The sequence below is a fragment of the Passer domesticus genome, chromosome Z (assembly GCF_036417665.1).
Source record: "Passer domesticus isolate bPasDom1 chromosome Z, bPasDom1.hap1, whole genome shotgun sequence".
Classification (NCBI taxonomy): Eukaryota; Metazoa; Chordata; class Aves; order Passeriformes; family Passeridae; genus Passer; species Passer domesticus.
Window position 1 is genome coordinate 58,805,476 of NC_087512.1, and position 72,089 is coordinate 58,877,564.

The 72,089-nt window shown below is 36.8% G+C and overlaps 2 long non-coding RNA genes across 13 annotated transcripts; one reads left to right on the forward strand and one right to left on the reverse strand.

The window, feature by feature from the left end:
• Positions 1 to 243: 243 nt before the first annotated feature.
• LOC135290134 (uncharacterized) lies at positions 244 to 5,848 on the reverse strand. 2 transcript variants are annotated; one of them, XR_010352841.1, is made up of 3 exons: positions 5,783 to 5,848; positions 4,734 to 4,875; positions 244 to 4,259 (listed from the first exon to the last, which is right to left on the reverse strand). It is a non-coding gene; the product is annotated as an uncharacterized LOC135290134 (long non-coding RNA). The 2 variants fall into 2 exon arrangements; XR_010352840.1 differs by lacking the exon at positions 5,783 to 5,848 and adding an exon at positions 5,549 to 5,764.
• Positions 5,849 to 5,883: 35 nt separating this feature from the next.
• Positions 5,884 to 39,444, forward strand: LOC135290247 (uncharacterized). Of its 11 annotated transcripts, none has more exons than XR_010352982.1 (10): positions 5,884 to 9,956; positions 10,311 to 10,376; positions 18,091 to 18,292; positions 27,294 to 27,444; positions 28,212 to 28,360; positions 31,176 to 31,310; positions 32,580 to 34,559; positions 36,211 to 36,325; positions 37,029 to 37,148; positions 37,286 to 39,444. It is a non-coding gene; the product is annotated as an uncharacterized LOC135290247 (long non-coding RNA). The 11 variants fall into 11 exon arrangements; XR_010352984.1 differs by lacking the exon at positions 28,212 to 28,360 and having other exon boundaries at positions 37,286 to 37,590; positions 38,950 to 39,444; XR_010352981.1 differs by lacking the exon at positions 28,212 to 28,360 and having other exon boundaries at positions 32,580 to 32,673; positions 32,828 to 34,559.
• Positions 39,445 to 72,089: the final 32,645 nt, after the last annotated feature.

Here is a 72,089-nt window from a genome sequence, read left to right on the forward strand (position 1 = left end):
TTCTTATAAAAATATAAATGGGAAACAGTGCAAAAGGCTCTGCCCTTTAGAGAAATAGAAATTTACCATGTAATAGGCAAGGAGGAAATTCAAAGTACATCCTAATATTCCTCTTTCTGCTCATAATTTTAAAAAGTGTACTTGCTGAGGATGGACAAGCTGGTAAGAATAAAATAGACACAAAATTTTGTCCAGTACTTAATTGGTACTGAACCTTTCTTGAGTATTAATACTGTTGTGACATTTTCATTCTATTTGTTGTGCATTTAACTTTGATATTTCATGCAAAAAATATCCTTCAAAAGGCTATTTGAATAACGTTTTGTCTTTATTTATACAAATCAGTGTCTATTAAGAACTTCAAAGCTATAGTCTTATGAGATGTCTTGTTTGATACCTGCCTGAAGAAAGACATAGTTTCACATTTGTATTCTATACTCTCATATAGCTATGCAGCTTTCCAGCTTAAGCCAACTCCCTTCATTTTTACTGAGCTTGTTTATCACAAACAATCAGCAAATATATATTTCGAGTTCATGAATATGATCTGAGCTCAATGGTGACTGGTTCCAAAGGCAAAAATCCACCCAGAAAAACACTGAACTCTTGCCGATTTTGTTTTCTTGTGTAGAATAATTTAAAAAAAATGGAGTGAATCTGAGTAAATTGTTTGCATACCCTCACATACAGTATTTTAAATAGTTCACTAAATAAGGAAAACTTCTGCTTTATGGAATATGTGTACTTACATAAAGTCAGATAGATTAAGAACCACTTTTACTCAATGCCATGAAATAAACTGTTTTCATTAAAACATACCTGCAAACTGACTAAAGACATAAGATGGAAGGAAGGGGCAGTCTCAATGACACTGGCAATTAGAGATTAGAGAAGCAGGCTGGCTGTATTTAGAGTAGCCTTCTTGCACATTTCTTGACAATGACAAATCAACAAACCTTATCAGAGTTCTGTATTACAGGAAATGAAATGTCTTGAGCAGAGTCATTGCCTGCACACCTTCAGCTGACTTTCAGGTGTCTCAGATTCACTAATTTCAGAAGAACTCTGTAGATCAGAAACCATGATATACAGCTGTGCAAAGATTACAAGGATGCAAATGATAGGGGTTTTTTTTCAGTAGAACGTGTTTGCTCCTTACTGAAAATATCTCAAATGTGTAAATTGAACAGAATAAAAATCAAGATCACTTATTTGTGTGAAGGAGATATCAGACCTCAGTCTCCATAGCTTTGCACATAGTGGAATCATTTATAACTTTAATTGTAAGTGCCTATCAAATTGTCTTCCTCATCAAATTTTTCACGGATACAGAATTTCAGGCATTTGCAAAGGTGTATGACCAAACTGTGGCCTGACAATACTCTATTGTAAAACATTCACACCCTGAAAACTTCTTCTCTCACAATTATGTATTTTGTATCTATTTGTTCTTATAAATTGAGGAATAAAAGAGCAGAACCTGGGAACTTCCAAAAACTGTAGGAAAGAGACAAAGGAGTTAATTAAAAAGCCCTCTCTTCCTACATTAGTTATACTTGGTGTGTATTACAGGAGCCTGAGCTGCTCTCATTTCACCATGCATTGGACCCCACAAGGCTGTTCTAGCAGATAGGGAATTAGTGGAAAGTCAACATGTCATACCCTGACCCTGAGGCAACAGCCAGAGCAGATTATCATAGGAGTCATTATAGCTTTAAAAATTGAATCCTCAGTTGGCCAGTTAGGGCTGTTTTTAGCTGTCAGAATGATGCAAAGCAGCAGCATCAGGTCAGAGAAGGCATTTTCGGATTTTAAAGAATGAACAGCAGTTCTTTGATAAAGAGTTTTAAGATTTACCAGGCCAGGGCCCAGTTCTGTGTGCATTTTGCTTTTTGTTAAAGAGCTATTAGCATTCATAAATAAATCCATCCCATAAGCAGTAACCCAAAAAAACCCCACCAACATTAATAAACAATAAGCAACAAACAACCAAACAAAAAAATTGAGTCTTGGGCCTTTTGCATTTCCAGTTACTACCAGCCGTGCATGCAGTTGCTATGTAAGCTTCTCCCAGACCAAAGCATACTACTTTGTCCTATGCACATTTGCTTTCCACATCCTGTCCAGTGCAAGGTATTTTAGGAATCCACGGTGGAAAGGTATCTTTCCTTAGAAAATAATTATTTTATTTGTAAAGCTAGATTAAACTTACAGCACCATGTATGTCTAAATAATAGGAAAGGCGCTGATAGAAATGAATTCCAGGAGTGACATGATGACATTAGCTGTGTTATTTGGCCCAGACTGGTTCGCATACCTAAATGGTTATCTTTTATCTAGCACTGCACTTTTATCTAGCACTCTGTATATTCAGCTGTAATTACTCTTTCAGTATGATACCTCAGGTAGTCATGACTGTTGTGCTATAAGAAGCAAGGGAAACATCTTCAGCTTTAAAAGGTATCACAGGTTTTTGCAGGTGTGTTTGAGACTAGCACAGCACAAATGAAGTTATCTAATATAAGAGCTAGACAATATGCACTACATGCACAGAGGAGCAATTAGCACAAACAGGGGAACAATCTACGGTGCTGGAAAAATAAACAGAGCTTTTCCACATAGAATCTGAAATCCCTATTAGATACCAGAACACAGATGTTAATCCCATAAAAAAATGCAATTGGCACCTTTAGGTTATGATTAAATCCTGCAAGAACTGAACAAAATACGCACCTTTTCCCTTTATAACAGAGTTTCCTTTTTGCTCAGAAGAAAAAATTATTTTGTACCCAATTTCTATCCACAGGCATTCATATAAAGAAAATTATCTTAATTATCATTTGTTCTCAAGCTTATAGCATACAAGAATCTTATCTTTCTCTCTCAAAAGAGCAAAACTGAGATAATGATTCTGATTATATAATCATGCAAGTCAGGATTTCCCAGCAGTGCAATAAGTCTTCCTTGTGTTATTCTCATGTGTAGACCTCATCCCATTGTCCCTGGCTAACTGCAGACCATTCCAACAAGGTATTCTTCAACAGAGTCCCTGGAACAAGACCAGCTGTTCAACATGTTTTTGAAGATAAGTGATACTCAAAAGTTCTCTGAAAGTGTTTCCTTGATGTATTCCACCTCCAGAAAGTGACCATAGAAATATGCAAAGCAATTTAGATCACCATGCCGGTGTCTTCATAAAATCAGTGTTGGCATTACACTGTAATGAAATTACACTACATAAAATACTGGGTGTATACTTTGCTGTGCATAGAAAACATGGCACAATATACCTCCTGTTGCAGAGTAATGAGATCTGACCTTATGGGATAATCCACGTACATAGATTTTAAGAAGAACAAGAAATGTTATGAATTCCAAGGATAAGGCAAAGCATTTGACATATAACACTAAGAAGTAATCAGATACCTTTTATTCCTGCTAACCGTAAGGCACAAAGACCAAGATAAACAAAAGGGTGCAGTGCAGAATATTACTACTTTCTTCTTCTCTTTGGGATTTTTTCGGGGGGAAGGAGGCTATTGGTTTTTTTGTTTTTTGTTTGTTTGTTCTGGTTGTTTTTTTTTTTTTTTTGTTTGGGAGGCATTGTTTGTTGTTTTTGTGTTTGTTAATTTTTTTTTGTTCAGTGGTGTTCAGTTTTTTTGTGGGTTTTTTTGTTTGGTTGTTTGGTTGGTTTGGTTTTTAAATTTAATTTATATCAACTACTCCTTCAATTTCTGGAAGTTCAGTTTTCACAGTGAAGCTCCTATTTAGCCTCTATTTAGTGCTCTGGTCTCATATAACTGATGAGCATTAAATTGTTAGATTTAATGAGAATACAAGGATCTCTGCAATTCCGATCTTCAATGCAATGTTTAGGCATGTAAACACCTGAGAGAACTTCAATTTCCACTTGGAAAACAAACTATTTAACTCTGCTAATAGAAGCATTTTTATACTAAACAGGAGTTTTTGGGACAGGTGGCATGTGCTTTGTTTATGTTCTTTGTGAGCCTTAAATATCTAAAAATTAAAATCTATCAGACAGCTCCATAAATTAATAGCATTGGCGCAATTCTGCTTGTATGGCATGCAGAATTAGGAGGCTTAGGCAGGGAGTCAGTACATCAGCCAGTGAAGATCTAAATCACAGACCTCAAAAGACACAAAAGGTGTTTTACGAGCAGTGCTGCCTGCAAGTGAAGGTTAGGTCCCAATGAAGGTGGTGGTCCAAATGTAAAGCTACTCTCTTAGACAACATCCTGCAAGAAGAAAAATAAAGCATGTTTAGAAAACCCCCACATCTTATGCTCTTTCTGCAATAGGTTCTTGGGACCTTGTGCAATCAAAGCCATAATTTTTGGAGATACTAGGACAGGAAGCAAAAGCGCAGCTTGACTCCCAGCAGCAGGATGCACTTTTGGGAAAAAAAAAAAAAAAATGAAGAATTCAGTTCCCTACCTAACTTTCTTAAAGGGGTATGGCCAAACCCTTCAAGACCCAGGAAAAGTGAAAGGGGGAATTTTAAGATTTCTGCACAGAGCACGGGACTCCATGCTTGTCTAGAGAATACGGTGCTCCCTCAAAGATGATGGGATCTGAAGGTACAAAATTCTCTGGAGAACTTCTGGGATCTCTGAGCCATCTAGGGAGCAGTCAGACTGAAGTACAGGAAGATGGGGTTTTTTCGCTTTTTGAATATGTACGTTGGATAAGTATGGACCTCACTTATTTACCTCAAGGACTGGCGACACAAGTTACGAGTTCAAGAATGAATAGATCTTCATCTCAAAGGCAGTAGATAAATATCATCACTACAATACACTGCAGGTACCAAACTGTAGGTTCAGTCCAATCAACAGTCTTGGTCCACTCTCACTGTTGAGAAAGATCATTAGCTAGGACTGGGGTATAACTTTTAAAATTCATGTGGTCCTTGGGGTAGGTGATCAGAGACAGGGAGAGTACACACACCCTGAAGCTCTGTGAGACAAACAGCATATTTTATTGTTGAGAGGCTTCTTATATAGCGAATTCAAAACTCCTGTGTCTAGACAGCTCTCTAGTCTGATCCTCACACAGCCCAGCTCCTGACCAGTGAGATGTCTGCAGGCCAGGATGGAATGTGATGGGTGAAGCTCCCTGTCTGTTAATCCAGGGCCCAATTTATGAAACCAGGCTGGGTGCCTTATTTATCAGTACAAGCCAGCTTGTACAGTAACTCTGGGGATCCATATTCTCCTCATCCTGACAGAATTATCTTAGAATCATAGAATGGTTTGTTTTGAGAGGTACCTTTTCACAGTCAGCTAGTCTAACCACCTGACAAGGGCAGGGGACATCTTCCACTGTGGAGGCCCTGTGGGGGCCATCTCCTAAGTTACACCCCATTGGCTCCTTCCCCTGTTCCTATGTCCGTTCCTGAGCCACTCCCTCCCATTTCCCTGATTGACCTTTGTACTGCCCCAAGACCAGGGTTAGGCCACGGGCCCGTAGAGAGAGAAAGCTGGACTCTCAATATGTATGTATGACTTGGACATGAACATCTCACCATGTGGCTGAATTAAGCATCTGTGGATATTATGCAAAGGCCCTTTTTGCTTCTTTGCGCTGGACTTTACTAGCAGCAATTCAGGCTGCAACAAATGGCACCTAACATGAGGCTTGAGCACCGACAACCCTAAGACAAAAATGGACCTTCATTGCCCTGCCACCACTGCGCAGAGGCCTCGCAAGATACCGCATGCCATCCCACCACCGCCAGCTCGCCACGGCCCCAACCCACCGCTGCACGTGCGCACCCCGGCACTCAGAAAAGCCACGCGGAATGCACCCGGCCCGCCGCTCGCAGTACCATCGCTGCAGCAGCGGGGCCGAGCCCGCCGACCCCTGCCAGGAGGTGGCAGGGGAGGGTCCCACAGAGCGGGCGGGCCCTGCAGATAGCCGAGCCGGAGCAGCTGATGCCATGTGTTATGAATATGATGGTAATTCGTGCTGATAGAATATGATTGTTCAAATAATATAATATAAAACTTTAAAATCACACCAGCAAGGGAGAAGGGGATTGCTTCACAGGGTGGTGAAACCGCAGCTGGTAGCCAAGGAGGAGGTGTGTCATTAACATACGAAATGGACCTAGCCTGCACAGGAGATGGGCGTTCTTGCTGCCACAAAGGAGAGAACGCCCAGTGATGATGGCCCATGAAGATGTTCATCTCAGATAGACAGGACCATCAAGGACATACATCTGAATGCGGGATTCTGGGAACCGAGGAGCAGATACACATCAGTTCCCGGACAAGGTTTTGTCCAGTGCATGACAGAGAATAGACACAACATGAATATGAAGAAGTCCATGGAAGGACAAAGGGACTCCACCTCGGGCAAGAAAAAGAGTATAAAAATCGAACTCTGCCAGGCGGCATTGGTGAATGGGGGGATTCGGTGCGATAGAGGCCTGATCTGAGTTCAACCAGCTTCAATCCCGGGGTCGATGCTGTCCTTGGTTGTTGGCTGTTGGGACTGTATATCAGTAGTGAATGAATTTTATTTTTATTTTTATTTTTATTAAAATCAGTTGGATCAATTTTTACTTAACCCGCTGGATCACAGCAGTGGCGAAAGAAGGAACCAAAGCCCACCAGTTTCCATGGGAGAGCCACCAGACAAGCAAGAATCAGTTTTCAGTTTTGCCTGAGCCCCACACCACCCAAAACTGGTTTTGTCGGTTCGGTGACCTCCTTTCTCGGTCTGTGACTCTCTGCCTCTGTTGCTGCTCCTTCTCCCTAACTCCATCCCAGCCTACCTTCCCCTTAACAAACCCCCGGTAGTCCACTATGTCCTGCTAAGCCCGGCACAGCAGCCACACAGCTAAGGCTCAGTATGACTAGGCCTCATCTCTAGGCCATGTGTACTGTGGCCACATGGCCAGAGATCCAACGTAGCCGCACATGTCAGCCAAGATTGCTCCAGCCACATGACTACTTCTCCTCCCCAAAATCCCTTTCTTCCCACTTTTTCTCCCTCATGCTCTGCCCCTTCCCTGTCTCTCATGATCCAACCTCCCCTCCAACTCCTAGTTCCCACCTTCCACCTTCCAAATCCCACAAGATAGGAGCTGGAACGGGAGAAGAAGCTAAGAAACCAAAATCCAAGGCTAAAGTAATTTTGTAATACCAGTTTTAACAGCCTTGTATATTTTGTTTAATTGAAAATTCTACTTTATGATCTCCTTCACCTCTTATTCCAAGAGCAAGATGATATCCTTCTCTGCAATCCATACCCCTTTTATTCCTTATTTTGAGTAGTTCACCAGAAGCAAACTGCTCGAAGGTGCAGGGTACCCCAAAAAGGTTTTTCTTTCGCAGAGTCCCTGGCTCACCGTAACCTCCCCAATTCCCAATCACTATCCATTTGTTTTAGCTGAAAAGAGCTCATCAGCTAGAACTTTTATCCTAAAACCCTCTAACCTTTTTATTATTCTTATCCAATACCTGTCTTCCCTCCATTTCCCTCCCATCCCCATGAGTAGTTTTTACAATTATGCTTTTCTAGTTGAAATGTGTGTTCATATTGCAGATTGTCCTGTTTTCAGTTTTAGACAGCAGAGGCCTGTCGGGTCATAAGGGTAGATCCAACGAGAAGCCATGTAGAGTCTCCTTGCCTGCCTGCTGCTACCAGTGAACATACAGCTTAGGGGGCCCTCTGAGGGCTCCCTGGGAACCCCCAAACGAACAGTAACATTCCACTAGATCAAGTCACTCAGAGCTGCATCCAACTAGCCTTGAACGCTTCCAGGGATGGAACATTCAGACCTTGTCTGGGTAACCTGTGCCAGAGCCTTACTGCCCTCATTGTAAAAGATTTCTTCCTTACATCTAATCTAAATTGACAACGCTTTAGTTGCAATCCTTTTCAAATTATTCTGTAGCAATAGGCCCTATTAAAATGTTTGTCTTTCATATAGGCCGCCTTTAGACCTCATGGACTCCATCCAGGTCCCTCTAAATGGCATCCTGTTCTTCAGGCATGTCAACCACACCACTGAGCTTGGTGTCACCTGCAAATGTGGGGAGGGAACACACAATCCCTTGGTCCATGTCATTGACAATGTCATTAAATTAGATAGTTCCGGTTAGGCCTAGACCACAGATAGAGATGGAAGGATCTAGTATTGGTCTCTTGGTCCCAAAAGAAGGCTATGTGTTATCGGAGAGTTGACTTTGAGATGAGGAAGGAAACTACAAAGTAAGCTCAAAACCTATGGTTGTAGGAACCCATAGAATTTCTACCTGAAGCCTGTATTCTTAAAGTATCTCAATCTGAATTAGACTGTTTTTCTGAACTGCTGCCCCCTAATAAGTGCCTATGCTGTTTATCAGCAGCCAGCTGTAATATCCATACAAGATGGCTAAGCAGTGGAAAATTAGAGTTTACAACTAACTTTATAATTGTAATCCATTTATGTTTCATGAGGATGCAAGGCTCTGAGTCATGCAACTGAGTCCCGTAAAACTGAGTGACACAAATATGTGACCACCTGACAAGAGCTTGCAGTCTTTTTTTCTTATTGCCTATTTTATAGAAAAAGAGAATTGTGACATTATTTTGATGCCTTGTGAAGGCTGACCTAGTATAGAGGCTAGGTAGGTAAGTAAAGTATTTATTAAAGTAGGTTTTTATTAAAAGGCCTCAGTGGATACACCTTGGGCAATACAAGAGCCCAGCCAGGGCTACACCCAAGATCAACCAAAATGGTCACAAAATGGACAATGGGTCACAATGTCTTCACTTTTACAAGTTCTGGTCCATTAGCATATTGGAATTAGTTGTCCAGTTATAGCTTTAGCTTATGAAGTCCCATCCTTCTTGGTTGTTTATGCTCTTAGGACTGAAATTTGGATTATTTGTCCTGGGTCCCCAGCTAGAGAAGGAATTGTTTTGTCTAGCTACTCTGTGAAGAGAGCTTGCTATCCCCTAATATGAAGCTCAGAATTACACACTAAAGTAGTACAGAATCTAAAAAATATAAAAACTAAAACCTGAGGCATCAGTTTAGATTGGAAAAGACCTCAAGATCATCAAGTTCAACCACTAGTCCAACACTGCAAAGCCCCCCACTAAACCATGTCCCCAGGTGCCCCATCCACATGTCTTTCTGACACCTCCAGGGGATGATGACTCCACCACTAGCCTGAGCAGCCTGCTACAGGGCTTGACAAAAGTTTTGGCAAAGATTTTTTTCCCTAATATCCCAACGAAACTGCTCCTGGCACAACTTGAAGACATTTCCTCTAGCCATAGAATTACAGAATCATAGAATGGCTTGGGTTGGAAGGGACCTTAAAGATCATGTAGCTCCAACAACTCTGCCGTAGAGACTGGACCTTATACAGACTGGCCTTTAACAATTCCAGGGATCAGACAATTCCATGGGATGTCCTACTGTTTTTCAGTTGGGAGAATAGATTGACCCCCACCTGCCTACAACCTTCTCTCAGGTAGTTGTAGACATTAATAAGATCAAAGACTAGTTCTCTAATGTTTATGATGAAAATCAGTTCTGTTACCGTTTTCTGGACTTGCACCTCAATGGCTTTCTTGTTATTGAGGATTCACAAAATAAGGTCTCTCCAAATAGTAAATATTCAACAACTTGCATTTGTGATATTTGACCTCCTTTTTTATTAACTCACATCCTCTTCTGTCTTCATTGTCGTTATATTGCTGGACTCTGCAGGCTGTTTGATGTTTAAGTGTAGCCCTTTTATCAAGTCTATTCAGGTTCAGGAGCAAATAAACTATCATCAAGGAAGCATGTTACACAAGGAAACAGGCACTTGTTTCCAGAATTTAAACCTTCATGAGAATGATGTGCCTCTCTACCAATGATCATGCACATATGCTGTGGCGGTCAGGGTTCTGCTGCACAGAGCAAAGCCAAAGTGGAGTGCAAAAAGGTACGCTTGGTCCTTGATCCATGAAATGAGCACATCAATACAGAATTATGAAACACGGGTGCTTCTTTTCAGTGTGATGCATTGCTGAAAAATAGAATTACAGTAGCCCTCAGACCTTTACTCCCGCTTGTGTAATGATCTGGATTTTATAATCAAGGGAGGCTTATAGACATTGTAGGAATAATGTATTTTTGAGATCTCCTGGAGCTTTCCCCTTATAGTGATATCCTTGCTTGCATAAGTATCAAGAAAGGAATGAAGAAGCAAGATGGGCACCTATTTTCTTGTTAGCTCTTTCTTTGCTTTTCTTTTGCAAAAATATATCATTACTGAGATATTCTCTTTTTTTCACAGTTCCTGGAATGGAATCAACAGCATTGGCGGGCTGCACTAGCCTAAAACTGTGCAATTGTTTGACAGGTAAATGTTTTATTGAGAAGTTTTATTTTATTTCTGCATAATTTACATAAAGCGGGTGGTGGGAAGGGAGAAGGAGATAAGATGAAAGAAAGAGGCATTTATACCCTACACAAAAAATCACAACACCAAAGTGGTTTTGTGGGACAATACCACTCTTCGTACACCAGTCATTTGAACTTATGAGTTAATAAAATGTAAATAAAAATGGTGGGTCTATTATTAATAGAATAGCAATAGATCTAGATTAAAAGATAGATTAAAAGAATAGATCTATTCTTTGTTCCAATAGATCACATGGAAAGAACCAAAGAGTAATAAAAGGCAAGAAAAGGAATGATAGCCATAAAGTGGAACAACAACAGAAACAATTCCACCACATAAATGAAAGAAATTACAACAGAAAATGTATATGGACTAGCAAAGGAGAAAGATTTACTGAAACTTTGGTCTCTTAGACTTTGGTGTAACAGTGTGATATTTGGCAAAAAAAAAAAAAAAAGTGTATTCTCTCTGCAATGAACCCCTTACTCCCACATCCCAGAATCTGCCTTTAGTAAAAGAACTTCCATTCATATATACACAATAAAGGTATGGCTTTAGTTCAGCCACATATTGGTAGTAAAACTAGATAAGTTTAGGAGAAATGGAAAAGGGGACCCATAAGGAGGACAAAACAGTCCCTTCTTGAATCTGAATGACAGTGAGTCTCAAGTGCCCTATATTTTTATGCACCTGTAAAGCCTAACAGCTGCATCTAGTTCTTCCCAGTGTCCGAGTAGTTTATGTGACATTAGACAATTACATAACTAAAGCTTGTAACATAAAGGTAATGCTCAAAATGACACCAGAGATTTTGGGATTTGGCATTTCCTTGCCTTTTATATGCTTGACAGCAAAAGTTTGACATTATTCCAAAGACACTAAATTTTAGATATTTTCTGATAGCAAGCAGCAATATTTTTTTAAATCCTTCCTTGTCTTGGGAATATAAATTCCCAAGTCTTTTCTTTGAATATAAATGCTAATGTAAATTTAATGCTTAATAAAATACAGTTGTTTAATTTTTTTTCTCCAAAGCAAGAAGCATCTTCATTCAGCAAACACTTCAGTCTTTAAGGGAAGCATGATAATTTAAAAGGACAGGGAAATAGAGGTAAAGAATTATGGAATCACTGGAAGGGGAACAGGAGGCAGTAAGAACCTGTGTAGGAAGAATGATGTTCAGTGAAAATGATAAACTGTTGCACAGTTACTTTGCATATTATCCTACACTTTTGTTTCTCTCCCCTTCTTTCTCCTAAATTTTGATCATGTCAATATCGTGGACTAGACATTTGGACACATTATAAGCAATGTGTGTTTGTTACTCCATACAAGTCAAACAAATGATCAGCTGTAAGCTGTACTAAAAGATTAAAAGAAAAAAAAATTCTGTCCCATGTCATCCATCCTACAGGGACTAATTGTTCAAATAAACTAGTTTTTTTCACAGTTACTCTGAAAAGTCAGATTCTGAGAAAAGTGAAAATGAAAATTACATTATTAGGAAAAAGAATATTAAAAGTTGTATAGTTATAATTGTCATATTTTGGACCATGTTCAGTAAAGGGATGTCTGTTTTGTTCACTTGTTTAGTTCTTAAAAATAACATTCCGGGAGCAATTACTAAATGTCATTATTTTAGAGGCATATTTCTGTGTATCTATATGCACAAGACACTACACAGTTTTAAGCATTGTTTCACTGGATTCCGTATCTTCCTGGCTGCCGTAAATATCAGTGCCCCATGCCATTACTAAGACATTTACTTTGACAAATAAAAATGCTAGTGAATTATGAAAGCTGATATTCTACCAGTAAGAAATGCTTTGAGGAGAGATCATTATGAGGCAAAAAATACAGCTAAGAAATTCCCTTGTCTCTCCTCTTGTAAAGAATGGTTTGATGTGTGAATCACTTGAAGTGTGCCTCCAGCATGGGGTCCCTGTGGTTTCATTCTGAGAGTCTTGATTTTGGTCAAGGCTTGCAGCTGCTGTTTGAGGGATTTTCCCAGATCTGAGTGTACCAGGTGTTGGTTCATATTTTGAGCACAGAGGCCTGTCACCACAGTGACAGGGTGTGACATAAGGGGAAGTTCAAAGAAGCAGCAAGGCAGAAACGAGTAAGAAAATTCCTGCAGATATCAACGAACATTTCAAGCAGAAGTTGTTAAAAAGGCTTAGAGCTCCCTGAATAAGAGAAAAGCTTTTTGGTCCCAATCTTGTGATATATTACTATGCCACCTACTCCAACTAGGAAAGAAAAAAAAATTTAAAAAAGCAATAGAAAGGATTTTAGAACTAAGCTGTCATTCTGTGCTACACTATTAACTCAGGGGTGGTTTTTCTGAGGGGTTTCATAGTACTGTATGAGTATTCCAGTCTGAAAAATGAGAAAATTTAATCCTTGTAGAGTATATTAATCTTCACCCCATTCTTTGTGACATTGTCAGCAGTTAATTTAACAGCATAGCTTCACAAATGAAAGAACAGTGCAGGGAAAATTTCTCTGAAATCTTGCTTTATGCAATGAAACTTGTCTAAAATCTACAGCCCAGGCAGGAAGGTATGGGCCATTAAATAAACCAGGCAACCACTACAGCATGTAGGTGAAATTGCACATGCTCACAACCGATTCTCAAAATAATTTTCAGACTTCTTGTTCCATAAACACATAGATTTCCATTGAAGGATAATCTGCCCAATATGATTACTTATATACTTATATTTTTACTTCCTGTAAGTTCACTGTACCTCCTCTACACCTTTACACAACCCGTGATGTAAACACTAAGTCAGAGCTGAGTCTGAAAAAAAGGAGTTAAAAAATAGCAGCCACCAAGCAATACAAACCCAAAACCTGGATATAAAACTGAATAACTTCCCTAATTTAGGCTTCAACAGCTGAGCTAGTACAATGACATATGCAATTTATAAAGACAGGTTTTAGAGATTGAGTCCTTCGCCTTGGGTGTATCAGGCACAATAGATGCAGCAGACATGAAGAAGAATGACATCAAAAGCTCACCATACTTATTTCATAGACTTAAAGTCGTTGAATGATGAAAGTCATCTTCCCATTTTCTGACCATACCATTATCTTTTCTATATTATAATGTATGGTTTAAAATATAGTTTTGAGTTTTGTCACCAAAATCTGCTCCTGGTGATATCCTAGCTGGTTTCTAAAAAAAGGATAAGAGCTTTATTTATGGCATTCTGTCCTTTAAAGCAGTTGCTTCACCCACTGGATCTTTCTGAGTCACTCAGCAGTGATTAATGTGAAGCAACATGAGTATATTTAAAGTTCCCCATGCCACTGTACTGCTGCAAGTACACCTCAGCAGGTCTGCAGATTTTTTTTTCCTTCTCTGGAAAACTAGAGAATGTCATACAACTTGTCCTGAAAATAACAATTTATTTTCAACAGCAAAGTAATAAAGTAGAAAGCATGTCAGGTCAGATTTCATGAAGATGCAATTAGCAGAACGCTGCAAAGAGGTGGGAATGGTGACTGGAAACCACTTTTCTGCTCCTATGATATCTGGCAAAAAAGCCATGGAGAGAATTTCCACACTGGCTTCAGATATTTGCCATGATTGACTTTCATATGCTGATGTTTCTCTAGTGGTTCAGACAGCTCAGTTTTTTGGGTATAAATTTGCAGGATTCTGCTTGAGGAGTATGAGGAATTGTGCATGGAGAAAAATGTCCATATACACTATCATTTCACCTCTTAAAAAGACAGACTACTGCAAAATTAGTTTTAACAAATGTATAAGATGATGAGCATTTGTATTTGTCTTTCAGCAACCGTTGTGTTGCCATAATTAGCATGTATTTTTATACTTGCAAACCTCTCATTCCGTTTTTTTAAAAAAATTTTAAAAAGAAAAGGTTTATCTGCCTAATTAACAGTCAGTATTTTCCTTGCACTCAAGTTTTCATCTGTTGAGAACAGCAAAACGTAGTTTTCAGATATTGCTAATGATGCAAAATGCGGAAGAAACTAGAATAAAAACCATGAACAGAGAGTTTGTGACATTGATTGTTGTGTCATTTCTATTAAATAAGGTGGGAGGGACAGCTGTGAGAAAATAGGATGATGTTATTACTTGTTATGAGAACATGACACTTTGAATAATTTGCAGAAACTGGAGTGTTTTATTCTTAGTTTGTTTCAATACAATCCATTAAGTGTCCAGCAACAGCTATCACATGGTAATTAATTAAGTGGTGTCCAAGCGAGATGCATCGGTGTTGTGGGCTAAATTTAGATCAAATGTTACTCATGATACAGAATCATCATGGATGTTGAAAAATGATAATCGCTTCTCCTTTGAAGAGGGGTATCAGAAATATAAGCCAGGTTTAAACCAAACAGAAAATGAAGAAATGCTGCTGCATTCTTTTGATTCACTCACAGAGCAGAACTACTGTTCTGCATTTTGGGGGTGCCCAATATGTACTGAAAACTCACAAATAAAGATGTATACTAATTGTACACTGTTTTCTACCTCTTGTTACAATATCAAAGCTGTTGATAATGGTGCCAAGAGGGAAATGATAAAATCAAATGTCACTACTTGAAAAGGTGTTCTTCCATACATGCTTTATTCTTTTAATAAGAAAATATGGCTGCTGTATCCATAACTAGATTTGATAGCTATATGTCATTAACAAAACTATACTCTGTAACTTTCTTATGTGAAAACAAAGGAAAATAAAGTGTGAGAAGAAGAAAAAAAGGACATTTGAAGTCTGAGAATATAATGTAATAAAATCCATACATGAATCATGATGTTTAAAATATTAGTATCCTTGATCCAAGTAAAACAAAAAACTGAGTTTATTCAGGTGTTGTACAAATAAAAATCTTCTTGCTCTATGTAGAACAGTCTAATAGGGAGAAAACTCAGCTTGTATGGCACTATTAGACAAAGATCTACATAGTGCATCAAAAGACTGCAAGGAACACTTTAAGTACTCCATTTTAATAATTTATTATGTATTGCCAAGAAACTACTGATTTTTTTTCCTCACTGAAGGGCAAAAAAAAAAAAAAAAGATCTTACAGAGACCTTAAAAAAAATCTACTGAATCAACTCAATTGACCACTGATGATACTATGTCAATATCAAAATGCTGTATTTGGAAAAACAGTCTGTCAGAGAGAGAGTCTGTGAAGATGATAAAGAAAGCAGGTGCTAGACAGAATATAAAAACGTCTTGCCCCATCTAAAAAAGTGTATGAGTTGTGACTACACCATGAACAACTGGACAAACATATCTAGGGGTGTGCAGCTCCAAGTCCTGCCTGGCTGCCGATCAAGGTTTGAAAAAGACTTTGTCAGCCACAGCACACTGCATTTGCAAGCTGAAGCTCTGCACATGAAGGGAAGTGAAGTAGGTTTATGAGCAGTCTAGCAGCCATCGCCAACTCACGATTCAAAAACACTCTTGAAGGTTTCCCATCATCTTTGGAGTGTGAAGAGTGATGGTATAACTATGGGCCACATTTTTCCTCTGTCAAAACAAGGGGAGGATAAGTAAGAAAAAGTATTTCTCCTCACTGATGCCCTAGAATTTTCTTCCACATGTGCTGCATGAATTCTGTTTGTTGCAAGATATGAAAAAAAAAAAGAAAATTCAGTCTTAATATTTGAATCAACAGCCAAGTGCTATAAAATGTGTTATGAAGTAGCCTGTAGCAGATCTTCTCTGACATGCTTAGCTTCCAAAGTCCATCATCTAACTATAAAAAATTGGGTGAAAAGCAAGTCAAGATTAATCAGACTCATTTAACAGAATTATAAATATTTCCTACAATCATATCAGGATAGCAGTTGGCCATATTGCAAAAAAGAGTCTTGAAAATGGAAAAGTTATAAATAAATATATAAGCCTTTTGGTTGGTTTGCTTCTTACTTAGAAAAAGAGCATGCTTTTTTAATCAGGGTAAAGAAAGTTCAATGGTGATTTTAGGCACTGGATTGAAAGAGTAAATTAGAGATAGAAGCAGACAGAAAAAAAAAAACAACCACAAAAACCAAAAACAAACAAAAAAAGGCACCAAACCCAAAAACCAAGCCAAACCAACCAACCAACCAAAAAACCCCAAAAGAAACAATAACAAAAAAGATTACCCCGGATTATCTATTTGACCATGAAAATCAATTTAATGAATGCTGGGTTTGAGGTTTTAACTGATTATTGTCAATGATTACACTGTTTAGGGCCTGACAGAAAATTCTGTGAAGATAGAAAGCACAGTCATGTCTGTGCTGTGGATGGGGAACTGGTGCATAGGCCATCTTTAATGGGCCCTGGCAAAATCCCAGCTTCCTGACTGCAACAATACAAACTCAAAAAACTTTCCATTGTCCCTCGAGTTGTCCTGGAAACAGGGACTGAGCCTGAAGGGGAACTGCAATGGAATTGAGTTTGGGGTACTTTTCACTAGTCCCCCTTGCATATCATGATGCCTCTTTTCAAGTAAAATTTGGTTTGCAGAAAAAGGCATAGCCAGAGAGACCTGACATCAACCATACAGTCCTACAAGAAGGTTAGCATATGAGCCTATCAAAGGTTTGTGTATTTCTGCATGGCGCTGTAAATTTATTCTGTGTCTTGAGACCCCAATTTGTTACTTTTTTTCCCCCAACCGTGGTTAGTCTCCACATCTATCAGGAAAAAAGAATGAAAGAAATGTCAACAGCTTATTTTCCACAGGAATGTTATCCTTCCCCTTGGTTTCCAAGCCTTAAATTACTTTCGCATTTTGTGTTTTTGCTTTCACAGGCAAACTGCTTATGTCTTTTTTTCAAAGTTCTTTGAAAACTGATTTTTTATGTTTTAATTAGAAATTCACCAAGATTATTTTTCTCTGAAGTTGAAAAGTGAGTTTCAGGCAGTGATTAGGTTCATTTCCCTAAAAATCTCCACCATTTTTACAATCAATCAAAAAACCCAAAGCACTCACTGACAATCTAAAATATGAAGAAATATGGTTCCTTTAGCTGCCAGCAATTGCACCAGAATGACAACACAAAGGAGAAAAAAATTATCAGATGAGTTAGAGTTATATCCTCAGAATCCCAAACCTCCCTGTATTCTCAAAAGAAAACGATGAGTTCTTATCTTCTCTATGAAATTTCCATGGAAGTCAAGGAGGGACAAGACATCATTTCTAATCAATTTTCCAAGCTCAAAGTGCAGATCTACCTTGATGATTTGCATCCAAATAGGAAGGTTCTAAACAGAAATCCAGAGCTGCTACTCTAGGAGCCAACATTAACCAGTCCTTACACCAGGCTCAACCACAGGGCCAGAAGGTGTTAATTATCAGCCTTCAAAATTATTCATATCAAGAAAGCCAGTTTAGAAATCAGGAAAAATTATCCTCATTTTTATAGGAAAAAAAAAAGTGAATATACAACATTCTTAACATCTCTTTGATTTTTATTTTCTAGGTCCCATTTTTTTTAAACTCTAATTCTGCATAAAAGGGAACTGGGTTAAATACTAACAGAGGAAAAAATATTCTTACCCTCACAATTCTCTATCTTAATATTTTCTTACAAGAGAGTTTCTTAATTTGGCTGTAAAATGCCACGTCAAATTAAAATATATGTTTTTTATTAACAGGATAAAATCTCATCTTTTTACTTTCCCAGATGATGGTCATCAGAACTGCATCATTTGATTGTGATGGATTCAGGCTAAAGAAGAGCACATCAAGACCATGAAAACAAGATCTCTTGAAACATATGAGCTTATTCAACTTAGACATCCTTTGTCTGTTCAAGCCAGTTATTCAAAGACAAAGTATAAAAGAGAAGAAAGATTTGGGCAAGTTTTGCCCAAGCGATGAGGAAGGTAAGACCCTTGAAACAACTCTTGATATTTTTGGTTGATTGTTTGTGTGTGTGTGTATGTGTGTGTGTGTGCACGCGTGCGTGCGTCTGTGTGTGTGTGCACAAATCTCTTATCTAAATCAATATATAGATATAGATATAGATATAGATATAGATATAGATATAGATATAGATATAGATAAATACAGATGTAGATCTCTATCAGAGGAACTGGAAAGTATGTCTACCACATTTTCCATTTAAATTGTCAGAACTCTGCATCTCAAGAAGCTAATTAAAAATGCATTCTGGCTACAACTAATAAGCCTTCGCCCTTTCAGAACGGCAGATTTCAGGGATAACAGCCTTAAACGTTGCAGGTACAGAGAGAGAGCAATAATTTGCAATTCTGCCCTGCTCTGGCATCATTTAGAATAACTGCCAGGAGCCTTGAAAAGGCTCTGCTGGCAGTAGAATATCTACATATGAAACTGAAAAACTATTTTGCAAAATCTGAAAGGAACTGTGGTCCAATTGGATCAATAATTTGGAGCACAGGACTGAACCATTGTGACCACACAGCAGAAATAATTGCAATCCCTGCTAAAATAAGTAACATATCTCAACACAGCTGAGATCAGGCTAATGATTCACTTTGTTTTAAATGTTTTATTGAAAGCAGGAATCAGAAAGTTCAAGGATGAAATTAGCCTCAAAACAAATTAATCTATTTTAAAGTTTTGGAAGAAAAAAAAAATCCATCTTGTACAGTACTGAGAAAAAGAAAATTGACAGAATACAACTCCAAGCTTCCAAGCTCAAAGTTAATCTGATGATATATCTGAATACTGATAACCTGGGCAGAGTTCCATTTCCAGAGAGAGATATGCCTGCTATGATTATCTCTCTGGTAGCTGTCAAACAAAGAGATGTCATTCTGTCTACAGTTAAACAACAACAGATGGAACATACCCTCAGCCAAGGTAAGTACCGTCACTCCAATGCTTTCAAATGGAGCCTCACCATGGTTTGCACCAGTTGAAGAGACCTATTCTAGATCTCTATTCCAAGGTAAGGGTTAATCTCTTCTGTAATGTAAGTTGAGATCACTACCGAAGAGCTACAGAATAAACTCTGGCCTTAAGGCATAGCCTTATTACTGTGGTGTCATTATGGCATGCACCCTCATCACTTACACTTTCTACTTTCTTCAGAGGACACTTAGTACGTAAAGCCTCTCCTTTTTCTAAGTTCATGAGCTGCAAGTCTCCTGCAAAAATACCAAGGTTTGGGAATAGAAGGTGTCCCATTTTACCTGGTTTTGCATATTGCTTCTGGCCAATTGACTGAAATGCTTTTACAGCCTCCACTGAAAGAGGAATTTTTAGACAGTTATAAGGGTATTGCTTAAAAATGGTGAGATGATCCAAGCACCTTGCAAATACATGTCTTCACCATTGAGTATAAAACAATGTGCACTGAATCTGATATCTATTCTGCAATTGTCTACATATCAGTGAGATGCTCTAGATGTTGTGTCCAACCCCATTTTTAGGTGTAACAATGAGAATTAATGGATAGAGCAGTCTGGTCACAATTTTCCTAAATCACACATTTAATGCTTTCTGTAATGTTATAAATAAATTATGGATCAAAAATTATGAGAAATAAGGTTTCTAATAATTTGAGGGTATTTATCTTCAAATCAAAACAAATTATGTCCCAAGAGTACAGCAAAATATTCTATACACACTTCACATTAAAAAAATCTCTTAGAAAACAAAGAGGAAGACAATTAATGTTTTACTAACATTCATTTCAAAATTCCCATAAGATTAATAACTTTTGTTATCTTGATGCAAGACTATAGAGTTTTGGCTAGAATACAATTAGTAAGGAAAATACTTTTTGTTCTGTCATGTGAATTAATCTTGAAATCACCTTAATCCAGTAATATTCATAATGAAATGTATTTCAGTTTGAGCATACATTTGCCAAATTGTTCAGAAATACTGTTGTTTAAGACATGTGGATTGGAATTGTAGTTCAGAGGCATTACAAATGGAAAAAGTATTTTAGATTAACTGTTCCTGCTACTAGAGCATTGTTCCCCCAAGATTTCTTTCTGGACTTTTGTCCAGTCTAATTTCAAAATCTGTCTGTATCTACAAGATATGCCATTATGAGCAAGCATATTGTTAAAGTGTGTGAGATGTTTTGGATCTATACTTTTTATACAAAAAACTGCCTTTATCACTCAGTGTGGAGGGGGAAGAAAAGAAAGAGAAAAGTTTACTTCTTTTGTTTACTTTAGTTCTAGAAGAGACCACCCAAAATCCTACTTGACAAGGGACCCACATCATATGGTATTAATAGTCTGAAGCAACTACAGTGGCTAAGCAAGATAGACAAATATGCCACATAAGCTTATTATAAATACGCATCTCAGCAAACTGGAGTTCAAGGTCTCCTGAAAACTGCAGTCAGAAAGCTTTATAAGCATACAGATGTTGAAATTCACCCTCGGTCCCATTCTGCTGTGGGTACCTGACCCTCAATTCAGTGATTATGCAATTCTCTGAATACAAATAGCAATGACTACAACATAAATATAACTAAAGGAACACACCGCATGATAGAAGAATGGTATTATCAGGGAAAACTGGGAATTAAGAAAATATGGTGGTCAGAAAGGAGAGCCTTTCAAATATCTGTTCAGACCAGTTTGTTATTTTGACATCACTTCTAAGGTTCATGCAGTAAATAGATATTTTGCTGTACACTGGAATTAGATTGATTTCTATTTTTCCCATAATAGACCTAGAAATGCTTTAAAGGAGAAGGAATGGGCTTTTTCTTTTTTGTTTTTATGGGGTAAGCTAAATTCAGCCCTTTCAATTTCAATGGACAATCCTTCCTTTTTACATGGTCCCTTCTACTCTGGCATCCAAGAAGCATATAGGATTTTAATTGCCCTGTCCTTTCTCAAAAGAGAGTCACACTGTTAGTGCTAGTCCAAGTTTGTCCATTCTCATTTTACAAAACAAAATATCTGAGACAGAGGAATATAATCATAACATAATATATAGTTCCCAGAATCATGTTCTTGACATGAAAAACAGGACCATCTTTTAGGACAGGATTTACAGGCACAAAACATTGAATTTGAATGTTTTCTCAAATCTTGCCTGCTCTACCTAAAGATATCTGTGAGTTTGGCATCTCTGCAGGCTCAGAGCCACAAATCTGTGGTAGACTATGATGCCTGAAGCAAATACTCATACAGAACAAGGAATTTTTAAGAAGGTAGAAGAGGACACAGTGAGATGGTTGCAGGCAAATATTTAGAGTACATCTACCTGGAAACAGGAAGGTTAGACTTTAAGCCCTCCTCAATCTGAAGAATTGAAACTCGTCTCAGACTTTTAAAAATTTCTTAATTTCCAAAGTAATGAAAAGAAAAAGAGGAAAAGGACATTGTGTAGGAACACCCACCAGGAAAAGGAGCAGGTAAAACATATCAAATAAAATCTGTGATCTTGAGAGGGAAGAAGTCGGGGCTCTGGAACACTAATGAGCAACACACATAGCCTAAATATGAACTCTGTTCCCAAAGTTCTTGTCAGAGAGGAGTAGCGAAGTACAACCAGAAGTACTAACACAAATTGTGTCTACCCTAAAAAGAGCCTACTAAGGGATCGTTTCCCCGCACTTAACTGCAGTCATTGGGTAAAACAGACAGATATTTTTTGTGGAAATAGAAAGCAAAAACAAGAGCTCTACCTTCCTAACCACAGGCTTTGCTATTTTTTGTTTTATCTATATATAAGTGCAATTTCTCCTTTTGTGAACCTTGACTGCCCATTCTGCACAACACCACAGCTTTCCCAATGAAGAGAGCAGATATCTACTCTTTTCCCAGGGCAGACCACAATAAGAGGTAGAAAATTTTAAATGCCATGTACTGAAAGGAGCCTACAAAGCAGGGAAGAAAGTGATTCTGTGGCATAGTCAAGTAGGGAGAAACTACTAGTCTCATCAGTCTGATCCTAAGATACTTGGCTATTTATGAACTGAAACATTCAAAATGGTCCTCATTAAAAAAACAAAGGGAAGAACAGGGAAAAGGAAAATTACAAGGCACAATGTTTCATTTTTAGTAACAAAAATGATGCATGCACTTCTTAAAGCATTATATCCACTGGAACAATATACAAATGGTGGATGACAGGTCATTCTTCTTTCAAGCTTGTAAAATATACACAAAACTGTTGCCAAAACTACGACATTTCACATGCTGAACTCAACACTGCACATGGCAGGCCCTCAGAAGACACCTAACAGACCAGGATTTTTAGAAACTTAACTGAAAATGTCATTTCTGAATAGACTGCAAATGAGCCTACTTCTCAACTCATCTGCAGAGAGTGCTTGTGAATTAAGTGATCTTTTTCTATCTTTTCTGTCGTAGACAAAGCCAACATACATGTCCTCTCAGGCACCTAGGCTGGCTGAGTTCTTACAGAGTACTTTCCTGAAAAAAGATTAATTAATCTAATTAATGTATTAGATTATTATAAATCTTTAATTAATCAAGTCTAAATTAATCTTGAGTTACACTTTAGGTTTCTAAGTGCTTTTTTGGATGTCAACCAGATTAAGAAACTTGTCCAAGGTCATTTACAAAGTTTATGGCAGAAAAGGAAACCGATTTGGAGTGCCCTTTGGTCTCGGGCTAGCAACGACAATACTAGAACATCTTTCATCTCTGCTGCTCTTATCAAACAAAAATGATACAAAAGATCAGAAAAGACAGGAATGGACATGTTGAAGGATCAACTAATTTCATCTAGAAGATTCTGAAACATGATCTATACTTAATTTTATCCATATATTACTTTCTTACCCTCTGCAGATGATTGCAGAAATGCCAAGTCCATTCATAAAGCAATGAAACAGTCAAGTGTTCTCTAATGCACCATTTCCAAGTGCACGTAATATATGCTGACCAGCTTGTAACTTCTTGGCAAGGATTCACAGACCTGTTAGGATTTTAATTTATCAAAGACAGATATATTTATGTGTCTGTCTGTGGCTGCATACTCATGAAACGAAAGGATGTTAAAACAGCACTAGTGCTTTAAGAGCAGCCAGGCACCTCAGCGTTAAGGTTTGTTCCTTTGTCCTTAGCTCACCTATGCTGTGCACAGCTCTTATATATGGCTAGAAAAAGCCTATGAAAAATCTGATGAGAATCAAACAAGACTCTGTAATGTTGTGCCAAAACAAGCAAACTTAAGCAAATGTGAAAAAAAGCTTGAATTGTGCTCACCATTCTCTAGATGAAGTGGGTTCAGATTTGGGGTCTTTGATTTTTCTTTCGTTAATGAAGGTGATTATAACAGACTTCCTCATATGAAGATTGTTAATAGTATTAATGCATAACAACAGCTTCTAAGGATCTTGGGGGCATTCAGGTGCAACCATGGAGCACCTGCCACTCTCTGCAGATGTGGTGTAATTTCCATAGAACTGTTTATTTCAAACCCCTTACACACATAAAAGACACAAACCCATTATCAGCAGATCATTCAAGTAATAGTAATGACTCCTCAGGAGGTAGACAATACATCAACTTGGAGTGTTTTATAGACCGGGTTTAATTTTGTAAGAAATATTGGAAGGCCCTTGACTGAACCAGCAGGGAGGTTAATGGGAGTTGCACACTTGGATATAGTCTTAATCTGAACATTTATTTTTTTTAAATCCTGTATTTTTTTTTTCCCATCAAACTGCTATGGCACCACTAAGCCATGTCCTGAACTACCGTAGAAAATCATTGGAGTTGCACCAGGCTAGACTACAAAATATTAGCATACTTCTAAACTATTATAGGTACAGAGACATTAGTCCCATTTTTATGGTGCATTTAATTTACTTTTTAAACTATAAGTTTAATATTGACCATTGGAACAAGTTTCTGAATCATCCAGATATATTTTTCTAATATTAATTAGTTGAAGTTTTTAACTGAATCTTCACAACAAAATAGCACCATTTGTGACAAATAAACACATAACACATTGTAATATCTTCACAGCTTTTTAATAAGATTTATTTTAAAAAATTATTAACTGACAAAATTCAAATTTTATAAACAGCACAGTGTGAACAGAAATCACTCCCAGTCTTAGACTTTTTTTTTTTGCAAGTCTTCCAGTTTCAATTACTTGTAACTTAAAAAAATCATGTTCTAGGATAGAGTTAGTCTACTTCCTGCAAAACCTATACAGTAATTCTTGACAACAATCAGAACTTTATAGAACATATTTAAGTGCATTCAATATTTACAGACTTGTCCCAGTACAAATGTAAAAGTTGCCTGCAATGCATGTAACAACATGCAGTTTGTAAGAACAATGAGCTAAATAAAACTGCTAGCAATCTCAAAATGCAAGTCCTGTATGCTGCATCCGTCTTTTTTCTAAAAAGTTTATCAGTGGCCACTGATTGTACTTTAGTCATTAAGGAGACAGATCAGAAAAAAAAAGACAATGATTTACATTTTTTTTTCTAAGCCATATCCTTTACACTATCCTTACAATTGTGTTACCCTACTTGTCTTGCAGTAAGTTAACTTCTAGTGTGAATAAAAAAACAAATACACAGATTAAAATTTTTTAATTTTCTGAAGTTTCGTAGAACTATTGATCTAGCTCCTTTAGCACAATCTCAATCGTAAAGCAAAGTTTTGCAGTCTGAAATTCAGGAACGGTTCACAAAGTATATGTTCACAGGAAAATGAATTCTAAATTGAAAATGTCCCTGCTATCCATACAGACTTGGCTCACTTTTTGCTCCAATTCCTTTACTATCATGATAAGTCTCATTTTGGTTTAGCTCATCAACAAAAGACAAGTTTACGGCAACTTTACATTGGTTTACTTTGGCTTGAGGGAGTGTTGTCCAGTCAGGGTTTAGTCAAAAATGCTTTGTGTTGACATGAGTCAGGTCTGGACACTCACTTTCCTTCCTTTTCTTTTCAGTTTATCACACTTTCAAACTCAATGACATATCTATTTGCTTGGAGGCAAAGTGGTTTTTTTACATAGGCACTTGAAATGTTCAACAAAATGTTCTGCTTTTACTTTGGTTATGATTTCAGCAGCTTTCCTGGAAGATGGTAAGTGCTGACACCAGAAAGTATGTCACAGAACATGACTAAAACTTAATGCCCTATAGAAACCCTGTACAAACATACAATCCAGTGCAACGTAAGTAAAATATTTATTTTCAGAAATAGCCTTTGGTATTCTGAGAGCCTGTTCCAAAATGCAGTACAATCAGCAAGCTTGAAATAGCAGGTTTAAAAAGGTTTCCTTTAACAGTGACAGGAAAACCCTTCATTACAGGAGAGAATATACTGCTGTCTGACAGCCAATGTTGACACTAGGGAGGTAAACTAAAGTCCAGACTGGCCCTACACTTATTTGTCTGTGCAAGGCAGATGTATACTTCCCCATTTTTCCCATTACTTAGAGCTCTTACTTAATATGTTTCTTTGGAAATTTTTGGACATTGAGAGGAAATTGAAAACTGAAATACTTAGTTTTTGAAAAGTTCTAACTAAACAATATATAAATAATGTATGTCTTCTTTTGCCAGTTCTTTTTATATATTTTACTTCATGTATGTACTATTACCCTTTTTTCTTTATTTCCAACTGTCTCTATTGGCTCTTCCCTGAGCCTGTCTAGATTGCATGGAAGAAAGGAGAAAGTCTTGCACAGATCAGTCTTATTCCTCCAGTTCTCTATAACTGCTATTCTGCAGAAAGCCAGTAGTTCTTCACAAAGAACTCTACACAATTTTTCCTGAGTTACTCTGGACGTTATTTCAGCCATTTCTAGAGTGAATAAGAAACAAAAGTGGCATTGAATAACTTCTGTTTTCTAACTGGAGTGAGATGCTTATGAATTTACTTTACATACTTGATCCAAAGTGACTTAGTAATGAAGAATCACCTGAAAACTCTGAGAAGTCAAAGAAGTAAAAGAAAGTTTTCTAATAATTTGTCTTGTCCTGAAAGTCTGTTTTCCTTTCTCCATGAAATATAAAACTTTTTATTACCTTTAAATGTAATAATTTCTGACAAAAGCTCAGTTGAAGGTAGACTCTGCTAGTCTGTAATGCAGTGACAGTTTTTACCTCCATCCAAACCATTCATTTCAATGGTAAAAATGCCCAGTTACAGCTGGCTGTTATGTGCAATTTGAATGGCTAAGAGAAACCATGAGCAGCTTTAGGGCTTATCACTCAGCTCTGGAGCTAAAACCCTTCACAAGTGTATATTCCCATTTGTAGAACCTGAGGCAACACTTAGGAAAAGAGTCTGCACCTGATCTGTGGTGGTCTTACTTAATCACCAGCAGTTGAAAATTCACCTGTGATAATCCATTACTCAATAACAAGAGTAATGAAATAATGCAAGAAAAATAGAAGGTTCCTGGACATATCTCAGTAATCCTTCATAAGGGGTACTTTGTGGTCACATCTCCAACTTTAGCTATATCTTGACCTTTCTGTCAGCTCAATGAATGGCAGGGGAGTAGTTAAGGGTATCCCTGACATCTTGTTCTGGTGTCCAGTACAACACTGTCTTTACATCATGCTTGTAAACACATCTCACAGCTCTTGATTGTGTGTGTGCACTGTTTAGTTCTTTGTTTAGTACTGGAAAATACTGTTCTCTCAATTTTCTTCTCTTAAAGGGTTTGACTTCCTCTTTAGTCCTTGTAGCTGAATTAATTTAGTTAATGCATATGTAGAAGACAACTTTACCAAAGATATGTAATGACTCGTTCATTCTTTATTTGCAGAGCTTCCTTTGTAAATGTACTTGGAGACACGTGAGGTTTTTCCTAAAGTCAAAAACCCTGCCATCTCACCCAGGCATTCCTCACAGGCATTATTGGCAGCTGTAGCCTTAACAGAAATATTTGTCTTATTTCATGAATCCACAGGTGAAGATGACTCATTGAGTTTTTCATGGATGATTATGTTGACCCAAATGGAAAAGACTCCAAAAATTTAAATTATTCCTGTTGAACCAAATGATCTTAGATACAGGCTTCACATTTTGATATTTTTCATCACTTCAGGGAGAGCTAGAAGGTGAGGTACTACTAGCCAGTATAAAAGACTCTAACACCATATGTAAAAATGTAGTTCAAGGTTTGTCATGTCATCCTGAAGAAGGCTAAATTATGTCTGGATTTCACATGTTAATGTATGCAGGCAAAAGTATACTGTAGAACACTATCAATGGCAACATCATCCTTTATATTCTGAAAAAATACAAAGAGAAAAAATATAAAGGAGAGAAAAGACTAAAATGGTAGTATTTTACCAGACAGAAAGTTGGCCATTTTGTAATCCTCCAAAGTGAAATCCTATTTATAGCAACAGTGTAATCAAATAATATGCAATCACTTGGAGATTTGCAACATTTGACAAATTGTAATTTTGTTCTTCACAAACTCCTAAACACTTCCTGCTAAGTGACAACAAGCATCAGAAAGTTTCAACAAACCTTCTGCAGTTTCTTTATCTCACTATAAAGAACAGATGCCATTTTGGGGCTGCTGTGAACTCTTCTGTTCTTTGTGTAATGTGCACAAGTATATGTGAGGGCACATCACATGAAAATGTGATAGCCAAGGCCCATCTCAGATGCTTTTTCTATGGCACACAGTAAGCAAACAGCTGGTTCCCGGAAAGAATCTTTTGTCAATCATGGCAAAAATGTGATCCACATCGCAAAAGTGACAGAATTCTCAGCAATAATAATGAAATTTGGGCTGTTAAAATATACAAAGATGGTCCTGCAGTGTTTTCCAGTATTTCTGTGAAAATTGTTATCTATTTCTGTTCTTCACCAGTAGCTCGTGGGAAGTATCAAAAGTACATGAGTTAAATAGAGCAGATGCTCCCAGAAAGCAGTTAATTTCAGGCTATCAGCATGATTTAAAGTCTTTCTGCAAAGGACTTTACAAAACAAGGAGCGCAATGAACTGCAGATTTCAAAATGGTAGGAATTCCATTCCATGAAGTCAGAAAAAATGTCCCCTACACATTAGAACATTATTGAACAAAGTTTTGAGGGTCCCATCCTTTACTGATACATCTTTTTTTGTGGGTTTTTTTTTGTTTGTTTGTTTGTTTGTTTTGGGTTTTGGTTTTTTTTCTTTTTTTTTTTTTTTTCTTTCTGGGCTCCTTTATGACCAGAAGTAAAAAGACAAACATCAGAAGTCTGAATAATTACATATCAAAAATGAGATTCCTTGTAAAAATAAGGTACTTGGGTTTGAAAGGCAGTGACATTCCTGATGGAGAAGGAAAGCAAGGAAACATGCAACTAATGAGGGGCATAACATCAAAGACAATGCAGGAAATGGTATCACACACTTGTTTTTAAACTACACACCTATAATTTCAGTTCTGTTATTTAATTTGAAGCTTTCTATATGGCTTTAGGTTAAATGTGTTGTTCTTTTGGAAGTCAGTGCCTGTCAGTACAGAAAGTCTAAAATTCTCAGCAGCTAGAGTTCCAACAAAATTGAACATTAAGAAAGGATCACTTCATAGAGGGGAAAGAAAATTACCAAAGTCAGAAAAAAAACCCAAAAAAACAACTTAGAGAGTGTACAAGGTTGCTTAAAAACAGGAGCACATCAAGAAATACATCTTGAGAAAGGCAATGTCAACTTACCTTGCTTTTAGCAGGTAGTCAGCTACATCATTATACAAGTATTGAAAAGATAGAAAACACAGAGGATAGAAAAATATGATTTCTTCTCTGCAGAAAAATGATGACATTTTTCTGATCCTGAGTGGTCTTCCAGTTTAATATGTCCATGTTTTTCCTTTTTAACCTTTCACTGGAAAAAATTATAATTAATTCACACCAAAACGTGTAGGAGAGAACATGTGTTGAAGTAAGCATAGACTTCTTGTTCTAGGAAGACTATATTATAAATATCAGAATAACTAGAGGCATGGCAAAAGGGGCATCTCCTGCAGGGAGAAGACCTATGTTTTCAGGCTCTGTTCCCCCAGAGTAAGAACTAAGATTTCATCCTCAGCCTTTTCCCAGTAAGCCCTCAAGGCTATCCATTACTCTTGTTGGAACATTTTCAATCTCAACTATTACAGCAGCTCTATTTTGTATAAATTGTATTAAGTATTCATTGAATTTTGGGTTTTAGTACCAGGGGTTAGTGCCCTAATCACCTGGCTATTCTAGGAAGACATGAGATGGGGCAGAACATGGTAGGAATCATATAATAAGACTCAAGAGCTTTCCTGTATCAAGCTCCACACTTCATCATTGCTGACCTCATTAATGGAAGTCCTGACACTGTTCGAAATCTCCTATACCTAGTGAGTTTATTATCATGTCATTGGTAGAATTGGTTGAAATACCTTTGGCAGACCCTTCTCTTTTTCCCTAGGAGGATGATAAGGGGCTTAAATATAATGAGAAAAGTCATAGGACAGTCTAGAAATAGCAAAACATTTTTGAAAAAATTAAGTACTTCCTGAAAGTGTAATTCTAAGGATATACTAAAATAATCAAATTTTTGTCCTCCATAATGTAGCCATGATATTTTATGAAAAATCCTTTGCTAGGATTTTTCTCCTATTCTAGGTGAGAAGCCTCAGAAAAGAAATGTAAATTGTCTGATGGCTGTGGAATGTGGTCTGGACATTGTTTACCAGCAGGTGCATCTGTGATTGGTGCATGTTGGTTGTTTCTAATTAATGGCCAATCACAGTCAGCTGGCTTGGTCTCTCTGAGAGTCACGAGCCTTTGTTATTCCATTCCATTCCATTCCATTCCATTCCATTCCATTCCATTCCATTCCATTCCATTCCATTCCTATTCTTTCTAGCCTTCTGATGGATTCTTTTCTCTCTATTTTTTAGTATAGTTCTAGTATATAATTTTAATATAATATATATCATAATATAATAAATAAGCCTTCTGAAACGTGGAGTCAAGATTCTCATCTCTTCACTCATCCCCATTTCCTCACACAAAGCATCAACCATAACATAAGAACATAATTTAAAATAAAACAAAACATAATAAAACTGGAAAAGAACCCAGAAAGATATTGCTGAACACAGAGGTTGTCTGGGTGTTTACCTCTACATATAATTTGTTTTTTTTGATAAGAGATGTAATTCCAAAGTAACTGTAAAGGAAAGTCAATGAAAAGTAGAGCTAAGGCTTTGTTTTGATAAATCAAAATTTAGTTGTAAATTACTCACATCTGCAGTTTAAAATTACATGGAAAAGCTTTGCTTTGAAACAACATGGATAGTTTTTGCTGTTGTTGAAAGCTTTGTTTAGAAATGGCTTTTTTAACACCACAATAAAGTTGAAATATCACATATGCTCTTACAGTACAATAAATATTTTAGTTAACCATGGCAATAAACAAATTGCCATTGAAATATTGAGAAATATGAGGGCTCAGCAGTGTAGAGCACTGACATTCATGCTTACTGACTTCCGTGGGCTTTTTGTATGTCTGTTCACTTTCCACAGTTTTTATGAGCCAGACTCTTGATAGTTCATTGATTAATTCACCTACATGTGTAGCATTCCCTGCAGAGACACCAGATCAAACTCTTAAACACAGAGCTGGACTTGACCAAAGGAAGGCCTCAGCAGATTAAGGGCAACCTTTATTCTACCTGAAGGTTCTGCCATGCATGCCAAGCAGGGGAGAGCAAAAGTGTACAGGAGAAGAGGAGCCACCAATTGAGAAGGGAATGGTAAAATTAAAAAGAGGGGATGATTGCTGCCTTTTTTCTTCTTTTCTTTGTTCTCATAGCACCAGTAGTGTGAAGTAAACAGTACACAGCTCATGACCAGTGGATGATTATGCCATACGGTGGAGTCCTAATCTACATGGCAGCTGGAAGAGGGAATGGATTTGGAATTTTACATCATTGCAATGAGCCTTGAGGTACACAGCAATTCATACAAGACATATCTCGTCTATAGAATTCTGGATCTCCCCAATATCTTCAGACCTAACAGGAGTAAGGAAGATGCTGGTTCTGCAGAGGCATGTCTCAGTAACCTTTGGTTTATGAACACCTAAAATCATAGAATAGTTCCAACTGGAAGAGACCTTTTCAAGGTCGTGTAGTCCAACACCCTCTGCAATAAGCAGGGACACCTTCCACTAGATCAGGCTGCTCAGAGCCCCATCTAACCCAACCTTGAATATTTCCAGGGATGGGGCATCTACCACCACTGTGACAGTGTTTTACCATCCTCATTGTAAAATGTCTCTTCCTGTCTAATCTAAATCAACTCTTCTTCAGTTTAAAACCATTACATCTTATACTGTCACAACAGGCCCGATAAAAGATTTATCTCATTGTTACAGGCTTTGGAAATATTTGTAGATAATTCTGGAATATATATTATGTCTTGTCAACACTGTAGCAAATGCTACAATTTATCTATCATTTTATAATAAATTTCTAGTTCATATTCTCCTTCCCAATATTCAGAAGAATCTTATCTCATAAAAGATAGAAAAAAACATTGGCTGTCTTTCTTAGTAATTTTTGTTCTCTAGATGCTCTTTTTATGCTTTCATATTTTCAAAAGAGCATATTTTTTAATCCACATAAATTCTAGTTCTCATTATAAGTTCATGATAAATAAATATATTACTGTTTCCTAATATTATATGACATGGGATATGTTTCCAAAATCCTTATTTAAGGAAGACTTGAATTTAGTGGATAGAATACACAAGGTCAGCAAAATAAAATAAACACTAAGCTTTACCATAAAGTCTTGCCTCTGTCACAAGTAGATCAACAATTTCTTTCATTATTGATATTTTTTTCTCATTCTTTGTTCATGCAACTAATTCCAACATAGCTGTCACATGGAAGATTTGAGATTATAATTTTTTATTTTCTTATGATACTTATGGGCTGTCTGAAGTTATACAAACCAAAAATACAGTCATGTCTGTCTCTCTTCTTAAATAATTCTCTGACCACTCTTGATTATCGATAAAATCATAAAAGTAAGAACAATATTTAAAGTTGAAAAAAACCTAAAAATACTCCTATTACTCAACAAATCTCTTTCAATTTTTATGCTCTGATGGTCATTTCAAAGTCCACTTCCTAGCAAGCAGTTACAAGTCTGATTCCTAGCAGAGGAAAGAAGAACCTAAAGACCCCTACTACCCAAACTTGTGTTTCAGGTACTCAGATCAACAAATCACCAATGAGATTTCTCTTGTGTGATAGAGTAACCAATTGGAATGAAAAGTTGTGAACAGACTCCCACTTGAGAAAGTAAGTGAATATGAGAGACAAATGGACAGAGAGAGAGAGAGAGAGGCATGGGAAAGAAAGGGAGGGAGAAAGGGAGAGAAGGAGTTAAGGTGCAACAGCAAGCAGAGAAAAAACTAGTATAGATAACAGCAAAACCACTTACTACATTTTTTAGTGTTTTCAACCTCAGGAAAGCCAGTTCTGAGAAGATCATATTGTTCAAACAAGGGGTTAATCACCATGTTCATGGACTGTGAACAGGCCAGCTTGTGGCAGAGAGGAGTCTGGTGAGGGAACAGAAATTATATTTGGAGCAGTAAGGAACCAGGAGGGAGGCCAGCCATGCATACTCTGCACCATTAGCCTGACATGTGGCCATGACTGCTTGAAGAGTAAAAGTGTGGAGGAAGAGAAGTAAGGCCATGCCAGAAGAGTTAACTCAGCTAAGATCTGTGACCAGGAAGAAAAACAGTTTTGAGGCAGAAGTGTGTCTGGATAGGAGCTGCCATTATGGTGGAAGGAAACATACTTGGAACACAGTCTAAACACCATAATAAAATCAGGTAGCAAGCATCTGTCTGACATCAAAAAACAACAAACATCTCTGGGTTTGATCTCTCTCAGTTCTTTTAAAAGTTAATTAGTATTTTTTTTAGTATTTCTTAGCCTTAATTGCGTTCTGTAATAGTCATAGTACAAAGCTTAAACATGTTAACTTCACTTAATGATGTTAAACTTTTATCTCCCTCTCAGGTTAGATAAAAATTTAAGCCCTTATCCTCTGTTGAAAACACTTTTATGTTAAAAAGTAACAAGATGAGTGTACAAGGTAGAAATTACTATATATTTAGACTCCTAGGTCTAGATCATTAAGCTACAAGACATTCTATTGCAGAAATAAGATTACTGTGCATTTACCCAAATGAATATTTTATTGTCCAGGACTGCTTATACAGACAAGTAAATACTGCAAAATAGTAGTTCTGTAGTACAATCATTGGCTTTGAGGATCTGGTGCATGCATTATATGTGTTTCCTGGTAGTTGACTTTGAACGTGCTGAAATCTTTGGCCGCTGCCAAATCAAAATGGAAATTTTGGGTAATGGGTAAAAGATCACACATCCCTGTGTAGTTGAGGCAGAAAAGGGGGTTTTACCTGGGACTCTGGTTCTTAAGGAAAAGGACATGAAAGCCTTTCAGGCCACCACTTCTCACGAAAATGTACTAACAGTAGCAGTGAATTATTTAAATCTTTATTAAACCACTTCACAACAAATAATAATGCATCAAGTGCTCTCTTGCCTTGTAGCAGTCTTACTCTAAGAAGGAAATTATTAACCAAATGAGTTTTTAAGTATTTAAGACACCAATTTAGTTAATCTCTAAAATATATATTTCTTCAGGGTTTACCAAGAAGTTCTCTTACTTTGTGCAAACATCAGAAAACAACATATCTGCATATATAAATTTTTGAAGTAGTAAAGATTAATTTTTCATTGATGAACTACTTAAGTTTCATATGTGAAATTGTGTGCAGATCCTCTAGTCTGTTGGGCACTCAGAAAAAAACCCCAAAAGACAGTAGCAATGTGTTCTGTTAAATTAATGGAGGGTTCAGATTTAACATAATACATAATATGCAGTGAATGTGGATGAAATAGGTTCATTCACTTTATTTTGCAAAAATCAAGAAAAGAAGGAAAAATATGTCCTTAGAGCCATTTCTCTTTTTCACATTCTTGCAGGAGTCAACCAGTTATCTCTCAGGCTGTTCTCCTTTCAGTTTCTTCACTTTGGTAAAAGCTTCAACGTGACAATTTTTCCCCCTCGAAAAATGCTTTTACTTTGTACTCTCCCAGCTCCCCACCTACTGTGAGAAAAACTCCTCTCTAAACAGCTGGATAGGGTATGAGCAGAGAGATGTTTTCATATATATTTTAACTAGAATGTAATTTATAAAAAACAACCCCTTGAAAATATTATAGTTTGTTTTACTATTTACCTTAAAATATTTATTATGTGCACCCAGAATTTTTCCCCTTTTGTTTTCCAGAGAATAAGCTTCTCAACTCAGAGAATATGTATTTTTTCAAAGAAATATGCCCATCATTGTGAAAGGCTGCAAACTACAGGGGGTTAGAGGAAAAGCAATGAGGAGTAGAGGGGACCATGAGGTGCTTAGAGGAGAAACCAGTAAAGTGCCTGAGTTAAGCTCAGTAAAGATCAGTAAAGCTCTGCATCCCTCTTCTGAAGTTAGAAAATACCTATCAAATGCAATGAAAAAGGACCATATTTCTTTATACAAAGCAAAAAATTTAATTCATTTATTATTTCACTGATTCAGTGGTATAACCCAAGGACTTCACTGTCATTAATAGAAAAACCATGTCAATGAAGCCAAGAATTAGTATTATGTCATTGTGAATAATATTATGAGTAGCATGGCTGTAAGGAATATTAGCAGATAACCTTGGTAATTCTTACAAATGCTTTAGTTTATCATCTCAACATCCAGCCTTTTTTGTTACAAACATTGAGAGCTAAAAGCTTATATGCAATTATAAGACAGAAAAAAAAACCCTAACCAAATTGACAAAGGCTTTTGACAAGTAGACAGAGAAAACCACAAAAGCCAAAAATATCTTCAACAGTCTGCAGTAGATTTTCTTTTATCATTCTTTAAGTTACTTATTACAACCAGTGTTAAAGTGAGGAGTAAACTATCCACTTTTTTCTCCTGAAGGGAGGGATTTGTTGTTTGCCTTAGCTCTCTTTTTCTCTCTTTCTCTTTCTCTTTCTCTTTCTCTTTCTCTTTCTCTTTCTCTTTCTCTTTCTCTTTCTCTCTTTCTTTCTCTCTTCCTTTTTTCTTTTTTATTCTTTTTCCTTATTCTTGTTCTTCTTTGTTTAGCCCTTTAATTTTTCTTTTTTCTTTTTTTTTTCCTCTTCCTTTCTCCTTTGCCTTTTATTGGTTTTTTCTTTTGCCTTTTTCTTTTTAACTTAGCTAGCATTTTCCCAGTACTAGCAAGCATGCTTGAATATTGTGTCACTATTGCATACTTTCAAATTGCTCATTCACTGTGCACAGAAACAAAGAAGTTTCTAACCAAATTTGAATAACAAATTTGAAGAACCTGTAAATGGTCAAAATTCTGTGTATATAATTCAATGTGAAACATTAATTTATGTCTTCTGGGAAAGGTACTAATGGGATAGCACAAAAAGAAAATAAGAAGAAGAGGAGAAAGTACAATTTTGAGAAGTACTCAGAAAAGACAACATTTGGGGTACATATGCATTTCAACAGAATTTCTATGCTTTGTTTAGCAGAATACAATTACACAGATGTTAAATAGTTATTCTGGTTTGGGGCTGAGAGCCCAAGACTCTCTTCTTCCAACTAATTACTTAATTTTACAATTAGAGCACAATGCTCTCTTCTCCCTCCTCCAAACACTCCATCTCTCCCCTCACTTTTCCCATGAGTAAATCCTACATGTTCAGCTTGATCAGCCTCTTATCCCCCTAACCCACTTGTGTGCTCCCTTTCTTTCTATCAGGAAAGTAATTTTCTCTGGTTTTACAGAGAGAACATGCTTGAAGGAGAGAAGCACTTAATCTGGGGTTTTTTTCCCCCCCAACAGAGATGACAGTGAATTGAGCTTACTAATGCAGGTATTTCTTCATTTTGTGGGGGAGAACAGGAAGATTTTAAGAAGAGGGAATGAAAAATAGAGACATAGTTTTGGGGGTTTTTTACCATTATGGAGAATACAGCATTGCAGTCTGACCAGAATTTCTAGGAACCTAAAAAGATTATACAAGAATAGATAAAAAATAGATGAAAAAGCACGTCTGTATCCATCTACAAATAACATAGTTTTATGACAAGGCATCAGTCATTCAGAAGGTGTGCCACAAATGTTGTTTCCTATCAAAAATAGCATAGCTGTCATACTGTCAGCTTTTCAAAAGCCGATTTTTGTAAAAAACAGAGGAATTTTTGATATCAAGCATACAGATCCCAGAAATCTTCTAAGAATGGAGTGCAGATAGGGTAATAAGTGTATCTTAAAGTTAAAACCAAACCATTTTTGTAAATGGACTCTCCTTGTGCCTGACCAGAGGCTTTTAATTATGGATATTGACAGCTCATTTCTAAAGGTTCCTCTACAACTTTGACAACTAGAGTTTCCACTCTGTTGATAGGAATCTGATTTTTTTTTAATAAGGTAATATAGGTTCTGTGTAATGCATTAAGATAGATTTGACGCTTTAATATTTATAAGATTAGCATTTATATTAGACCATAATGAGCTCCAATTAGTATCATTCCAATCTAACTTAATGTCTATAATCCACTTTTCCTACATTTCAGACATCATCCTCATAGTTAAGATGGCAAAGAATTGATTGATTCATGACAACATTTTTTAGGGCCTACTGGGAAGAAGAGTTTCTGGAATGATTGATCAGCATTTTTCATCTGTCACTTGAGGTATCTTTAATGAGTAACAATAAAGCTTCAAATTCACTACTAATAGGATTTTTTTTGTTGTTTAAAATCTAAACATTCCCTTGCTTATCAAAAAGATCTTCAACTGAATTGATTTCCCTGTTGCATCTTCTTCACAGGTAAGTTGTTAAATCACTTGAAACCTGAAGGTGTTGCCAGGTTGGTATCTAAATAAATTTATCCCTGTGATGACACCCTGTTCTCTGTTTTAATCAGCAAAGCTGTGACTGATCAGAAAGTATTTTTGGGTGATTTTCAGCTTGTATATCTAGCAATCCACTGTGTTTTGATTGAACCTACTGCACACACTTACATATGCAAAGTAAAGCCTGGAGAGGAGCTGATGGACACAGAGAACTGGTGCTTTGTGAAAAAGACATCGTGAATGCCTGCTGGAGACAGGGGAGTTGCAGATAAAAAGAAGGTATAAGAGGGATATTAAACTCACAAGGTTGTCGGAAGGATGAGTCCTGCCTAAACTGAGAAATAGTAAGCAGGTGAAGATAAACTTGTGAGGATAATTATAAACTATGGGCTTTTTCATCAGTTTGTAAGTTTACACAAGAGTAACTTTCCCTTTATGTATTGCATTCCAAGTAAGGCAAATTTTTTGGAAGTTTTTCAACAGAAGAGAGTTGTAAATCAGATACAGCATGGAAACTGTCAGGAGAATAAAAACATGAGAGGTATCAGAAATTGATGCATCTGAACAGTGATGAAGCAGTAGGATAAGGCTGAGTAAACATGGAGTTACAAGAGGCCAGTGTTTGTGTGCAAAACCTCCAACTCCATCATCTGGTCTCTGCATCAGGTCCTTACTGCAAACCAGCCCAGAAACATTTTCTGTGTCTTCTGAAGAACTACACAGAAATCATTATTTCCATATCAAAGGAAAGCATATTCTTCCTAACGTTCAGCCTCTAAATTCCAAGTGATTTACCTACTCGCATCCATAACACAGATGTCGGTGCACATACAATCCAATTTACATTCATGCCTTTAAGCAAGGTCTCCTCACCAGTTTTTAAGCACTTTATCTTCATCCATTGCATGTCTCTGGTGGTGTACACCAATTCAATAACAATCCTATGCTCTTTTACTTTCTCCCTGTTTTAGAGTTAAATACATAAAAAACTTAAACATAAATAAAATAATGATAAAATCATTTCATGAGAGTTACACTAACAGATGCTGCTCTGCCCATAGGATAGATAAAATAGATGCTAACAGTCAATGAAAGCAAAGGTTGAACTAATATCCAAAATGTTACACTTACTCTACCTCCTAGAAATTTCCATCTTCAGTTCATGATATCAAATACCCCTAAACAAGTGCTCAAGTCTGTTCATAGGCAGTATGTAGTGGTCCATCAGTAATGATGAAACAGTGCTTCATGTTTCTGATGTCAGTGTCTGCAGAAAAAATTAAATGGGCATATTTTGAAAACAGTAATCCTTCATTCTTGTGTTTAACAAAGTAACCTCAGCAACTTCCACCTTCTTGCAGCTTTTTGCCTTTCCAGAAAAGCTAGTTCCATTTCAGCTAGCATCTAAAGTGCATCTTCTTTGCTACTTCGACTTTAAACTTTTATCTGTATTCAGAAATTCTAAAATCAATTGACTCAACATGCCAGGAGCAAAGGAATATTATGCAGGAACATAAGTGATGGTCCTGAAACAGAGACAGGTTACATAATTCAAGAATAATATTTCTGCAAATATTTTCCACTAAAGGTTCATGCACGTGTTGGTCCATTAAAATCTTTCCTTGTTTTACTTGCCAGCTTTCAGAAATTTGAGCTGTGTCAAATGGGCTACACAAGTTCCCGCAGTTGAAAATCAACACAGAAATGAGAAGATATGTTGCTGATAATGTATTGAGAAATGAAAAGAGAAACCAGCCCCAGAAACAACAGAAGCCAAAAGCCAACTCTTAGAAGTTAAAAAATAAAATGTGTCAAGACTGGAAATTACCTATCTCAAGCAGAAATAGAGTGAAGCCTTAAATATTCACAGGAATCATAGTTAAACACAGTGTATTCAGGATACATAAATTCAGGGTGTCATGGTATTCAGATGCTTGAATTGTTTAGAAGACACTAATTTACAGTTGCTAAAATGTTTGGGATGTCAGTTGCTCCTTCAATGGCATATTTCTCTCCCTATCCTAAACTGATGGAGGTACTCTGATATCGCAGTCTTCAGCTCACATTACTTACAATGAGAAAAAAAAAAAAAAGAAAAAGCTAAATACTGAAATAAAAAGCATCTGTATTCTTCTGCATCTGAGAGAGGATCTAGTGGAGGACTGTGAGAATCATAATGGAATAGAAACACCTCTTCTATGCAGGTAGAGCTGGGCCTGTTTAGCCGGAAGAAGAGACGTCTGAGAGGGGATCTTATCAATGCATACCAATGTCTTAAGGGCAAGTGACAAGAAGATACAGCCAGACTCTTTTCAGTGGTGTCCAGTGGCAGTACACCAATGGGCACAAACTCAAAAGTTCTGTCTGAATAAGGGGAAAAGTATCTTCACTTTGACAGTGATCAACCATTGCAACAGGCTGCTCAGAGAGACTGTGGAGTCTGCTCTGGAGATAATCAAAGCCCGTCTGGACTAGAGCCTGTGCAACATGGATCCAGGGTGAACCTGCCCAAGCAGGGGGTTTTGAAACAGATGATCTCAAGAAGTCCTTTCCAACTCCAGCTATTCTGTGGCTCTGTGATTACAAATACATTTAATGCTATAACGTCTAGGGGCTCTCTCAGAGTTACTCCTGCTTTCCCAAAGGATATAGCAACAGCCAAAACTATTTGATCCATCTGCATACAGCAGTAATTTTGTGACCACTATTCTCTAAGGCAGACCTCAAAGTTAAGTGTGAATTTTTGACCAGGAGATTCAGTTGAGTCTCAGGGCTTTCCAGAAACCCCTCTCAGAGACATCTGATAAGACTTAGAGCTGAGTGTACTTATCAGTGATACAGACAGCAGCAAAATAACAGACTACAACAAAACATTTTTTCTTTCTGTATACAGTACTAAAAGAAGGATTGGGACTAAGACCTAATAACAGGCATTCTCCATGTCAATATTTAGTGAATTTTTAGCAGCAAAACACTGGAAAGTGTTTTGCTTTTGAAATGTTTTCTTCTTTTACCTAAGATTTATAGATTGGGTTTGCTTTTTTTTTTTTTTTTTGCTAAAAGCTCTAAAGCTGAAATGCCTATTTTATCTAAATAAAACAGATTGATTTTTTTTCATCAAGAGGACTTCCTTACATTAGAAAAGAGGATTTTCTTGCTAAGCAAAATACATTTAAAAAACCTAAGCTCATTTTCCTTATTGAAGCAAAATGCCTACTGCCAAGCTACTACCTGTGAGACAACATATTTTCCAAAATGAGTACATCTAAATTAAGATAGGTCTTTGGGCTCTGCTTTGAAAGCTACTACATGGCAAGTTACATGACTTGTATATCTCTTTGGATATAAAATCTGCTAAATGGTATAAAAAACAGCAGTGATTTGATCAAGGATTTGGTTTAAAAATAAAATATTGTTGTTTTAAATAAATGGGCAGTCTATTTCCTAAACCTCTCTTGGAGTATTTTGTCCAGAGAAGCCTTTTTTTTTTCATGTCTGGAAAGGGGGTTACTCACAGAGTATTATTTATGATTTGTCTTCAATGAGAAGACAATGTAGACGCTGTTTTCTGTGGAAAAAGAAATAGTTCAAGACAGATTCTTTTTAATTTCAAAACCATCTAAATTTCTCCTTGCCACATGACAAGTAAGTCAGTCTAATGTCTGAGCGTCATGTTAGTATTTGTAACAGCCATTTGTAAGTATGTTTGAGACTCATGTCTCATGTAAGTATTTGAAAATATTCATCAATGATCTGATTGCTGAGCTATCAGCAAACTCTGGCTACTGGTAACTTTGGCACTACACGCAATACTTTTGCATAATTTTCCAATAAAACCAGGAAATACTTAATGTAAGGCACTTGCCTGCCCTAGCTGGACTGCAAAATGAGATCTGACATGACTTCAGCAAGTGAATGGAAAGTTGTTGACCATGTTTTGCAGCCACCTCAGGATTTATCTTCACCTTCCACTGGATGATTTATCAGAATGAATACACCCCTAAAATCAGAATGGTACACCCCTAAAAGCCATTTTATTACTTGCTCATTTTATCACATATTCCACTTCATGTCCAAAGCCCTGAAATCCCTCATTTTATTACTTAAAAGAAAGAACAACTCATTTGCTTTTGTCATCTTAAATTCCCAATCCACATCATCAGGATCTTCCCACATTTCTCTGAAATTATCTTCTGGATTTTATTTTATTTCAAGGACACTTAACCAAAGGATATGTAGCTAATGAGTAGTTTCAGAATTTGAAGAATAGCAGTAGTCTACAAAAGGAAAACTTTATTGCAGCTGTTGGGAAGAGATAGAAGAAAATGGAGACACCAGGGAGAATCAGCTGTGGTTCTGAATTTCTTGCAGGTGTACAGATCAGTCATACCATTCTGCTCTGAAGAATAAAAAGTCACTTACTGAAGTGTGTGTTACAGGCTAAACTGTTCAATGAAATTCCCACTGTGAAAGGAAAGAGACATTTTCCCACTATTTTAACATACCTGGTTTTATTTCACTGAAACACAACTGGGAATAACACATCCATCCAAATGACTTGTATGAGTCTAATCACTGTTTTATTTAGGTTGACAGGTTATGGCAAAAAACAATTTAATCACCTCAAATCCTTTTCCAGCTCAGGAGCTGTATTTCTATTACGGTAAAAATTTGGGATAATTGTGTTGTAGTGGTTGTGCATAAAATACTCAAGCTGCATGTACATCTGACTCAATGCCTTAATGTAAGGTTCTGTATCAACAAATTAAAAAAAACAAACAACCAAACACAAAAACTTTCTTTGAAAAGATGAAAGATCTTTTCAATTTTGTGTTTTTCAAAATTCAAAGGTGGAGTGATCTCTCTTTAGTTTTATTTACTAAACGGTTCCTCAAGATCATTAGCTTATGTTTGGATCCTATAGTTTTGTTATTGATGAATAAGCACAGATTTCAGGAGCAAATGATCCCAGATGATGAATTTAAGAAAAGTTCTTTATACACTGGTGTTTTGCCAGCATAATATTCCAAATATAAGGAGAGGTAGAAATCAGCCAGTGATACTACTTTCTTGTAATCTTGATTCATGTCTCTATGAGCCCCTTTTGCCTCTGAATAGGGGAAGAGAAAACAAGGAAAAAAGGATTATTGAAACTGGAGGTTAAAAAATATTTCAGATTGTAATGCTTTAACACCTTTTCCAAATAGAAACATTCACTGATGTATCAGTTGAGTTCAGTTACATTCCTGACTAGTGTGAGTCTTGTCCAAAAATGTAGATAATTTTTAGCTTTTTGGTGTTACGATTACAATCTGATTTTCCTTGTGAAGAGTACAGTGTAAGAATGGTGAAATCAGCTTGCTAAGGTAAAATTGGTATTTAGGAGGAAAGACTTTTACACAAGAACTGACAAAATAATGAAACAAATTAAGCATTTATTATGAGAAGTCATGAGAATTATTTTGTCAATTGTCAGCAAAAAATCAAGTATTTTCATGTTAACTTGGAAACAGCAGTTCCTATTAAAAGATCCCAGCAGCTGAAATCGTGCTATTCACAAGTAAATAACAAGAAAAAAACCCTTACAAAATAATATCACTTTGTGTTATCTAAAAACCCTATGCATGATCTCTTCTGTTGAATATCACCATTTTGTTTCACACTGATGTATTTAATGGCTTCATATGTGTATTGGTTCACGTTTTCATTATATTTTGTAATTTAGCGTTCTCCATGATTGTGTCTCATTGAACAGATGCACTACAATTTCTCTGCAGCAAATTCCATGATCCTTAATTAGATGTCAATATGTTTCTTGTAATTCTATTGTGAATTGAACACATTTATAGTTACATGGACATTAATTAAAATCATATGCTGAATTGTTACATCTTTTCAAGCCAGTAGGAGAAAATATTTCTGGTTTACTTGAGTTCTGTAAAACATTCAATTTTATTTCTTCATTAGTCACTGTACTAAAAATTCTACCCTATCCTACTTCAAAGGATGCAATATCAATATGCATAAAAAGATGCCCTGCCCTACATGCACAGATCTAAGTGCTAAACAATGCCTTCAGTCATGTTCCCTTAAACGGAAGATGACAGCTTCTCTCTTTAAAAGATGAGATGTGTATTTATTAAAGATGACAGAGGGAAGGCAAGACCTAGAATGTACCTTCATCTCAGGGGTCACTGCTTATACAGAGTACATATTGGAGAATAAATGTGTCTTTAAATCACTGCCTATACAAAGGCATATTGGAAAATAAATGTGACTTTAAATCAAGGAAGTACCATGTCTGTAGTCCCAAACTACATGCTATAAGAAAATTTTAGAAACTTCGCTGTTGTTGACAGATAGGAGGAACAGAGAGAACAAGAGTAGTACCAAGATCTTGCATAATCATTGACATGATTTATATACTAAATCATGTAACTTTTTTTTCCCTGTAGCGGAATCAGTTTTGATGGGCAGGAGCTAAAGATTTTTTTTTTTTAAATCCATAGCAGTAAGTTTTCAAGGAGATTTCAAACAGGTCTCAACAGAATGAATGGCATAAGGCTGGCATAAGATGTGTGAAATAACTGTAAACAGCTAGTGGGATGTGAGCTAGTGAGGAAAAGAGCAAAGAACAGCTTAAAATATTAAGGCAAACCGGTGAGAACCAATATTCTTCCCTATTATTGTAGGTGGCATGTCCTTCCAAAAACACCCTTTTGGTTAGTATAACATTTATTTCTGCTTCCTACTCAGTGAGAGCAAGTTTTGCCTCTACTTTGTAGTTGCCAAAGTTTCCAAGACAGAAATTATGACATTCAAAAGGGGAGCTGGGATTCATATTCTCCTTTTTCTGGTGGAGGTTCACTCCATGGAAAATATTGCTGCAGATTGTAAAGGGGCAGAGGCAGGTAGAATAGGTATGCAACCAAAAAAACCAAACCAAACCAAAAAAACCCCAACACCCATGCAACAAAAAATCAAACCGAACAAAAACCCATCAACAAGAAAGAAACCCAAAAAACCCCAAACAAATAAACAAACAAAAAAAACTCAACCCAAAAACTAAAGAAAAAACAAAAAACCTATCAACACAAAACAATGAAAGAAAAGAACTCCATAGATCCATTATTTAAACCCCCCATCTAAGGAAAAATAAAACTGAACTATTCAATGAGACGGTTCTCCACTGCTCATATTTATTCCCCTGCTATGACAACCCCTTTTTGCCCAGCTCTTCTCCAGAGAGTTTAGTTAGCTAGGTGTAAAGTTGCTCCAGAAAGAAGCAAGGACCTAGAGGAGAGATAAAAGAGATAAATTCTGCTTTTTCATGTGATTGTATCACACATACCACAGTATTTAAGAAACTTTCAACAGAGAGGCCAAGGATCTGGTTAGAAAAGTATGGTGGAACATGAAGAGTAAAAAAATATTAATCCAAGCCTCTAAACAAGCCCACCATGCCCACAGATGTTTTGCTGCAGTGGGAAGATGCTGCTAACTTGAGTACAAAACCAATATTTTTGCAGCTTTTTGTTCACTGTCCTCTCTTACCTCTCCCTATGCAGCTCTGTAAGGAAGATTATAACTAGATCTTGTGGGGATGTTCTTTCAGCATTTTCCGGATTAAATTTTGAATTTTTATGAGATGGGTATTTGCAAAATATGTTCAGAAGGAGAAATGGAAAAAATTTTCTTCATCCTATTTCATTATTATTTTAGTGAAAAGTTCAAAGTTTTAGCTTTCAGAAAATACAGGGACACTTATATGAAAACAAAAAAAAAACTTATAGACAACAGTCTTTTCCCAAGTTTCAGCTTGTAAAACGTAGAGAGACTGCAAATTCTCCTCCTGACTTAACTCTATTTTCAATGAGAGCACATGCGGTTCTAATGAGTGCCATTAGGTCCATGACAAATTTTCTGTGTATCAAACTAGCTTATGGTAAAACACAGACTTCACAAAATTAAAAATAGAGTACTGAGTTCTTAGGAGATTGAAAGGCAAACATTCTGAACTGTGAATAAGTAATTTTTTTAAAACCTGTAAGAAATCTCAAATTTAGAGAGGAGCTCAATTTGCATGCAAGATTTACTGCAAATTTTGAACACAAATGTCATCAAAATGTTCACAGAAATAGGTTACACAAAAGACAATTCTGACTGAAGACTCTATTATTTGCAAGTATCACACAGACAGATAGCTAAAGCAGTTATGAGTTTAAAGTCTGTGGATCAAGGCTTGTATTCTCTGAACATATCAAAAAGTCTCATAGCAGCTCCCAAGGTTCTGCTGATTAACCCAGTAGGATATTAATTAAGGAAACATCTGCCATCCATACTCAGCACTCTCTTTCACCCATTAGGAGAGATCCGGATAATTCAGACTTCTGAAGCACTTTTTTTTCTGCCCCTTCTTTTTTCACTGAGAATTAAGTCTGTACAGCACTGACTCAAATAAGCCAGTTTACAACTAAAACACATTGCAATACCTACTGGAAGTAGAAGAACTGAAGGGAAAAGGAGATTATCATTTCAAAAAATAGTTCAAGCTACCTGACCCAGTTTTCTGTAGCTGCTGGATTCTCAAGCTGACATCTTCCTATTCCTGTACTGGAAGAAGAAGCAGTTAGGTAGTCTCTTCCCAGAGAAGAAGCTCTGAAGCAAAGAAAAACAATCAAACAATTCAGAGGAGCGCCACAAAATAAACCCCCCCCCCAAAAAAAAAAACAAAAACCAAAAAAACAAAACAAACAAACAAAAAAAAAAAAAAAAAAAAAAAACCAAACAAAAAAAAACCCAAAAAACCAAAACCAACCAACCAAACAAAAACAAACAAACAAAAAACCAACCAACAAACAAACAAAATACTAGTTAAGGAGAAAAGTATTTATATTTTTTGAAGTTGAATACAAAGAGATCAGATTTAGAAATATGCTAGTCACTTTCCTTGCAGTGTACTTGCCTTCCCATGTTCTTGTGGCGCTATAAAACATTGAGGCATTTGTTTGACTACAATCAAAGGCACGGTGATGTTTCTGTGACATCCACTTTGCAGTGGTTTATACATTTCAATTAAATATACACTGGAGCTCATCAGATTAACAGCAGAATTTTTTCCTTCTTCTTGACTGAGGGTAGCCTTACCATTTTCACCCCCTTCCATTTTGACTTCTCTCACCAAAGTTGTACAAACACTGAAGCCAATTACTTGCAGAGACCTGTCACTCTCCCAAAGCTACCATATCATCTTCCTTGCAGTCCTTTTAGCTCCTCCCTTAACCTGCTGCAATCTCCAGCGTGTGCTCCCACACTGTCCCAGCTATCTCTCCTTGGACTCTACTGAGATGACAAAACATCCAACTGACCAGTGGCAGACACTTCCCTTATGCATTCACACTCACTCTCTGTGAGAACATGGGGCTGGAAAATAACCATTTAATTTTCATGTTTCAAAACTAACCTTAAAAATTCTGCTCTGCCATGACACTTGAAAAAAATTGTCCATGGTTGAGCAGCTGGTGTGCCAAGACCACTGCATATTGTGCCAGTCAATTTCCTCTTATTTTTAACTCTCCCCTTGCAAGACCAGCCATCTGTTTCTTGTTTTATCCCTTGATTGCAATCTTTTGGGGATGGGTTTATTTCTGTACATTTAGCACCAGCCAGACTGGGATCAATGAACCCAGGCAACCCCATTCAGTGGTTTATAAATACATCATCTAGCCCTTCCTACTGTAGTGGTGGGGATTGGGTATATTTTCCTTTGTCATTGCAATGGGAAGCAATCCAGCAATTTTCCCTCAGTTCATTTTTATTACTTTTTTAATTAGAGTCCAATAAATGCAGAAAAAATAATTAAAAATTTTAAAATTGTTCAAGTGTTAGAGACCATGAAGTAATTTAAGAATGTAAGTGATTGCTGAATACCTAAAAACTGCAGTGAACCTTTCTCCCCCACATAAGAACACTGAATATGAAAGCAATCTGTGGCACATCAGGTTTGTTTCTTAATTCTTAATTACCGCTGGAGAGATTACATGTTGATCTTTGATTATCTTTACAACAAAAGAAGTTAAAGTAGAGAAGAATTGGAATAAAATTATAAAAATTGGGAGCTTTAAAAGACATCTAAAAGGTTTAATTTCGGTGGTTGCAGTAAGACTTGCTTTGGATCAGTGGAAGATCTACAAACTAGAATTACAGAACTCATGTAGATTGTTCCCATTACAAAACTCATGTAGATTGTGCCCTCTTGGTGGTGCCACCCAATTCATTGCTAAATTGCAGGATGCATCAGACTGCTGCCAAGCCTTTCCAAACTAGCTGTCATTGCTGCCACCAAAGAGATTACTCTTTTTTCCCTGCTTGTTTCACAGTTCCTTTGTTCTTCTGCTTTGCAAAGTATGGGCATGGCGTGTGGCAGATCATTTTGTAAATAGACATTCTTATTACAACAGAAAAAAGTGAGACAGGGCATTTCACATGTTATTTTTGCCTTAGAGAGCTTGAATGTAATTTCCTGTTTGAGCTCTTTAACTATCCAGAAACAGGTAAGTCCATGGTGAAGCTATACTAACTGCTTCCCCTGAAAATTTTTCATGCCTTTGGGCAGTACTAAGTAGCTTTTGCCACAAACTCTACTCTTTTTTGAAGTAGAATTATGTGTGTTGTGCACCAGCTCGTATACTTTCCTGCCATTTGTTCACAACCCAGTTTATTTTCACAGATACAAAGTGTTGGAATACTTACTTTTTAAAGGCTAGAGGGAATCAAACATGTTGGTGAGTATTTCCTAGAAAAGAAAGTCTTGCTTATTCCCAGATATGCCAAGAAGATGAAATTTCTTATGAAATTTCTCTTCTGAAAAAGCAGGCTGGAATAGAATTGAGTTTCAGAAGTTACATGCTGAAGAGATGGATTTAATAATCAGAATTTTGCCCTGAGGTGAAGAATGGTGATTAATCACCTAATCACATAATTTTCAGTATCTACTTATGCATACAATACTCTACAATTTCTAAAATGGTTCTATAGGAAAAATGGCAGTGTGGTACAGCTGCTATAAAGAAACAAAAGAAAACAAAAAAGAAGTTAAAACAAAAAACAAAACCAAAAACAAACACAAAAAACTCCACCAAAAAATCAAAAAAGAGAAAGAGAGAGAGAGAGAGAGAGGTCCAAGTTAGTACAGAAGAGAGAAGAGAGATGGGGAAAACAAGACAAACAGCAGTTAGCCTGTCATTTTATCTTGCTGTCATTCTTGATTCATGAAATCCAAGAGAAAAATTGTACTTAAATTTAAAAATCTGTCCCTTAGATGTTTTCTGGGATCTCAGGTCACACTACAAAAGCTACTTTATTTTAAGAATTTTCAGAGGATTATTTCTCCTCTGTCACTGGGATCTCTTGGCCATCCATTTTGAATCTGACATTCATGAAAAGGAGAGGCTAATAAATTTAATCATAACCACGCTTGTACAAAATTGTGCAGTCTGTCACACATCCAAACACAAAAAAAAAAGACCTCAAGAAAGAGGAGCACAGTCCTGCAGAGTTTTCTTCAACTAAATTTTATTTCCCTAAACAAACTCTAGAATACAGTTAATGTTATTACAGAAAAACAATATGTACAATCCTTTGCATATGGAGTACTCTGGAGCAGAAACTTAGAAGTGCAAAGTTATGTGGTTCTTGCTGTAGTAACAAATGTCTGCTAGGGATTTATAGGGGAGAATGTAGCTTTGGCAAGACTGATAAAAATGTACTAATGTACTAATACTTGTCCACTTCAAACATTCATCTTTCTGTGGGTAGATATGGTCTAATAAACATGACCAACAAACTTTTCCATTGCTAATCTAAACCAAAGAATGAGCCCAGAGGTGAAACCCACTATACCAATAAATAATTGGATTCACAGTTTGCACAATAAAGGAATTAAGGCTACCATTCATTTTTGCTTGTTCCTAGCATTCTGTATGAAAGCAGTGGCTGATGAGCAGCTGCATCCTAGTTCAAACACAAGGAATTTGACCCAAAATAAATACAGATCACTTCAGTCATTAAGAGAAAATATAAACAGTTACTAGAAGAGGAGATGATCATTCTACCATATATTATTATCCTCTAAAATGTCTTGATTTTGTTTGATTTTTCCCCAGGAAGTGTCAGAAAGCTGCCTGTCAACAACTTTCAGGTTTCTTTTACAAAGATATGGATTTTCCAAGACTGTGCATCAAACCAGAATTTGTGATGATTTACACCCACTCATGCTGTATGTGAAGATGGAAATCTAAACAATGAAATAAGGCCCATATATACCCTCCCTTTTCTGACCTTCACTGCAGCTCTTTATGCAGAGCACCCAACAGTATGAGTTGTTTTGTATTGAGTATTCTCTACAGATTTTTGTAATCTGGGGATTACAAAAATATTACAGCTCACCTCAAAACAAACAAACAAAATCAAAACCGAACAAAACTCCCCAAAAAACAAACAAGAAAAAACCCCTACTTCCTGACAGCAATCAGCCCAAGCATGTTTCTATCCTTTTTCTGAAGACCAAGGTGTTTTCCCATGTGCCTTACTGAACTGTGAGATTTTTGTTTGAGGTTCAGGCAATGGAGAAACCTTATTTTCTTTTTTGCCCAGATTACATATCAGTATATCACTTTTTACCTACAGTCCACAGTGATGCAAAAAAGCAAAGAAGCAAGTCTACCTCTCCTTATATGCACCAGATTTGATCACCAGGAGAGGGGAGAAGCAGAGCTGAAAGTTTCCCTTCAGAAACCTCGTGGCTCTGGTTTTCATCAGTTATCTGTCAATTGATACTCAAAAGTATTAGTTGTTACGCTTTTCCTTCATGTGATGAAAGAACGCTGCTAAAGAAGTTAAACTGTAAGTTCACATAGGTAAGCCACCAACTCTAGCTATAAATCTAAGTAGATGAGAGCTTCTGAGACAGCTAAATGGAGTAATTCAGCACACAACTAGCATAGAAGACTCAAACTTGCCTCAGAACTTACAGGGGATATTTCTGGATTCCTTGGAAAGAACCAAAAATTTCTTGTGTTTTCTATATTTCCTCCTCCCCATGTGTTTTTTACTACTCCATCAACAGTATTTGGCAATATCACCATCAATACAGATATCAAATTTTCCATTCAGAATGGCACTTCAAACCATCTAATTTTAGGTAACACTTCTGTCTAACACAGTAATCAGAAGGATATGTATCATATATATACATTCTGATATGTAGAATACAAGAATTAGAATTCATCCCTCTGTCTGGGATTTTTTGGTGAAAATAAATAATTTGCAATATTTTTACATTACTAAGAAATAGTAAAACAAAAAATCAGGTTAATTATTTGAATTCCTATCAATTATTTGATTAATACCTAAGTTGTTCTTTGTTTTGGGAATGAAGAGAAGGGTAAAATTTTAATGCAATATAATAGTGTAATTTTATATTACCAGAATTATTGCAATGAGTTGAGTATATTCTATTAAAAACTGCTACTACAACTAAAGTGAGCCAAACTTGTAATTCTGACCAAAAGTAATGTGTAGCTCAGTGTGATTTGGGTTGTAAAGAACCCTCTTTCAGACTTTGTGGTATTCAACAAAAAAAGTTACAATTCTTATATTCCCTTCTATTTTCAAACAATATAAACTTTTAAAGTGCATAATCAGCAAGCCATTGTCATTAAGGCACACATATTGTTAACCTGTTCTTGCCTCTAGTGCATTGCATGATGCACACCCAGCATATACACTCAGTATAAGGTTTGTCTGTTAGCACAGACTGTAGCCAGCTGTTCACCATCCATTTCAGATTGCCACAGGATTGATGGATCTCAGGGCCAGAACTGCCTATGCTGAAAAGCGCAGCATAAAATTAAGCTAAAGAAATCCTAGATCCTGAGTCTTCATGTTTGGACTTTTGACCATTTTTTTGCTATCTTTATCCTTCCTTTCTTCACAGTGTTGAGCATGAGCAATATGGGGCTAAAAGCTACATGATAAAACCAGCAAGGTTCACTTCATAAGGATTTTGCATGGAACATTTTCATTCAAACAAACCTATGCATTGTGAAGCTCCCAGCAGATGTCCAGAAGGTTCATTAAAAAAAAAAAAAAAAAAAAAAAAAAAAAAAAAAAAAAAAAAAAGAAGGGAAAAATATTTGCCTCAGTTTCTTTTTTGTCCAGCATGATGTAGCGGTATTATTGATCAAATTTGAAATTTGTCTTTTTTGGTAGATATGTTAGGTTTCAGTAGATAATTCATGTAAATTGAAAATTGGTGATAGCTCCAATTCGAAAATATTTAATAAAATACACATTGCACAATGTGAAAAGCAACTGGGCTGGATGAAAAGCAGAAGAGGGCAAAATGTTTGCCACGACAGGAGTACAATGAATGAATTAAACACTGAATGTTTGTGAGGCTGATTATCATTTCCTCAAGGCTTACAATAATGAAAAGTTTCATTTAATACAACAAAAGCAGTGAGGGGAACCAGAGAAGGTTGCATATATCTTGTATAGGAGCCCTTGCACATCCTAAATGACCCATTCCCACAAAAGCTCTCTCTTTTAAGGATATGACTTCCAGTACAAACTGCAAGCAAAGTAGCACATAAGTAAGTGCAGTGGTATGAAGGCACTATTTTCTTCTAGGAAGGACCTGTTTCACTGCAATTTATGGTTTCCAGTAGAGAAATACTCAATAGTAATAGTACTACTACAATTTGTGATTACATAAAGAATAGTGTTATATTTGAGGAGATGGTTTCCCACAAGCCCTTGGCAGAGAGCCTTCTTTCATCTTTCTGAAAGGGACTGATTTCTTTCCCCTAGTACCTTTACAGAGTGAAGTCCTATTAGTTACATTTAGCTCCTAGGACTCTACATGTCTATGAAGAAACAAACTTGACTGATTTGCTTTTTCTTGTACTCTGCTATCAAATATCACCAAATTTTTGCAAACAACTATAACAAAGTAAAACTCTCCACACTTCTAACCAGAAAGCTCAAATCTAATGTTTTTCCTTTAAAAAAACCCCAAAACTTGAAAACCACATCTGTAGATTATATTTTATCCAGCAAAAAGCCATACATCATTGAAAATTCTGTCCATTCCCAGTCTTTAAAATTACTTCAAACGTCAGTAGCAGAGGTATTATGCCATGTACTGTTCCAAATGGAAGCAACTCTAATCCACCCACCTATGTTATTTCTTTAGTTTAATTGAATGGTTTAATTGAAGTGTTTTCATTTCCTGCACTAAAATGGTGTGCAACATCCCAGCTCAGACTTACCCACCTTCTTTCAACCAGCAGTGTGTTTCTGTGGAAATGTAAACCATTGCACTATGTGTATAAAATATTTTGTGATCTCAGGTGCTATAAGACACTGATCAAAAGCATTATTTAGACTCAATTTAATAGAGTGGGCAGTATCATCGTCTGGGCTTTATGGCTTGCCCAGTGACTCCAGCAAATGAGCCTGTTCAAGAGTTATAAAGAAACCTTCAGCCTTTCACTTATTTAACATCCAAATAAATCAAACAGACACAGAAAATATTGGTAAGTTTTGTGCAGAAAAGTGAAAGAGACAGAATTATTCTTGCCAGCCTTTGCCTACCAAACACATTAGGAAGTTGTTTTACATCTAATATTAGACAGCAGAATTGGACCTCTAGCTACAGCCTCCAGAAAGTCACTCAGCAGAAATGAATGTGGCTCCACATGAGATGATGCAAGAATACATATGCTGCGCTAGGCTATCACTAAGCTTCACATGGGTTATCAGAGATGATGCCAGAGGATGGATGCTGCTGAAAGCAATGAATTTTGCCTGTAGAAGGAGGGAAGTTGCTCCAATCAAGCATACCCTACAATGCTACCACGATTTTGAAAAGGTCCCTTCAGTGTTTCAGGAACCTTAGAGATGATGGGCTGGGGGCAGAGACGATAGCTCATTAACTATTTCTCTCCAGTGTATACCAAAAAATAGTTTCTAATTGAAAATTATCCCAACTACAGAGAAAACTATCTGAAAATAGCTCCTACTTCTTTTACTAGCTTCCCCCACACCCCTCCCCATATCTTCAAATTTCTTGGCTTTAAGACTTCCCACACTCCTCTCTCTGCTTCCCCCTCTCCCACCTCTCACCTCCTCCCTCTCCAATCTGTCTTGCCCGCCTCCCTTGGCAGGCTTTTTAGCTTTAATTCAATAGTTAAAAGGCTGAATCAAAACTTGTATAACGGGCTTGAACAAACTTTTATTCATGTCAGAAAAGAAGAGGCTAAGAACAGCCCAGATTTGATTTTGCATCCATGGGAGTGAGCACAGTGACCTACCAATATTTCCCCCTTTACATGGATATATTATTTGCCAGGTGTTAAATGTTACCTGCATAGTCAAGAGCAGCAGTAGGGGAATCTCAGTGACAGGCATGAAGCACCACAGGGCTGTTCCTTAGGCCCTTCTCGTCTGAGGCATTTCACTAATGCTGTCATCTGAAACACAAAACCTAGAAGCTGCTTTAGCTTTAGTGGAAGGCAAATTTCAGGGGGGAAAAAAAAACAGTAAAAGGTAAGAAAGTTAGACAGATAGAAGTATGAAAAAGTGGAGAAAGAATGCCCGGTTTTATTCTTTGTATTCAAAGCAGATCTAATTCATTTTAAATAAGTGCAGAACATGCAGATAGGCACTATGAGAAGTCTGTCATGCAGGGGAGAGCAAAAAGTGCCTTGATTAGCCTGATAAAAATGATGATGTGTGCTATGACTGGTGAACCTAATTGTGAAGAATGAGCACAAGTCAGGGAGAAAATTCACCAGTACTAGTAGACAGTATTAACACAAAACCAAATATAAACATGCTGCTGGTCAGCTTCAACACCCTGAATAATTCATATTATACTGAGACCAGTAAGAGAGTCTCTATAACCTGGTAACCCCAATGCCTGATCCAGCAGCTGGATTGTTGTAGGAGGATCACAACCTGATATTGATCAGCACTCAAATAATTGGGTGTAATGAGGTTCAGGCATCAGAATAATGCAAACAATAATCAGCACGTGATGACGGAGCAATGTCTGAAACCGATAAAAATGTATTAGATATCACTGTGGTTGATTTTGTTTTTGCCCTTGCTATAAACCAGTATGAAGATGAGGAAAAAGTTCTTTATTCTTCTAGTGGCTATGCACTGCAACAGGTTACCCAGAGAGGTTGTAGGGTCTCCTTCAGTGAAGATATTTAAGAATAGTCTGGACACAATTCAGTGCCATGTCCTCTATGATGACTCTTCTTGAGGCAGGGAGGTTGCATCAAATGACTTTAGTCATTTCCAACCTGAATCATTTTGTTATTCTGTGATCTAGAATATTTTGGGTAGAAAAAGAGAGAAACAAGTTTTACTTACCTGTGAGAATTGCATTGTTTTTAGCTTAAAAATTTTAAAAAAGTAAATAAATTATGCTTCTTTATACAGCTAATGAAAGGAACAAAACCACTACATAGATTTTTCACCATGCCATGGAGAGAAGAATGAGGCCAATTTTTTGTCAAAGGTCAGCATCACACCATTTGAGTTTCAGGTAATCTAAAACAAAAATGAAATTACATATTATATGTGTTGGAGCCCGGGTATTTATTCTCACTATTTCCTTTAAGGTAAATGATAAAATTAGGAATACAGACTATATGAATTTATTCTGGCTGTTCTTGGTTTTGTTGGGGATTTTTTTTCCCCAGCAATTTAAGGGGTTTAAGATAAATCAGCCATACTGCATTGCTTGAGGAAAAAAAAAACAAAAAACAACTTAGATCTCAGATATAACTTCTAAAGAAAAATTCTAATTTTTTAAAAAATTAATCCCAGGACTTTAAAATCTGAAAAGCATGGGGGGGTTGCGCACATATCTTCTTATGCACTGAAGCCAGATACTTGTATAAGAGCTAAATTTTAGTGGTAAGTGAGACTTACAAGGACCTTCCATCTTCTGGGAAATGGGACACACACCACAGCAGCAATGCCACACATCACTCAGATCCTCACCATACACAGTCATGTGTGTTTTGCATACAAAATATTCAAATTGCATGTACTTTAAAAAGCAGATTAAAGTTTTTACCAAGTTGTAATCAGTGTCACAACTATTGCATATTAGTCTTTTCTTTTTGTTTGGATTTTTTTACCAATTCATTCTTGCTCTGTGTAGTGACAATATACATAACAAACCCATTATTTCTTTGTGATAGGAGAAAACAAAACAACTACAGCAATCAGAAAGTACTTACATTAGTTCCCATCACCCAAAAAACAATATTTTTTTTTTCTGAGACTGATTTTTAGGAGCACTTTTCCCCAATTTATTCTTAATACATAGGAAAAACCTGAAAGTTTTCCATCAATTTTTAATTACTTATTGGCAACTTAATAAAAAAAGAAATTAAAGAAAGCAAAGACTGTGAATACATCCTGTTATTACAAGGGGGTTTTTATTGCAAAAAAAAAAAAAAAAAAAAGCCAAAAGTTGCATTCATTTAATCTCTTTCTCCCATGTTTTCATTTCCCCTTGTACATACACATCCACCATACACACAGTGTGTGCATATGGGACATTGGAATTAGTATTAGCTCAGTGTGGAAGCTTTGATGTGTGATACTTTGCAGAGCTGCCAGCAGAATGACAGTCTACTTATTGCAATGCGAAGACTATTCTTCATCTATTCAGCTCACTTCCAATAGTCTTGTATCAGTGACACAAAGATTGTGCCTTCCAAAAGAAGAACTTGCACTCCTCAGGGTTAGTTCTTTCTCCCAGAGGACTGAATGTCAGTTCTGAAACTTTTTAGAATTTTTATCAGATAAAAATAAGCATTAAATGCAATAAAATGAAGTGGGGAAAAAAAAAAAAAAAAAAAAAAAAAAAAAAAAAAAAAAAACAGGCCAAAGTATAATAAGTAGATACACTGGAATTCATGTTTCTAGTACATTGTTTCCAGAGGTGAGAACTTGTTTTTTGTAGCATGGTGATTTTTTTGTAGCAGTGAAGTTGGGACTTCTTCTTTGAACATATAAAGAATATTGCACTGTGAATTCAAATGTAGCAGTTAAATATAAACTGCTTTCTCCTGGAAAATTCATTGCAATCTATCTTTTCTATGAGATAGATTTGTTGCATTTAAAAGTATAAATGGTGCTGCATATGGACACCAGAAGACCATGAGAAATACCTCAGAAGATAACACGTGCCTTAGTACCTGTGTCTCAATTCTGGTACTAACACCCATGGCAAGCATAATTTTCCTTTGAGTGGGTTTGCGGATCCAAGGAGAGAAGGTGCCACATAATTTGCCAAACATATTCTTGCTGAGGTTACAGGACCACAATGCTAGGTGCTATGGAAAAAAAATAAAAAAGCCATCTGGAAGATTTACGGAGAGACCAAATAGGATCGATAAGTAACTATCTATAGTAATATAGCAATACAGTGGTAGAGACAAGAGCAAAGCAAAGGTCCTCAATCCTAGCCTAGGAGTTCCCTCTTCCCCACTCTATTTCCCATCATGCTATTAACTGTATTTCTAAGGACTAATTTTTAAGGCTGTATTACCTGTAAGTGGGGGAACATTTTGTGTGAAGGAGTGCTGCTAAAAGGCTATTTAAAAGAACAAAAATACCATATGTTTCCTGGATTAATTTTGAAGCCTCATTAAGGTCAACATAAAAGACTCAGATACACTACTGACTCAGCGTGTATTTTCACTCGATCACCACTTGGCATGTACCACCACTTGAGAGAGGGGTGATATTTTTGTAAACAAAGTTGCTAATTTAACCCAGTCCTGAATAAACTTGCATGTAAATATTCTAAAATGCAATGTTGCTGTACCTCAGGAGAAGAAATGCCAAATAGATGCTAAGTTTACTAATCCTAAATAATGATGGCACTTCATTTATGAATACAACAGACAATAAAGAAAATTTATATTATCTAGCAACTCCAAAGCTGTTTCCTACCAAATTAGCAGCCAGTTCTACAAACTGATAATCCAAAACTGATACAGAGGCTGTGTCAGAAAGGGTGTGTAATATTTTTCCTGTTAACAGAAAATTATATTTTAAATAAAGTTAGACCCTTCAAATACTGTCATGTTGTTCTTACTACTAGGAATAAATAAAATACTTCAGAAGCAAGGGCTGGTAATCTACCCTGAAATATTCCAGTGGTACCAAATTCAGTTCTAATATCCATGAATATTTTAAAAAAGTAATAAATTAACTACTTCTGTATAAAATCTAAATTCATTATTCTACCCCAGTATTAGTTCTGTAAATAAAATAGTATTGATGTTAGTGAACATATAGTAAATTTTTTCAGACTGAAAAATATTTGCTTTCAAATTGCCAGCTGAAGACCTACAAATCCATTCTGAAAGCTGACATTTATTTTCATGTTAACAAAGCTTTTATTTTTTAAATTTGTTACCAATAAATGGAAAAAAAGGTAAGAAAAAATCATTATTTCTAATGTGACAGAATGAACTGTTTTGCATAACGTTACCTTGAAACTAATATATTCATTATTTGAATAACAACCTCTGCAGAAATTTAATTTAATCCTACAGTTCTCAGAATCTTATTTGATGCAAAGAGAGAAGAAAGGACGGGCACGTTTGATCAAACCAAAACTATTTGTTCCACTTTAACTCTATTGACTGAAAACTTGTATTCATAATTTGATTTTGAATAGGCAACTGGATCCAACCCATCTTAATTTAAAATCATCTTTAAAATGTACATTTTCAACATGTAACAATTACAATACCAAAGGACAAAGGCTGGCAGGTTATATAAATAAATTTGATATTAAGGAAAAAAGCAGATGGAAAAATAATAAAGACAGCTGTTAACCTTTTCCAACTTTCAGGTTTATGCTTCTATTTACAATTTTTTAATGAACATATTTCTTTAAAAAAAAATCCGTGCAAACCCAGTTTTCAGTCCTAAACCATATCTTACTTTCAGTCTAAAGAATGTTGAGTGACAAAAATCTTTAACTTAAAAAAAACCAATCAGTAACAAATGTGAAACTTTCCAAAGGGATATCTTGATTTTCTGCATTGTTTATAAGATCCTTCTCTTTACTTCTAAGTTTTTCTGTATTTTTTCCCTATCTAATTACTTCAACTGATCTTAATTTAGGATATGTCCATTTGCTGCCAGAATTTGTACCAACATGTCAAAGCCATGCTACTTTAGTCACAGAATAATAATTATTCCCCTGTAAAATGTTTAGGTGAAAATCATTGTGTAAGTGAATTTCACTGAAGAAGAAGAAGAAGAAGAAGAAGAAGAAGAAGAAGAAGAAGAAGAAGAAGAAGAAGAAGAAGAAGAAGAAGAAGAAGAAGAAGAAGAAGAAGAAGAAGAAGAAGAAGAAGAAGAAGAAGAAGAAGAAGAAGAAGAAGAAGAAGAAGAAGAAGAAGAAGAAGAAAAGATCTGAATGTTGACAGGTCCTCAGGAAAATACTTCAACAGACCTACAGAATTGAATACATGCTGTAATGTATTACATCCCTTTAAAGTCTCTTAAGATGTAATTTAGAGTGTGTTAGGATACCTTCTTTGGAGGAATTCTCAACCACTAGAAAAAAATACAACTACTTTCATAAGGCTGAGTTTAAAACATCTAAATATAGCGATGTAAAGTCAGCCACTTAGTTTGCTGTTAGGAATGTACTAGCAGTAGGAGTTGTGGCAGGTAATCATTCTATGATGGCAAAAGCCCAATTCAACCTCATCACACCTGGCACTTGTGTAAAGTTTCCCACTTAAAGATATTTGATGAAAGATCCTGCCTGAAAAGGCCATGATATCTTTTCTAGTATTTCTCTTTTCTGATATCCCAGTCCTAATAAATAATTACAATTTTTGCAGTTTAAATGCTTACTTTTTTATCTGCTCCTTGAGCACAGAGAAGCTTTGTTAAGCTTCTCTCTGCAAAACTGGTGAATTGTTAAACTCTTTGTTACGGTAATATTGTTCAAAATTACATAAGCCCAAACCCCTCAGCCTTCCCAGCAGATCATATTTTCTGGATGCCAAATCACTGTCATACAGCCATACTAATAGCTGAAAGTCTGAATCTAGACTTTCATGGAGAAAGGCACAAATAATTGCACTTTTCTTCCACTATAACATCATCAGACATAATAGAATGTTTTCTTCTTCTGTTATAGACAAGTTTTTCTTCAGCAGAGATTTGAATTTTTTGTCCCTTTTTCTTTCTTTTTTTCTGTAACAAAATAATGCAGGCAACTCATTCCAGCTGCAAAGGAACCCACAGCCCTGTATCATTCAGACAGAAGGCACGTACAGTTATTTAGCCTCACCCAAATATAGGTGTTTATACTTGTTCTTGTTGCATTGCATTAACAGTAGTCTTGGCATCATCACAAATTTGCCAAGACTTTTTGTTTCTGAATTCCAGCCTGCAGGACCTCAACTTCCCATGTTGTGCATAAGGCTAAAAAGACCACAATGCGTGGTCATCCAGGATTTCAGAGTTTTTGCTAATGACAGATCAACAGTGATCCTTACAGAAACTTATTTTGACAGAAATAATTTGAAATAGCTTTGAGTGTAATTTTGCAAATAGTTTTTTGCTTTTCGTCTTATGCTTTAATTTAGATAGATTGGAAGGGATTTCTGACATCCAGAAAATATGTTAATTATATACATCTATGACAATTACCATGACTCTAAGTGCCATTCCTCTAACTAAATAATTGGTTACCTTATTATGGAACAGGAAATCAGGGAGAAAAATACCTGATTCCAAATTATTTGTTAAATTTGTAATCTGAAATAATTTTTTTTCCTATAAACCTGAAGAGAAACTAATTTTAAGAAGAAAAAAATTGTTTCCAATATATGTGCACTCTTTTTGTACCAAGTATTACTGTGTTCTCTGCAATTTTGAGGAATCAGAAAAGTGCTGATAACATCACCACAAGAAGTGGTATGCAAAAGAAACACTCAAAAGTACATAAAAAGGTACAGAACAAATTTTAAAAGAACATGAAAGTTGCTAATTGAGCATGTTCCAAAAAATGTAGGACAAGCTTATGGTAATGGGAGGTTGACAGGCGGGAAAAGAGAAGTGAGCAAACAATTTGAAGGCCATACATCAAAGAAAAGCAGAACACACTACCAAAGCATGAATAGGCAATGCCTCACAGGAATTCTTTTTTTTTTTTCTGTATGTACCTAAGACAATAAATAAATATGTGGAGAATAGAACAATAATAATTTCAAAGCTAAAAAAGAAATTAAAAAGAGCAAAACATAGCTTGTGACACTCCAATGAGCTGCTCAATCAGTACAGTAGTAAAAGAAAAATAAATTCATATGCAAAAATTTGCTAAAAGGACAAACAAAAATTATATATTTAAAACATAATTAACACACATTTTGGTATTGCTTTCATATTTCTTTTTTGATGAAAAATAAGCTAACATGAGGCAAGGACTAATTACCTGTTCTTTGCAGGCAAATCCCAAATCCATTATCAGGTCTTGTTGAATTTAATCTTGATCAGCCTTTAAAATAGTGGGTGAGAATATTGTGTTTTCCATCTACAAACCTGCCCAGCAGCACAGAAAGTCACAGGGCACACTTAGCTGTTATGTACGTATAGAATCTCCTATAGTAACGGATTTGGGGGCTGTTCAGGGGGTTCTCCTAATAAAAACCGGGCACATTCTTGACTACATTTTGTGTGCAACAGCATAGCTTCATCAGTGAACAGTAGGAGTCCCATCAGCCTGTTTTCCAAGAACACAGTTTTCTACTTCCATCCTCTGCTCGATGTAAACCACACTACTTTAATGCCAGTGTTGATCTTAATACTGCGTTGGACATTGACCTGTAATTTTTGCAAGAAAGGCTTTTCACTTCTCTGGAGCTATATAAATAATTGACAGCAATTATTTATTGCTGCTTCACCTGCACAAAAAGTGAAGACAGTGATCTATCACCAGAAGTAGAAAATTACTGAAGACACTACTTCAGCCAAGCTCTCCAAAAGGATGTTTCTGTATCCTTTTCTGTTTTGTTGTTTTGTTTTTTTTCAAAGTATGTCTATTGAATGGTACTTTCTGCAGCAAAAATATTTCATTAATTTTTCAGAGGTGCAAGCAGCAGCTAGGGTGCCAATATCAATATGCTGCTGTTCATAATTCCTGCTTTTAACAATCAGCATAGTTTAGGGTTTGGAATTATACTTCTTTTACTTGGTGATCTCAAAGGTCTTTCCCAGCCTAGTTCATTCTGTAATTCTGTGTTTCTGTGATTCTTATATTACTTAAAAGGAATGCCAATTCTAAAGACACTACAACATCTCACTTTCATTCACATAACTCCATTCCAGACATGAGCATTTATTAAGCAGGTGACCAAGTGCTTACCAGCCAGAACTTTTCTTCTATGTTTGCATAGTCTAATGCAAGGAGATATTATCTACAATTTTCTCTTGCCACAACATATTGCAAGTCATACTTGGTTAGAACAACAGCTGAGTTGTAGTTAGGAAAAATAATTCAACACCCTATGCTGAAAGCATCTATAGGTGGTAAAAATTCTAATTTCCAGGCACTCTTGCCTTTTTTGTCAACTCCTGACCAGACAGATCTTGTAAGTACAGGTATGGCTGGCATGTCTATCAGGGCAACTGACACTTGAGGTTGAAGAATTCCAAGTTTTCTTAGTAATTTAGACCCAAAAAATGTGTATTCTCATCACAAATACAACAAAACAAAAATATATTACTCTCCTGAACTATTTCCTGTATGTTAATTTTGAGAAATACTTGCAATCCTCCAGTACTAAAGGCTAACAAAAGATAGATACAAAGTTATTTTAATTACTAGGAATGGAGAGAAAAAAGAAAAAAAAAAAAAAACCTTTGATATCTTTGAGGGTTGGGTGGTGCTTTTTCTTTTTTTTTTTCTTAAGCAAAATTTCTGCGTTGGTGTAAGGCAGATTTTCCAGGCTTCAACAAACCAGATGGCCATCCAAAATTGTGATATGAAATTTTTATAGGAAGCTAAGAGCTGAACCCATCTATGGGAGAGATTTTTCAGAGATTCCAAACTTTTAAAAATAAATATTACAGCAAGATCTTATGTATCTACATTTGAACTGCAATGAGTCAATAAATAACTGCAGTGATAATTACCTAAATTCTATATTTAGAAGGAACAGAACACATGCAATAAACAATAGCACATTGTGATATTAATGAAGCACTTGCTTCCTCTAAATGTAGAAATTCAGCAATTATCACCAGAATTGGCATGTATAAAGGTGCTGGTGACAATTTTAAAAAGGCATATTGCTTATATGATAGACCAGAATGCATGCTTTGGACTTAGTGCATTTTGTTATGAAGGATTCAGTGTCACAGTCCCACACTGAGCCAAGCTTATGCTCAGCACAGCATTGGCTCTGGTGGAGAGGAAGAGGTGATTGCAAACCTTCCTTCTGCTTGCCCCAACTATGAGTTGGTCGGAAACCAACTCAGCCATCAGCACAAACTAGATCTGCTAAAATGATTTTCTACTTTACACCAGCAGGTTTGGACCCCTGAGGAGTGCACCACTCAGGCATCAGAGCATGTATTGAACTACAAACCTTTCCCATCAAACCTCTTTCAGACTCCTTCCTTGCTAAAAGGTGTCTCCGTTATGCTCTCAGGCATTTCCCCCACACAATTTAAACCCTGTCAGAAAAGCTGGCAGGGCTGGCACACCAAGCTGAAACATCTCTCAGGCACAGGACTTGCCCTCTTGAGCTTTAGGGTTACCCTTAATAATTCTCTTTGTGGATGAAGATTTGGTCAGAAGACCTGCTGTCAAAGAAATACTTCCAGGCTGCTTGCTTTTTCAGACCTTCATCACTAGCCTTGTGTGCACACAGAGGCAAGCTGCTTTGATACCTGCACATTGCATTGTGCCTGTCCAGCATGCCTTTTTGTTCTTAACTCTATCCATCTTTTTTTTTTTTTTTCAGGGTGAAAAATATCCTTTTTACTTTTTTTTATTAGACTTTTTCATGCCATGTGGTTTCCTACCACCCTAAAAGAAAGAAAATAAAGTTCACAGAACATAGGAAAGTGATCATTAACCCCCAGCCTAACTGCAGGGTTTGAGTTTTGGCTTTCCACTGTATTACATGCCAAGAAAAGTCAGCCACTTTTCTTGGCATGTAATACAGTGCAGAGATCTTAGTCAATGGTTAAAGTCTTCTCTAATTCTCTGAGCAATGGAGGCTTCATATTCATACTTCTCCTTCACATTATACTTGCTATGCAGAAAGCACTGCTGAACTGCTAGGAGCAATTTCTTTACTGGATACTATCTGGCCAAGGAATCTACAGCACAGCTTGCAGTGATCAGAAGGGTCTCCTTGTGTTTGGGAACTTGGCATTGGTTATAAATGGAAATTAATTACTGAAAGGGAAGGGTAGCCATTTTCCAGATTACAGAATTCAGTTGTTTTATTAATTCACCAGAATCCTGAATGTGTATTCTCTGCAATAGAGGTGTAAGTGCTTACTATGACTCTCCTTCTCTCAGTGCATCCTGAAAGATGAACTTCTGGAGCTCTGCACACCCCCTGAACTCACACAGATGTGTGAAATGACTGCATAAAGTCCTGATGGAGAGCATCAGAAGTCAGTCATGCTCCTTCAAACTCCCACCTCTGCCTCAGGAAGTATTGCTGGAAGCTGACTCCTATAGCTTCAAGGACATATTCACAGGCAGATGCATCCAGTCTCAGAGAGATGACAACCATCACACATTGCCAGGATGGGAAGACAATTGCAATATTTTGGAGCATTATGCCACTGAATATACACAAGATCACATGGAGAAGATAACATGCAAGGAAGGATTCATATACCAGCCACGTCAAAAAAAGAGATTACTAAAAGGACTGCAGCTCATGTTTTCGTTTTCTAAGAGGTGATGCCTCAAGAGGGCACAGGGTGCAGAAAGCTCTCCATAGGAATCAAGAAAGTGTCATGGTTTAACTCCAGATGGTAACCAAGTCCCACACAGCTGCTCATTCACTGTTTCACCAGCAGGATCAGGGATAAAACCTGGATGGGTACAAGCCAGAAAACTCTTGGGTTGAGATGAAGATTGTTCAGTAGGGAAAACACTTTACGTATTGAGCATGATGTTACATGGTTTGGAATATCCCTTTGGTCAGCTGGAGTCACCTGTCCCTAACATATCTGATTCCAGCTTCCCAGGCACTTCCAACCTCCTCACCAGCATGGCAAGTATATGAGAAGTAGAAAAGGCCTTAGTTCTGTGGAAGACCTGCTCAGCAATAACAAAAACATCTCTATATTATCAGCCCTGTGTTCAACACAAGTCCAAAACACAGCCACTGTAAAGAAAATTAACCTTACCCCAGGAAAACCAGTACAAGAGAAAGTCTAAGCAAATTTTTAAGAGGAGCAATCACACTATTTTCTGCAGAAACTTGCAGAGATTATAGCATGCATGATTACATTCACATCACTGGGACTCTAAATATACTGATCTAAATGTCTGTTAACATAAACTACTTACAACTGACCCCACAGAATTAGAGCTCAGAAGTTTGCAAGGTCAGTCAGCTGATTTATTCAGCAGTTGTGCTGACTGTTATATTTCTACTACCACCATATAATGTCTTCCTCCACAAAGGGCCAAAGACATGATAGTGAAAAAAATTGCCTCAAGAATCATAGAATCATTAAGATTGGAAATCCAAAATCATCAAGTCCAACCTTTGACCAAATACCACCATGCCCACTGAACCATACCATAAAGTGCCACACTTATTCACCAGGGATGGTAACTCTACCCCTGGGGACCCTGTTCCAGTGATGATCACTCTTTCAGTGAAGAAGTTTTTCCTGATATCCAACCTCAGCCTCTCCCAGTGCAGCTTGTCCTATCAGTAGTCGTCTAGGAAAAAACACTGAACCCCACCTTGCTACAACCTTCTTTAAGGTAGATGTAGAGGGCAATAAGGCCTCCTCTGAGCCTTCTTTTCTCCAAGCTAAAAAACCCTGTCTGCAAGGACAGGAGAGGCAATACCTCTCAGGCACCTAACCACTGGATGTCTTTCTGACTTGAAAAAAGTAGTTGAAATTCCCAAACACTAAGCTGGGAGCTCTTATCACAGCAACCAGAAAGGGACTCCTCATCTCACTCTAGGATGAGTCTCTCCATCTGTTTCCAAATAAAACCAGAATTCTCTTTCTTTCTTTCTTTCTTTCTTTCTTTCTTTCTTTCTTTCTTTCTTTCTTTCTTTCTTTCTTTCTTTCTTTCTTTCTTTTCCTTCCTTCCTTCCTTCCTTCCTTCCTTCCTTCCTTCCTTCCTTCCTTCCTTCCTTCCTTCCTTCCTTCCTTCCTTCCTTCCTTCCTTCCTTCCTTCCTTCCTTCCTTCCTTCCTTCCTTCCTTCCTTCCTTCCTTCCTTCCTTCCTTCCTTCCTTCCTTCCTTCCTTCCTTCCTTCCTTCCTTCCTTCCTTCCTTCCTTCCTTCCTTCCTTCCTTCCTTCCTTCCTTCCTTCCTTCCTTCCTTCCTTCCTTCCTTCCTTCCTTCCTTCCTTCCTTCCTTCCTTCCTTCCTTCCTTCCCATCAGTCATGTGAACTCTTGGAAGTTATGTATTATGTGGCAGCTTAGTCAAATAACCTAATAAACACAGGAATTGCTGTGTCTGCAAAAACATACACTTCCCTCTGCCTGTCTGTGCTGGGCTTTAATGACAAAATACCTGCTGCAGGGGCATGTATCCAAACTATGAGCATTGGGATGTATTGAATATGCATAGGCACTGCTAAGCAAGTGTGCAATCTAACTGCTCCACTCTGCTCTTCTCAAGATGTTATTTGGTCACACAAGTTCTTGTTGTGTTTTCTATTTAGCAGTGGAAAGCACTGCATTATAACTCTCTACAAAAACATGTAGTTATAAATGAGCACATCAACTGGTTCTCAGCAAGTAACAGAACAATTGGTTGGTGGAATGCACTGAGAAATTCCATTCTGCACCTTTTGTTCCAAGTCTGATAATGTATTTTCCATGAGAATTTCTTCTGCAATGGAAAAAATATTTTAGGCAAACAACTTATTTATTATTAGAATGTCAGGCAGAAAGGGGAGAATAACAGAATTTTAAACAGAGACATTCTGTGAGAAAAATATTTTAAAATGCAGAAATATGTTTCAACAGTAGCCATATTTGATAAGGACTGACCCTTCAAGGCCTCACAGTCAAAATCTTCTGAACTGCATTCAAATTAGCTGAACCACAGTCTGAAGCACTGTTACATGTACACAAAGTTGTAGAATCAAGTCTCTGTTACTGGGTATGGGACAAAACCACCTTAAGGATTTTTTTCACAATCAAACGCACTGTCCCTATGAAGATGAAGCCATATACCTAGACTAAACCAAAATTAAAATTGACACCACACCTCCTAACATGCTCGGCTACGTTTAGTGTGCAATCTGCCAAGAGCTTACTGATGTTGCTCCTCTGAGGTCATCTAGTTGATGGATGGATACCCACCTCTGCAGCAAAGCCCTCCAGAACTGTCTAACTGTTGTTCAGCATCCTACCTATGAAAATGAAGCACAGGATGCAAGGATTAAAAAATAGGAGAGTTGGTGAAAGAAAAGGAGTAATTGTGCAGCTGAAATGAAGTAGAGCAGGAGGGGTTGAAATGGAGATGAACACACGCATAAAAGAACTGTTCAGAACTAATTCTGCAGTTAAAATACTACCATTCCATATGTTTTTCAAAACAGCCCTCTTGTAACAGATAATCTATTACATTTCTCTCTTAATCCTCTCAGCATGCCTAAGCAGCACTGCAGTCTGTTGAGTGAATAGCTGCAAAGCTGACCATAATTCCAATATCAACACCCTGCTACCTACAGCAGCCATAACCTCTGTAAAATAAAGTCCACACACATAACAACATGCACAGGAGAATTATATTTTAAATAGCAACAGCTCTGTAAATATTCTATATGTTTACACATAGCTTTTAAAATACATCTTTTCTGCAAGAAGAGCATAACTGAGGGTTACAGAACATCTTTTAGTCTTTTCTCAGTATTTGTGATGTAGTTTTTTCCTCTGGCTATTTTCCTAAGGCACAATCTGTTTTTAAGCTATGCAAACAGCAACAGTTTTTGCCTTTTCATTCAGGGGAAGCAAGGCTTATAATGGCTGAAAAGGCACCTGAAGGGAGCATCATTGGGCCCATCTCTTCTGTAGTGGTATAGTGGTTTTGCTACAGGGACAGCCAAATGAAATATCTATATTAATATAGAATAAAAGTTCTATGTAATGCTCATTCTGAACATGTGACTGAGGAGTGAAAATAAAGGAGTGTACACTACCCATAATTGATATTCTTGTGCTCACTCTGCTATACCCCAACCACATATCCTTCTACAGCAATCTTTTGTCTTGTTTCCCATGCAGATTCAGCAAACATATACATAGCTGAATTCTTGTGCAAAACTTAATTTATGGTCACCAAATTCAGTTTTAATGAAAACTTTCCCAAAATATCAAGTTGTTTTTTTGTTTGGTTGGTTGGTTTTTTGGGTGTTTTTTTTTTTGTGTGTTTTTTTTGGGTTTTTTTTTTTGTTTGTTTGTTTGTTTGGTTTTTTTTGTTTTTTGGTTTTTTGGTTTTTTTTTTTTTGTTGTTGTTGTTTTTGTTTTTGTTTTTGTTTTCCCCTAAGAGCAGTTTCCTTGGAAAAGCATAAAGAAAGAAAAAAAAACAAAACCTTACTTCTTTGGAATGTCACAAATACTATGTTTTCCTCCAAACTTGGACAAAACAGCTCATAGCATCAGCTTGCACAGAAAAGGCTACCTATATCTTTAGCACAGCTACAGCCTTGGAAAAATCACTTCATCTTTCCAGCTGCAGGTTAGGCAGACAGATTTTAAGGGTGACAGGATAAGGGAGGTACAATTAAGGAGTCAATGGCTAATATCTTAAACTACTGTCTTGCAAGGTCAGTAACCTGCCAAGGACTGGAGAAGATAGTTACTTGCCATTGCCTAAGGTCACACAGCATTTAAAATTTTGATTAAATAATGTAATAAATGCTGAACAACAGCTCTTATCTGTTGCGTTGCCATGTTCATGGTCACACAGCTAGGGATAGTACACTGAGGTCCAATCAGGATCTTGTTTTCTTGATAGTATGTGGGCTTAAGACACTGTTTTTCCGCAAAAAGTCAAAATTAGATTAAGATTAAAGTTAGTCAGACTTTTTCCCCATCAAAACTAGCTTATCCATAGAAAAAACCCCATCTTTTCCTTCTGATTATATTTATTATGTAGAGTATCACATTTTGGGGGGGCAGGGTGGGGGTAGGGGATGGGGAGAGGAGGAGTACAGGAAAAAAACACAAACAGGAATACCATAGGTTCCATAAAATTCAGGTTGGTTATATCATCTTTCAAGCAGCACAGCTCAGTCTGTTCTGAAAAGGAAGGATCTTCTCAGACCCTCTCTGCTCTGCCCCATAATCACTGCCCTGTCTCTCTTTTTTTCTGACCTGAGCCTTTATCTGAGCAAATTCAGCTCACAAAAGTTGCAGAAAAATATCATTCTGTGTTCTTCCAGCAGGTCCCTGGGTTGAGATTACCCTGAGGAGGGTGGTAATACAAAGTTCCAGGATAGAGCAATATTCAAGCTGAGCACCATCTCTCATTGTCACATACCCATCCATTCCCAAAAAAATAATTCTGAGGGTTTGGGGGTTTTTTGTTAGTAATATTTTCACAGGTGGACAATATCTTTACAGAAGCTATCAAGAGGACTATGTCCTCACCCACAAAAGGACCCCACTGACTGTTTTGAAGAAAGGGAGGGAAGTGAACCTATCTAAGCCACCAGCACCTTGGCTGACTTCTGAAGCCTCAGGAATTCATTGACTATCAGGCGCACTATGCTGGGTAAGATCAGGAGCATATATTCCCTGGTCCTCACCACATAACCACCGTGAGGCTGTGACACAATACAATGCAGACAACATCTTGGATCAGAAAACAAAATCCTCTTCATCTACTAAGACAGATGTCAGACTAAGGAAGTGCCTGGTAAACTGAGCTCATGGAAGAGGAAGTCTGACTTTTCTTACAGCTTCCTTGCAATCATATACAGGATTGTCCATTGCCCTTCATTCAGCAATGACTAAATTACTCTAAATGTAATCTGACAAATCCCTTCATGCATACCTTAAAAGAGCAAGCAAAGAAAACGAAACCAGAAGTTAGAAAGGGGCCAGGGAGGGATCCTTGGAAATAATATGAATATTTTTCTCCTATCCAAGTAGGGTTATAGCTGCAGAGATAAAAAACAGCAAAAGACTTAGCAATAATTATCACATGTTGGATGTGGCTAAGTTTCATTCAGGAAAAGTTCAACAACTTTGGGTTGCAAAGCACAGAAACAGGTTTGCACAGAATTAAAATTATGTTCAATATAAATTATAAAGGAGTTAAAGGAAGAAAAAACCTAAATTTTCCAGCTAAACTTGAACCATAAATTAGAATTTTAAATATATTTAAAAGAAAAATGAATGCTAGAAAATCTATAGAATTTTGAAAGAGATGTTTTAGCAGAGAATCAAAAACTCAAGAATTTCAGAATCACTGTACCAAAGGGGAATATCAAAACAGCCATTCCATTGGAGAAGAGTATGCTTCGCATGCATGGGGAAAACAGCATGCCATCTTTTAGCATCCACTCCAAGACATGACATGTAGTCATCTACAGGTTTTTCTTCAAAGGGAAGGATGACACACAAAAAAAGTAGAAAAGCACAAGAAAAACTATTCCATTGGGATAGGAGGGTTTTTTTTCAGAACTGGCAGGATGACTGTGTCTGAAAGAAACCAGGCTTAAAGACAGGAGCAACCTAAAGCTTCCTTCCATCTCAATCCCTGTCTTTTTAATTTTTCATGTTTCTTCTTACTTGTTGACTTGAATTTATCACTTGTTTTCTTTTTTCTCTAGTTTGTTTGCTAGCTTATTCTGTTAGATGTCTAACAGCTTCTGTGCTGATATTATGGCATTTTTTGAATACCTAGTCTCTTTTCTGATGCACAGAAATTTTGCATTTGTTTGATGTGTTGGTACTTAGACTCTGTCTTAAAACAAATCACAAATAATATAGTTCAAAATAATTTAGCACAGAAAATTATTTGTAAATAAATATTAGTAATATTTCCTTAGATAGAAACAAACATCTGAGGGTGGATTTTTTTCATTCTGTAATGCCAGTTTTGTAATTGCAGACAGGTTTTGCCATTGATGTTCTCCCTCCTTCTGCTGCATAGAACACAAAACCAATATTTAATTTTCTTAGACCTGGTGATCTAGGCAAAGACAGTAAAGATTCCCCTAGCCTAGCAAGGATTAAAGCACCCTTTTCTTTGCAATCTTTTAACATATGCTTTATGTACCATTAGGAAGCTAGAACATACCAGGTTTGTTCTGAACTATTGCCTGAAGCAGTAACCCTGGATTCTTGACCCCTAAAGCTAATTTTTCCTACAAGTCTATTAGTTCAGCAAACTTTGAGGATCCCCATCCAAGTTCTGCTCACTCAGGATGAAATGAATGTCCAAGCCTACCTGTCTTTAATCAGCTGGAGATGTTCCATTCTCCAACTAAACTGTCAAACTGGAATTACCACAAATGGTGGGAATCAATAGACTGTGAATGAAGCAAAGAAACAAAAAACCCCACAAAAACTCCCAAACAACCAAATGCAAAAGCCACCAAAACAAAACCAAAACCCCCCTAAATATCGAAACCCTTTTGGAAAATGTTGCCACTTGAACCCAGTTTAAATATTTTAGCTCCTTGAACCAATACTAAATCAGGTGTGGAGAAAAAAGGGGTGGCTGAAAGGCAGGTATCCTACTTTTCATCAGCACCATGAAGAAGAAAGCAGAAAAAAATATTTAGCTTATCTTAGTAAAAATTAAGGTGTTTTTGTCTTTTAAAGTAACTCCAAAACAGAACTCCATCCAGTCTTTATCCAGTTTATTGTCCCAGTGGGTAAGGATTAATTATATTATTCAGATTATACTTCATAAGGAGCACGAAATGCCTTTCTTTGCAGATGTTATGTGAGGGGCCACATGTTTAATGGAGTCAGTGGTCAGAGACAGGGACAAGACACACCCAGATGTCCATTTGGCAGTAGATAGTGTTTTATTTTATGAACTCAGCCTTACATAGAGGGTTTTTAATGTCCTGATCTAAAACACTCATGGTCTGCTCTTAGCACTGCCCAGGTCCTGGACCAGTGAGATGTCTGCAGCTTAGGATGGAATGTAATTGGGTGAAGTCCCTGTCTGTATTCAAATCCATCCTATTATTGCTCAGACAGGGACTTGTTTATGGAAATAAGCTGGGTTTCTTATTTATAGCCAAATTAATTGCCCAGTACAAGCAAGCTTGTATTGTGACATGCAGAAGCCTTCATTAAAATAAAGTAGCTACACCAGCAGTTACATTGTCTCTTCTGTGATTTTGATTCAGCTCTTTTGTTGAAGGCCTTATTCTAGTTTCATTCAGGAAAGCCAGAAAGTTACATGTAGAATGAGAATTTATTGCAACACCCAGAAACCCAGGTGCTCTTT